The 72,089-nt window shown below is 32.4% G+C and overlaps 5 protein-coding genes and 1 long non-coding RNA gene across 14 annotated transcripts; 2 read left to right on the top strand and 4 right to left on the bottom strand.

Moving 5' to 3' along the window:
* Positions 1-17,482: 17,482 nt before the first annotated feature.
* On the bottom strand, positions 17,483-22,865 carry LOC107892313 (alpha-mannosidase 2). Its single transcript, XM_016817357.2, has 4 exons — positions 22,104-22,865; positions 21,250-21,399; positions 21,042-21,074; positions 17,483-20,662 (listed from the first exon to the last, which is right to left on the bottom strand). The coding sequence occupies exons 1-4, from the start codon at positions 22,680-22,682 to the stop codon at positions 17,927-17,929; spliced, it is 3,498 nt and encodes a 1,165-aa protein (XP_016672846.1). The 5' UTR covers positions 22,683-22,865; the 3' UTR covers positions 17,483-17,926.
* Positions 22,866-40,511: 17,646 nt separating this feature from the next.
* LOC107892314 (E2F transcription factor-like E2FF) lies at positions 40,512-44,042 on the top strand. Its single transcript, XM_016817358.2, has 11 exons — positions 40,512-40,773; positions 40,874-40,941; positions 41,177-41,229; positions 41,319-41,396; positions 41,483-41,536; positions 41,773-41,857; positions 42,024-42,091; positions 42,188-42,251; positions 42,339-42,400; positions 42,622-43,009; positions 43,594-44,042. The coding sequence occupies exons 1-11, from the start codon at positions 40,685-40,687 to the stop codon at positions 43,674-43,676; spliced, it is 1,092 nt and encodes a 363-aa protein (XP_016672847.1). The 5' UTR covers positions 40,512-40,684; the 3' UTR covers positions 43,677-44,042.
* Positions 44,043-45,469: 1,427 nt separating this feature from the next.
* LOC107892315 (paired amphipathic helix protein Sin3-like 2) lies at positions 45,470-55,579 on the bottom strand. 8 transcript variants are annotated; one of them, XR_001682571.2, is made up of 24 exons: positions 55,287-55,579; positions 55,113-55,188; positions 54,378-54,587; positions 54,106-54,286; positions 53,922-54,020; positions 53,631-53,804; positions 53,254-53,527; positions 52,872-53,008; positions 52,713-52,788; positions 52,601-52,630; positions 52,054-52,217; positions 51,815-51,969; positions 51,042-51,169; positions 50,677-50,931; positions 49,939-50,565; positions 49,705-49,796; positions 47,991-48,605; positions 47,799-47,899; positions 47,573-47,711; positions 47,347-47,499; positions 47,075-47,238; positions 46,419-46,530; positions 46,110-46,220; positions 45,470-46,004 (listed from the first exon to the last, which is right to left on the bottom strand). XR_001682571.2 is itself a non-coding variant. In XM_016817359.2 (24 exons), exons 2-23 carry the CDS (start codon positions 55,184-55,186, stop codon positions 46,139-46,141), a joined length of 4,083 nt encoding a protein of 1,360 aa, XP_016672848.2. In that variant the 5' UTR covers positions 55,187-55,188; positions 55,287-55,578; the 3' UTR covers positions 45,470-46,004; positions 46,110-46,138. The 8 variants fall into 8 exon arrangements, 4 of the variants coding, with proteins under 4 accessions (XP_016672848.2, XP_016672850.2, XP_016672851.2 ...); XR_001682572.2 differs by having other exon boundaries at positions 46,110-46,217; XR_005918498.1 differs by having other exon boundaries at positions 52,054-52,205.
* Positions 55,580-56,563: 984 nt separating this feature from the next.
* On the bottom strand, positions 56,564-57,954 carry LOC107899386 (polyadenylate-binding protein-interacting protein 6). Its single transcript, XM_041101647.1, has 2 exons — positions 57,751-57,954; positions 56,564-56,954 (listed from the first exon to the last, which is right to left on the bottom strand). Exons 1-2 carry the CDS (start codon positions 57,922-57,924, stop codon positions 56,790-56,792), a joined length of 339 nt encoding a protein of 112 aa, XP_040957581.1. The 5' UTR covers positions 57,925-57,954; the 3' UTR covers positions 56,564-56,789.
* A 14-nt stretch (positions 57,955-57,968) lies between these two features.
* On the bottom strand, positions 57,969-59,283 carry LOC107892316 (uncharacterized). 2 transcript variants are annotated; one of them, XR_005918496.1, is made up of 3 exons: positions 58,929-59,283; positions 58,728-58,832; positions 57,969-58,158 (listed from the first exon to the last, which is right to left on the bottom strand). It is a non-coding gene; the product is annotated as an uncharacterized lncRNA (long non-coding RNA). The 2 variants fall into 2 exon arrangements; XR_005918497.1 differs by having other exon boundaries at positions 58,728-58,809; positions 58,929-59,278.
* A 7,963-nt stretch (positions 59,284-67,246) lies between these two features.
* On the top strand, positions 67,247-69,803 carry LOC107892317 (pentatricopeptide repeat-containing protein At4g21190). The gene is made up of 4 exons (XM_041100163.1): positions 67,247-67,381; positions 68,054-68,152; positions 68,351-68,494; positions 68,581-69,803. Exons 1-4 carry the CDS (start codon positions 67,247-67,249, stop codon positions 68,842-68,844), a joined length of 642 nt encoding a protein of 213 aa, XP_040956097.1. The 3' UTR covers positions 68,845-69,803.
* Positions 69,804-72,089: the final 2,286 nt, after the last annotated feature.

Below are 72,089 nucleotides of genomic sequence, written 5' to 3'. Positions count from 1 at the left end.
GATAAGAAACCGTTCAAACCCACCAATGATGGTAGGAAACTTGTTAGTATCGGGAGAAGGAAGCATCTTTTGGTAGTCCAAGATGGGAATAGATGCCAAATGTTACCCAATAGAGTGTAACCGTCCAATAAGGAAGAACCAATCAAAGGACTATTTAGTAACAACATTCTTTGAGTAAGGTAGAAAGCCTTTGTTACCATTGGAGTAAGATTTCGAAGTTAGAGAAGTCGTTTTGACACTTTGCCAAGATAGTAGTAAAAGGGGTGAGTCACGGGCAAGCTTGGCTGCCCTGTGAAAAAAAAAGAATTAACCTATAATATGGGTAATGTTAGCATGTAAATGTGCCTAAAGGTTTCAAAATATTCCACCAAGAATAAAATAAACGTTAAGTTAATCGGTGTTCATCTTCGAGCATCCGCCAAATTAAAGGTTGGAATAAAGGATTGTGGATCAGAGTAGTGTAACAGAAGGATTGAAAGTCACCAACAAGCTAGCAATTGAGATTCGCCAAAGTTAAGGATCCGCAAGATGGGTGGAGTTAGAGCATAAACAAATTTGAGTTTTGCGAAAACATCCACCAATTATAAGGTTGAAGAGTTGGTAGACAAGTTGTGTTCGTCAGGGAATATCCACCAAATTATGGTAGTAAGGAGACGTTATGGGATGAAGAATACCAGCAGTGGAGTAACTGGGTATTCAACAAATAGTAAGAACCTATACTTCGTCACATATAGGAGGATTTACCAAGCTGGCGGAGTAGGGATGAAGTATAGATGTTAAAGGGAACCAGGTTAGTTGAACTTGTAAGAGAGATGGATGAATATGTACGCGAACCCTATGAAGGAAGAATGATGAAGGGTTATTTAAGTCTGCCTCTAAGGTTGGCGTGACAACAAATTTCGGGGACAAACTTTATTATTAGGGGGAGAAGTTGTAACACTCGGATTTCTAATAACGCAGAAATTTGGAATAAAATGAGGACTAAATTGAAAGAGACTGCAAGTTGGCGGCCTCTATTGAAAGAACCAGGAAAGGTGGAAACTAAACTAGACATGGTTGAGAACCAAACCTAGTTTGGTTAGGATAGAACCCATTGGTTCCTTAGTGGGAGACATAATAATTAGCTATATATGGTTCCCCTAATGGTAGTAATAGCACAAGAAGGATTATAAATAGCTGAAAGATGGCTCCTAGGGATGAATTTTTGTCCCAAATTTGTTTTCATTTACTACCATTCATCATCTTAGTCAGTAGCTCAAAGAAGAAGGCCATGAAAAGTTCTGCATGGAGTAGACTTCATGAGAACGGAGATGAAAAAATAGGGAAACTAGCAAGCAGGTAAAGTTCTTAACCCTTCTTTGTACGTAAAAGTTAATAAATGAGGTTATGGATCTCCAGAACTGTTCTAATTGTTTTGCATGTTACGAAGTTTAAGCTTTTAAGATGAAGTGCAAGTTTAACAAGTAGGTTTTTGGTTGAAATGCTTGGCTGCTAGGAGAATAGAAGCTATGGCATTTGAGGAAGCTAATCTGTGGAAAAAATGAAGTTTTAGGTGAGTTCCTAACTCCAAACTTACTGTTATGATCTATGTTGTTTACGTATGCCATGTTGCATAAACACAGAGCATGATGATATGTGCATGCATTACATGATTATGGGAAAAACCATCAAGGGGTAGATAAAGATAGGATGGGAAATGAGGAGTGAACCTATTAGATACCGCCTTGGGCGAAGATTTAGATCTTGCAAAGGGAACATTACAGTGTTCGAGCATCAAGATTAGGTGGTGTAAATGAGGTAATGGGAAGAGGATTCGATAAATTCTGCAACCAAGAACTTGCCACAACCAAGAAATCGCCATCCCACAAAGTGGAATTCTTTAGTATTGGTGAAGTTCTACAAAGTACTTCGCCACGAAGTTCCCATCCTCATCTGGTATAAGTCTTGACTTAGGCGATCTTCGCCAACATAGTCTCCTAAACTGAACTAGCTCACCAAATGAGGGTGTGACATGACTTGTGTATGGCATGACTTTACTAGCAATAATGAAATTCATAGCTTGATTAAAGACTTAACGATATCCTCTTATTGCCATTGTATAAATTGATAAATATGGAACGTGACCACGGGTTGCTTGTTCTCGAACGAGTAATTTATCATAGTTATTACTTGACAATGATCATATTAATCATTAAGAAGACACAATGGTGACAATGAGATGGAATTGGATTGGATTTAGTGAACGGATTTGACTCAAAGGAACGAAGGATATCATATGAGGGTAATCCACACATGAAGAGGTCATTGGACAAAACAGTTCGATGAATTACTTCCGTAAAGAGTATACAATAAGGAGGTTTCAATCATGGTACTTCTTGTAAACTAACTCCATGATTAAGTAAATTGAAAATTATCGAAACGATGCTTCTAGACATAATTAAAATTTCTTGAGCCTAATTTTATATGTTCAATTGGTCTCTTTGCTAGCTCAATAAAAGATTGATTGGACTGCATTTGAATCAGAAGAAAATTCTACTACTTTGGATATAATTTAATTGAGTCGATGTAAAATTAAATAAGGTGGTCGTGTCAATTGTTCAATTATAAAATTTCACTAAAGAATTTTCTTGAAAAATTAATTTGGAAAATCTCAATGATTTTTTGGAAAATTAATTTTGATTAAATTAAATTAAATTAATCAAATTAATTAAATTAAATATGATATTTTTTGGAAACTAATTTTCAAAGTTAGAAAATTGGCCAAATGGGTAATTGAACTTGGAAATTGGGTTCAAGATCAAAAATTAAACCCAAGAACCAAAACTCGAGACTGAAACCCAAAACCTGGTTGAATCAGGCCCTGTGTATGAAACTACGATAGCGGTCCAATCGGTGGTTGGACCGGACTATCCGTGCCATTATTGGCTTGGATCAAACTGAAAATAGTCGAACCAGCCAAGATCATACGGGCAAAACAACAACCATTCGGGGTGCCGAGGGAAGTTGTCCCGACGGTGGGACCACTAGCATGACAGCTGCGACGACGGTGATATGGCAGCTAGCGAATGGCCGACGACGGTGATTTTTGGTGGTAGAGCAATGAAAAATTAGACTTCTAGTAGGACTCTACCGGGTAACTTGATGTCAAATTAACGTTTCCAAAGATTATATTATTTTAATGAATTTAATATTAAATTTAATTTAATATTTATCTAGATAGTATTTTATTAAATCAATATTAATATGAGATATTAAAATTGATTTAACAATTATCTAGATAATATTTTATTATTTTAAAATTAATGTAATTAATTCTAATCCTAGTTGAACTCTCTCTAAAGTCTCCCTATATTAAGAGAGCACGAGTCATTATTCTAGCACATATGAATTCAAGAAAAGTGGTAGAAAGAAAATTCTCTGAAAAAATTATTTCCCCATTGATAGTTTTGTGAAAAATTTTCTAATTTGAAGCGAGCCCACATTCGACAGACATGAGCTTGAGGATACGGAGAAGACTACTCAGTCGAAGTAGTCATCCTAAATGAATCATAAAGGTATAATTTTGTTTAAATGCTTATTACTTTAGATAACACAACCAAGTTCTTATTTTTTGAAAAAAATTTAAAACTCTGGTTTTCCCTTAAACTTATTTTTTATTGTATTTTCCGAACCCGATTTTCCAACATCTACTACAAAAGAAGTCATAGAGTTGGATGAAATTGTTTCTAATGTTTCAATAACAACAATGGAGAACCTTACTACAAAAGAGGTCTTAAAATTTGAGACTATTAATCCTCGTGTTGCAACAATTGATAAAAAAATTGATGCATTAGTTGTTAAAGGTACAATAGAAGAAAATGTTGATGCTATATTAGTTAACCTTATGCCTAAGTTAAAAGAGAAAAAAGGAAATAAACCTATAAAGCCCCTCTTTTTAAAGAAGAAGCTAAAGAAGATGAAAGAAGAGAAAGAAATCAGTGATAGATTATTGATGATATAAACATTCATTTGTATAACTTTTAGAGTTTGGATGTGATCACGTTATTGTAAGCATAGAATTTGTTGCCTTTTTCCATTTATCTTAAACCTTATGAGAAAGCCATTTTTCTTGAGTTCTATAACAATCTTCACAAAGTTATCACTATACGAATATAGAGCACCAGGTCTATGTTCGAGGCCATACTTTTGATTTCACTCCTACCTCAATCAATAATTTTTTTGAACCATAATGGAACAGAAATTGATTATATGAAAGATTTCAATGTAGTTGTCAAAGACTTTACCAAAGGAATTAGACTAATTTGTCCTAGAAGTAAGGATCTAGATGCCTTCACTTTTTAGAAATTCCATCAACAAAACTTTAGGATTCTTGCTTCATAAAATTGGAAATATGTCTTCTTTTGATCTTAGAGTCTAGCTTTTTTATCAAATTATTGTACATATAGATGCTACAAATACCTTCTTGAAGTTTCCATTCCCTTCACTCATCTTCTAAATCCTTATGAAGTAGAAAAACATAGTGTTTAAAAATAACTATATTGAGCATTCTCCACTATTGATCAAGATCCTAAACAAACTTAAGAAAAAAACATGTTGATGACACTACTCGATTTGATGATGAGCCAAGCACTGAAGTTGAACCAGAAACTCCATCTGTTGACGATAATGATGCACTTGATGTTGCAACAACTAAACTAAGACTAAACATAGAAACTACACAAAAGGCATGCATGATTGAAAATGTTGAAAACTGTATTAAGCTCAAAGACAAGAAGTAAGCCTTTTTAGTTTCTCATGGATTTAAACTAGTGTTATGTTTGTAACTTATTTAGGTTCTATTAGAGCCACCTTTTGATTTTTAATTACAATGACAGATGCAACTTGAGGTATAACTGGAATTTGGATAAAACTACCTTATTTATGTTGGAAACTTTTTTATCCAAAATGATATGAACTTTGCAAAATACTTATGGCCTATCTATGATGCTTAAACATGCAAGAATCAAATCAACAAGGATTAATTAGATTCTTTCGATGTAATTCAAGTTCCTTTTTTCTAAAGATCGAAACGTATTAACTTATGGATATTTTGGAGATTTCAGTCTTTATCTTAGCCTTTAGACAATAGAAGACTTGATTATATGACTACTTATTTGGGAATGTAATTGTAATTGATTGTATCTTATTGTCACACCTCAGTCTAGAAATAAAGCTTAGGTATATTTGAATTGAAGTCCCTAGGTTACTCAATTTCTTTTTATTATTCCCTATTGTAATTGTTTAGTACCAAGTTGTAAAATTTTGGGTTGAAGCGGGCCTTAGAGTAATTCTGGTTGGGAAATAATTGGAGTGAAACCAAATGATTGAGAAGTAACTACACGATTCCCCCTAGGGAAAACATAATGATAATGTTATAAAATTTTATAATGTTTATCAAGTTCTAGAGATCAATAGGGGAGAAGGGTATAAAAGGAGGAGAATTAGAGTTGTCTGGACTGCTCTCAGACCCTCCCATTCTCTCATTCTTGCATTCATTACTTTTCTTCCATTTGTTCTTTGGTTTGTTTTGTAAAAAATAGAAAAAGGAATAAGGGAACAGTCTGTATGTGGGTGGAAATGAACATTTTAGCTTGAGTAATGGAGATTTTGCCAAACTACTAATAATGAAGGAGAATGACCAAGTGAAAAAGGAGAAACCAAGCAGGGGAAGGTGATACTGGCTTTCAAGAATGCTTGTTGGTGAGTTCTTGAACTCAAACCTTCAGTTTTTTTTTTGTATGTTCAGTATGGTGATTTGGACTATGGTTTCTTGGAAAAATTTTGTTGCATGTTCAACTAACGTCAAGATGTCGCTTTGTTTTGAGTTCTTTACTGTATGATGATGCGTGTTAAATGTTCGTATACATATGCATGTCTGGTTGCAAGCATAAGCTTGTGGTATTGATGAAATGTTTACTGGGTAAACTGCTACTGATTATGTTGTCTTGTTGAATGGTCCATTGGTTGTAATGTGTACTAGAGACTGTGGTGAAATGTCTGGTACGCTCTGTTTTGTGCTAGTAACCCGTATGTTCAGCTGACTGTGGGAATCGCTGAATGCTTACTATATGTTAGTTTAGTGAAAATGAATTATGTGCAGAGTATGGAGGGATGTAATGATGGATGAAGGAATAACGAGATGTCATGTTGTGCACTTTATGACGCTTGTTATTTGGCTTTGTGGAGGTTAGGTTAGACTGTATGGAGATATGGAAACAAGTATGTGATGACCTTGCGAGGGTTCTTCTCAAGTATGAGACTCTACGAAGTCTAAGGCTTTGAACCTTATGTATGTATGCAAGCCCCATGGCAATAGGCATTTGCAAGTTATGACAATCTACTGGACTTGTCCTCATGTTTCAAGTTACGATGACTGTTAGATGTATCCTCAAGTTTCCATACTAAGGCTATACGTTGGGCTCTACTATATAAGAATCCGTATGACTATTTGTTTCTTAAATCCGCACATTTGAATCCGCATGGAATGATTTCTCGCATCGTAACCCATCAAGTGTGAATTTAGCTTATAAGAATCTGTATCTATGAACCTTCAAGCAAGAGTCTGCAAGGACTATTCCCTGTATCAGTCTGCAAGGACTATTCCATGTATGATTCCACAAGGATTATTCCATGTATGAGTCCACAAGGACTATTCCAAGCATGAGTTCACAAGAATCATTATTAAATCACGGTCCGCAAGGAAGGTTACAAGCATGAGTCAGTGAGATTTATTAAGAAGAATGAATCCACATGCATGTTTTCACCGATTATGAATCTGTGTATATAAGTCCGCAAAACTTATCCTCAAATTTACAAATTAACACAATCCACAGGGCATTTCTTTTCAAGCATGTGTATTCAGAAACTATCTCCTAAGCATGTGCACTAGTACGTATCCGCAACAACCTTCTCCAAGCATATGTTCGCAAGGTGTGAACACATAAATCTAAGTCCACCAAAACCTAGCCGTAGGTTTAAGTTCATAAAAAGTGAAATTATATGTAAAAGTCCATTAATCATGAATTTACGAAAATTAAATTTTCAAGAGTGAATTCACTGAGATTAATTCTTATGAATAAATCCACAATGGAAACATATGTCAAAACTCACCGCACGTGACTTATCTGCGGAATAAAATTTCAAGAAATTCGTAAGTGTAAATTTATTTCTCCTAGATGAAAACATACATATATTTAGAGTGGATCGTAGAATTTAAAATCAGGGTTAAATTTTGTTATTTAATTGAACTTCAGAACATGGTGTGAGTCTCTTACAATAAGAACATCTTATAATATTGACTAGGATTTGGTTAATTTGCCTGTGATTATGAAACTCCTTTAACTCATCCTTCTGGATAAGTGGATTGTGTTGTTTAGTTCGCGAGCAAGTAGTAATCACATGGTAACATAACAAGATGGTTTCAATCTATGTATAGCAACCCCGGTTGGCTGATCATTTAGCTAAACAATTAAGGTGTTACATTCACGATACTCATCTTTTTAGAAATTTACAGTTTAGTCCTAATGTGTACTCGAAAAAAGTTAAGTTTTTGTAAGCTCTCCTATGACTCGATAATACTTGTATATCGTGTTGAATACATGACTTGTTTAAAATTAATTATTAACTCATATAAATGATTGTGAATGACTACCGTTGCTCTAGTGATGAATGTGATATCTCGTAACCTAGATTCGACAATTGGGTCAAGTAACGGGGTGTCACACTTATCAAGTCAAATAAACTTGTATGTATAATCAACTTGTATTAGGTTAAAGGAACTAAGAGAGAACTTTAATTTTGTCTATATAGAACTATCATTTTAAGTGCGAGTCATTTGGTTTACACCTAAGCTTTCAGAAGGAAAGTCTTAGGGTAGAATGATCCAGTCTAGAGTACAAGTGTGAAGTTGCTATATATTGAGTGTGTAGCACTTAAAATCATAGTTTGTACTTGTTAAAGTACAGTGGATTAATGATTTGTCGTCAAATGTAGTAGTCAATTCAGGTCAATTCCAGACTAAAGGAGTTTGTTTTCTAGGCAATTTAGGATTTTATATTTCATTTTCAGTAATTAGGCCTTAGGATAGAGAGTTAATAAAAATAAGTGTTTTTAACACATTTTGTAGGTGTTGTGACCCAATAGACTAACACGAGCCTTGGGTTGTGCTAATTGGTTTAATAAAGGGGTGTGGCGCGGCACAAGGTCGATGTGTTGCCCAATCTTATAGAGGGCATTCTCGTCCACACAATCAAACTTATTCGAAGACCTAGAACGTGCGAATGACCTAATTTGGGCTATCAACACCTCTATAAATATGACATTTGGAGTTGAATGTAATCAAATCGTCTTATACGCCTTCAAAACCCTCAATAGTTTAGACGTATTTTTAATTTATTTTCTTTTTAGCTTTTCATAACTTTCTTATTTTGCTTCTTGAATCAGTTTTGATTCAAGGGTTTGTTTATTTAATTAAAGTATTCGATTTATATTTTGCCTTTGCATTTGTTTTATTTCTTTATTCCAATCGATATTCAATCCGTAATTATTCAATTCTCTTTTCTCCTTCGAATTGATCGTGTTCTTTACATGGTTTATTCAATCGGGAGAGAGATCATGAATAAAATGAGTGGCTAAATCCTTTAGGGGAGATTAACAAATGGATGGGGATGTGATTAATGGAGGATTTAAGGTTTCTCGAGAGGGATTAGTTGGTATAAATTATGTGTGATTGAACTATTAGACTTGACAACCCTAATAAGTTATCATAAGCTAGACGAGGTTGGGAGATAAGTTGAACTAAGTAAATCGTAATTTATCTTGGTTGAGAAAGTGAGGTCAGAAGATAAGCGAGTATCAACCATTCGAGTAAGCTAATTAGAGACCGGGAGGTAATGATTGATTAGTCGATAGCTAATCCACCCTAAAACCGTAATCCGAAGTTGGTTAAAAATCCTGAAGCGAGTTAATCTTCTTGATTGGTTTATCGATTTATTTTGTTATTGTAAAAAGTGTTTTCATTATTTATTTCATCCTCCCTTGGGTACGATCCTTGAAATATTTTTGGAATTTCATTGTACAACTATATTACAATTTGACTCGTGCACTTGCGGACATCGCCATTCTCAATTCTTATATTTTTGGTGTTATATTTATTTTATAAAAGATAGTGTGTTTATAGGCGGTCAATTAACTCTTTAGACAAAGCCCCACATAGAAATATTACGAACTGCATAAGCAAGTTTTTTTGTCCATCGCTATTCTTATTTGCAGTTGTCACTTGGTTTAATTGCAACTTACCATATATTTGGACGTATGTTCTTTCTAGTTCAATAAAAATATATAATTTGAGTTGAATTATTATTGAATCGAAGTTGGAGGTTAAGAAATTTAAGCTTTGTTTGGATTCAGGAAACAAATGTCATTTTCATTTTCATTTTCATTTTCCTAGAAAATGTTAACATTGAAGAAAATATGTTTGATTTAAAATTTTAAAAAGGGAAAATGAAAATATGTAAAAATTATTAAAAAAAATAGTAATAAAAAGTTGTTTCATTGTTTTCACTAAAAATGTTTTGTAAAAGTGGAAGTGAAAATGAAAATGATGAAAACAAAGATTTTTAACTTGAAATGAATTAACCTTGGTTCAAATCATATAAATGCAAAAATATTTTTAAAATATTAAATCCGACCCCCTAGTTCAAATTCATATAAATGTAAACTTTTTTTATTCCTCGTGTTTCTATTATAGACAAATAGTTACCAGACATGTTTTTATTTTTTTTATTGAAAATAAATTTTTATTTCTATTCATCAAACTTATTTTTCAATTTAAAAGAAAAAAGAAAATAACTGATTTTTGAAAATGGAAAATGAGAAATGAAATTAAAAAATATTTTTAGAAAGGTTTGAATTTAAATTAAATTATTTTTTAAATTATCTTATTTAATTTAATTACAAAAATATAAAAATATTTGTACAAAATCTATTTTATTTTAATATTTTTAAATAGTAATATGTGCTTTTTCCCATAAACAGTTTGAAGTAAGTGGAAAATCGATTATTGCTTTCATTGGGTGTGCTTCTTTTGTTATAAATACCAAGAAAGCTTATTTCTTTTTTGAACAAAAAATAAAAGAACTCTTGTTTCTTTATTGTCTATCCTTAATTATTGATTGTGGGTTACCTTTTAAGACTACTACTTTTGTCCCCGAAAATGAAAACTATAAACTCAAAAACAAAAAAGAAATGGTTTTTTCTACGTTTCTAATCCATGCGTTACGTTATGAACTAATTTACATGATGACACATTTCAAGTTGTGCAACCTCAACTATCTCATCTATCATTGGTATCACAAATCGTATTCAAAGCGTTTGAATACGTTAAACAATTCCAAACAAAACTAAAGTTATATTTCATAAATTGAATGAATTTAGGTTAGGTTGATACAAGGTATCAACGGCAGGGATGGGAGAAGATGGCGTTCTGGTTCAGAAAAAAATAAAGAAGAAGCAGAAACCCCCTTTTCTTTGGAATGTCTATCACTCTTTATTATGCTGGGTCGGATTTGGGGTCGGACCTAACTCTTTTTAAATTCCTAAAGAGTGCGATAATCTAATTAATTATGTTTTTAATATAAATATTTTAATTTTTAATGATATTATCTATATATACACGTCATCATTCAATCAGGTCACAATTAATTGGAGAATTTATGAAAAGACCATTATTATTATTGAAAACCATTTTTATTTTTCATATAAAATTTAAAAAATATTTGTACGTGATGAATTATATCATTTGAACCGAAACTTTATTTGACTATTATGTTAATTTTCTCTCACATGACTTGATCTTTATGTTTTATGTTTCATCTGATTTTATTTAAATTTTTATCATCTGTGTCTAATCTTCATAAATGAAGAACTTTCTAACTCCAAAGTGACGTTGACTAAAAGTATTTCATTTCTTTATAACTTTTACTATATAAAAATATAAATTATAAACTCTTATGAATAATTAAAAATATCTAATTAAAATTTATATAAAAAATAATAAAAGGTTAGAAATCTTATAATTCTTTTTAAAATAATTATAAAATTAAAAGGGATATATTGTGATAATATTTTCAAATATGATTAAAAAATGTCTGATTTAAATATAAAAATTTTAATTGAAAATTTACCCGATCCCCATTTTAAAAAAATAAATCATCGTATAAAACCGAGTCGATTCAAGTTAAAATCCAACATTTAAAGTTGTTTGCCATCTCAATCTCTATGCTCATATTCAAAAAATATCCTACATAAATTTAAGACAAAAATACTTGAATGGAAATGATGAGCAAGGATATATTCATGTATGCGTGGGAGCACCCAAAATAAACAGAACCAGGCACTCCTAAAAGAAAACAGAAACACTGGGTGGTAGCTGACGGGATTCTCCACCCTAAAAAGAAGCACATCAACCATTAAAAGAAAAAAATCAGGCAGATATGTGTAGAGAAAAGATGAACAATCTTAACTTTTTAGGGTTTTTGGGAAGTTCTTTTAGCGACCGATGGTAACGTAAAAAATCATCAGTGGATATCACTTTGGTTTTAAAGGGTATACCACCACAACCAAAACCCAAAAGATAAAAGCATTTGGTCAATAAAAAGATATGGCTCAATCCCCCCCCCCATTCAACGTAATCTCCCCCCACTTTCTGTTTCCTTTTTCATTTTGTTGTTGTAGTGTTCATTCCAACAATCATCAATCCAAGCGTCTAAATTCAAAGATCCGCTCAATATTTAAAAAATAAATTTGAATAAAAAAAGTTAAAGTTTATTTAAAGTATAAGTTGATCTAATACTGAAAGTTTTGGACCAACTCAACTTTACTTATTTTTCAATTTTACTTTACTTTTTTATATTAAGGTGTACCTATTTAAATGTTTAATAAAATCAAAATGAATAAAATTATTAAATATTAAATAAAAATCTTAATTTTTAATATGAATAGATTTAAATAGGTTTAGGTTTGTTGATACAAAGTATCAATAAGGGAGAAGATGGTGATGCAAAGGAGGCTAGTTCGCCTAAACAAGTGAAGAAGTGGAAAGTGTATAAGTGAGGAGGCTCTGAGCTAAGGAAGACAATATGTAGAGAACTTAGGATTACTAAAAGAGTGATGGATCCGATCTCTTGTTCATCGTTCTTTAAGGTATATATAGGAGAAGGGTTTCCTAGCCAGTAGTGCCACAATTTTGGGACTTGGTGAATATGTGATCAGTGGGTTGTCATCAAGCATAGTACTGCTTTGACATCTTCCTTGCTAAGTTAGTACAAAGTTGTTATGTCTCACTGGTTCCTTGGTAGTCCCTATGGGGATAAAAGCTTTCTTGTTAAAGGCAAGTGACATGGTAGCAGGTGGTCTATTCAGATGGCTGCTCAACCAATGACCAACTAGGCAGTGCGAGGTGGAAAGTTGTTTACGGGTGCTTCTCAAGTTACTTGTTATGATATCATGTGTTCAAGCTGGTATAATAAAATTAATATTTATAAACATGGGAGGATTTGATATGCTTCAGCTAAGCTAAGTTTAGATAGGTACGTACTAATAGTCTATGAAAACATTTATTTATAATGATTGATCTGAATAACATTTATATTATATTTTGTAATTAGGACCAAAAACGTGCAATTATAATCCTACTTTAGAAACAAGAGTCTTTGCTCAACCATGGCAAAGCAAATATAGTGCTTCTTTTTTAATCTTATCTGCTGCAAAAGCAATGTTTAAAGTCGGTTACTTTGATGACCAAAACTCTCCTATTCGTCATCTAATTTGATTGATAAACTTGATTATCCTTTTACAGGATTTTTATGGCTTAGCATTTCTTTATTATTTTAACAATTAGCAGTGAGTTAAGGGGACAAAGGGAAAAAAAAGTTACTTAAGTCTCATTCATAGATACATAACACATATACACATATATATATAGACAGACAGACATATAATTGTCTTTACCTTGTTTTCTGGTTAGATTTTGAACAACATTTTAAGGTTACTTTTAAAATTGAAATTTGATTTGTCATATCGGATCATTAAGAATAAATATTAGATGTGTAAGTAATACCTAAATCTATTGATATGTTAAAAATTTCGAGTCTTGTTGCTTTGATCTTCCAAATTAACACACAAGTATGTCAGAAAAGTTAGGTATGTGTAATTTTGTTGACCATAACCTTAATATATAACTTTTACACATCAACCTTAATTTCTAATTAGTCCATCATCAATTACAAATTAGTTATTAGAATATCTACACATATTTTACTCACAGTTTATTTAATAATTAAAGCTCAATAAGCTTTAACCAAATTAGATCATTTTTAATTTGCACTAACATTTTATAACTGTAAATAATAACATACAATTATTCTTATTATATATATGATGTCAATATTATCCAACAATCTCCCACTTGGACCACATATATTTATATTAATTACTTTATAATTATATGTCATTATATAACCTTATGAGCTCAAAACCTTACTATATCCAAAAAGTATTCCGAACAATCTCATCCATTAATTATGCTAACATAGAACCAACCCAACATTCGTTACATATATCGTAACGAAATCCATCCCCGATCACGTATATTAACACAACCAAATGACATGTATCAAGTGCAGATGTGTAGCATGGAAATTATATGCGATGTGATCTAAACATGTTTATTTCCTACTGGTCCGCCTTAAACCTTAGTGAGATTAAACATTACCAAATCAGAGTGTGAATAAATCAAATAAACCTTATTTCTGCAGAAAATAGCATTAAAATTGTAAACTAACATAACTGGAAATGTGTTATAACATGCATTTAAAATTACAAACTCCCACTAAAATCGAATAGCTTGAAATGACTTTACACTCATATGAGAAATGTGCTCATAAAAACATCAGGTGGTAGCCCCTTAGTAAGCGGATCTGCAATCATAGAGTTTGTCCCAATATGCTTTATAAACACCTTACCACTCTGAAATCTTTCTTAAATAACCATGAATTTAAAATTTATGTACATTGACTTTGATGTGCTCCTGTTGTTATTGGAATAAAGGAATGTCATTTATTGTAACTCCCTAAACCCAACTCGATTCACTGGGTCGGATGTCGGGTGTTACTTCACATAACTTAGCAAAATTTCAAAACTGTTGACGGATAGTCCTTACTTCAAACATATTTCTTATTATTTTATTTAAAGGCTCAATATCAAAGAAACAAACAAAAGTATTTAAAAATAATACATCAAACTTGTTACAACATGAAAGATTGGTAAAGACAAACTCATTAAGGCGTAATCCTACAATATGCCACTTTTACAAATATCCCACTACATGCATAATAACTCAATTAACTACTTTCTTGGTGTTGTCCTTCCTAGCACAATCACTTCTATGACAATACCTGAAACATAAACATAACACTTGTAAGTTACACAAATTTAGTGAGCTTTTAATATAGAATACCTTGGCGAATATGGTCATAATATCGTATGTGTGCCTGTACACCAATTTCCAGACTTAAACTATCATTCCTATATCAGGTGGATAGCCTTATAATATCAGCTTTCACTTATACGCCAAGTACCATGGTTAACATACAAGTTTTACTTCCCTACTTAACTGACTTCAAATCTTAGTAAATGATATTCCTCTATCTTTTCATCATATAATTCCGAAGATGCCTCTCAGAGAAATACCTCTACGAATTCCACTTTTTACAATTTTCCTCTTCAACCCAACATTTAACACTTTCCCAGAATGGTTGGAAGCACCTGCTTGGCTTGAGTTGCCAGGATTTTTTGGTCGATCAACAAACCAACCAACAAAAAGGTCTACCCCACTTGGTTGATTACTTGTGCCAGAACCTCATGCCTGTCTGATGGGAAACTGCTGGAGAAATTATCATTAGGGTGAGTCATCTTAGTTTTCTGGTTTTTCTGATGGTCGAAAATTTGTCCACGCTCACCGCACGAAACTGTTGAGTGTTTTTAATGTGTATCACTTTTAAAGGGTTAGATTCTCTATTTATATGATACGATTACTATTCATGGATGGGATGTCGTAGGTAGGTCCCCATGCATGTGAACACATACCTTATTCTAGGGTTAACACGTGTTTTCTAGATGTGGGTTTGCTTGCATGATAGTGCGAACCCACATCTTACAATCTCATATAAGGATGCAAACACCTCACGTGCAAACTCAAGAAGTGAACCATGTAGACTACGGTCAAGACCCAATTAGTAATCGGGTAGCGGGTCGGTAATGGCGAGTACCATAACAATCTTTATTATTTGTTGCTTTTAATAATAATATAATGAGAAAAGACCTAATCTCATAACTTTCGTCTTAAAATAGAGAAAATAAGGGCCAAAGTGAGAGAAAAGTGAAATATGTATTTGCTTTTCTATATTTATTTGTAGGGACTTCACTTTCGTTTCATTTTTTCATCATATTATAAGTACAAATTTGGAAAAACTTTTGAACTAAATATTAGAAGTTGTGATTATTAAACATTTAAAAATAATTATAATTAATTTACAATTATTAATTAAAAATGTTGTGCTAATTTTAAAATAGAGTTATTACTTAAATAGAACTCTAAGGGCGGGTTTGGATGGGTGTTGCATTTAGCTAGGTTAGTGTAAAATCATCGGTGGCAGTGATATTAGATACAATAGTGATACTATAGCGTGAGACATAAAGTAAGCTAAACGCACTGTACCGCACCCCATCGCCCATCTAAACTCCCTAAGTATAAAATATAAAAATTTGTTGTGATAATTATAATTGTACAATTATTAGTTAAAAATTTTGTTGTGTGTGACCGGTCTGAACATTTCGCGTCGCCCATGTTGTGCGCCCCTAACAACTTAACATATTTTTAAAATATTTATATCATAGTATTATCTCTATAATTTTAAATCGAATTCAAAATTACCAATAAATATTATTGTTGATGAGAAGGAGATGGAGGAAGTTGGAGAGACAGTCCTAGGAGTGCCGCATCTTCCCCAACGCCTCCTATTAGTTTAACAATTTATCAATCTCGTACAAAGTGTAATGTGATCTTTAATTGGGTTTTTTTTTTTTACCCTAACTATTCTTGGGTAATTTCTTACTAAATCTCTAGAGAAGGAGCCTTTTCAACCTACTTTCCCTTTAAATTTTATATTAACCGAATTGTCGCTTAAATCTATTTTGAAGTGCAGTTCAATTAGGTGCAATTAACCTACAGATCTTCCAACCATATGGACCTAATGACTAACTAAAAATCACTTAAAAATAACTCATATGTGAGTAAATTAAGGCCCAAAATATATAACAAATTTTCTCTCATCAGTCAGATAATACTAATAATACGTTTGAGCCTCTACATTCAAGTTTTCTCATCAGTCAGATAATACTAATATAACAAATTTTCTCTCATCAGTCGCTTAAATCCGTTGTTGGCTCCAAAAATGGCTCACAAACAGTTTGAGCCTCTACATTCAAGTTTTCCTTTGGAAACTCGTACGGAAAATCTACAACAACTCCTTACCAGTTGAAGAGGAACTCTTGAGGCACAATGTGGTGTTTGATATGTCCTGCGGTCTGGATTTCAAGGATTCACGAGCTACTGTGTCCACAAATCGGAGGCCTTGAATAGGATCAGATATTCTACGATTGCTCACAATCAACGACGTGTCGCATACGTAATATGTAGAAGTCTTCATGATTGTTCAAAGCTACATGCCACATTTATGATTACTAAATTATCTGCTGCACACTTATCAATAATGAAAAGCCTTGAATCAATCTTTTACGGGAAAACTCAATTGGAATGAAACTTTTCCAGTAAAAGTATTAAAAAATGTATAAACTAGTCCATGTATGATAGTGTAAAGAGTATATTGGAGTTAAAAATTTCATCCAATTTACTCTATATTACATTATAAAGGAAGCTATAGGTTGGCTCACTGCACCACCAAATCAAGATACTCATATGTATTACTTAATATATAATATTAAAAGATATCATTTCTTTTTGTTATCAGATTAAAGAGAACTAAGATATTACAAACTTGCAAAACAATAGTTAGGCCAACCCATATTTTAAATATTTTCTTCTTTTTTCTACTCAAACCTATTTTGTTTCCAAATATTGAAGAGTTCTGTTCTGATTGGATATACTCTCGGACAAGTTTAACTCTAAATTTTCCAAATATTGAAATATGGATTTGCTCACATGGAAAAACGGTTCTTGAACAATAAATCAAAATAGCATATTCTATCAATGGAATCAAGGAATTCCATATTCATTTCAAAGTTGGAGCCAAGCATGCATGATAATGATTTATAGCAATTTTGTCAAAAGGAAAAAATAAGGTGATTGGATGACAAGAAACAAAGGGAAAATGAATTAACAGCCTGCATTTAATATCATTCTCAAAATACTACGCTTGAAAAAAGCCCTTTCTCTGCAACTTTCATATGCATTTGGAGCTAAACTCACTGTTTTGAGAATCAATCTTCACAACAGAAGATTATACAAGCAAAATTTAGAGTTGATTATGGTCAAATAATATAGACCACAAACCTCAGTTTCTAGGAAGAATATAGTAAACATAGATTTCTCAGTGTTGAAGTTATAATATACTAATTGTACAAAAACCGAAAACTATCCTGGTATCTTTCTATGGGAATTTGATGACGCTAATCTCTTAGCATTTCCACTACTCTTCCTAAGTTACACACCTCAGACAAGTCTTTTACTTTACGAACCGTCTTCGAGGTTCTTGACTTGGTCAGATATCACATGAGATAGCAGCACACAGTTTAAATCAGCCCCTGGCATTTACTGGTGTGCCCGCAATTCTAACTTGTATGTTTGTATTTCCATGGGTGGAATAATTACACGGCCTTCTTGTGAGACCTCGCCAATCTGCTCGGTGTACCCTAGCATCTCCATATCCTCATGTAGAAGATTCAAGGAAGTTGGCCTTGCATTCAGTACCGCAAGACCATTGAACATGTTGAATAGATTTACAGGTTCATCAGCCACGCTAGTGCACTCAGATCTGGCCTTCCGGCAGTAAGAAGGATCCCAGTTCCGCCTATGCAACATTAAAACAAACCTAGGATCTCCGACCTGCAGCTGAGAATATTTGGCTGGTCGGGGGACTTTAAAACTCACGATATGAAGATCACAAGGTAAGGGAGTAGTTAATGGAGAAAAGGGCCCCCAGTGTGTCTGCACATTAATGTCTTGTGGCTTCTTGGCAATGAATGTGTGTAAGGGATGATTCAAGTGAGCACCAACACAATGCGAGAGAAGAGATGGATTCAGAGGCTGTGGGTCAGAAACGGGATTTGAAGTCGAAGAAATGTTGGATTCGATCAAGATATGGAAAACAACATTCATAACACGATTGTCCACCACACCTTGTCCAAGACCACGACCATCGTCTTTTGCCAAACGACGGTCAAGCATAATCTCTAGCCACCCCTGTTTACAGCTTGCTGCACCCAGTGACTGCCGAGAATGGACAGAAAACCTATGGCCATTGGACCCCTGCATGAAAGCGAGAGAAGGCATGGGGTAGTAATTCCCCTGCAACGGAATCTTATGATATGTTTCTCTCCGACTCATCTGAAAGCCATTCAAGTCGGTGTAGAAAATTCTTTTGTTGTCAATATCTGTCTTATATCTAACAATTAATTCTTTGTCAATAAAACTGTTGCCGAGAAGCTCAACATGATATTCCTTCTCAATCAGAAACTCCTGGATCGTATTTCCTCCATTATAAATACGAGTACTATGGGAGATCGGAGTATTCTCCCATGCAGTCTTCGGATAAGAGTACACCTCCTGCATCAAGGGACCCTCAGAGATAACCAGATGCCCACCAGATTGACTTATAGGCACAGCTTCACCATGGGGAACAAATAAGTATGCACCTCCGGTACTTGAGTAAAGGCTTATCTCTTCAGCCACGGTATTTTGCAGACCATTTTTCTGGATTACCTTTTGTAACAAACCATGCTTGACACCAAAGGTGAGAGTTTGATGCTGATTCTCAATTTCAACCACATCTCCTTCTACTTCTGAGCAATCATACAGTGTAGGGCACTGTATTGAACTCAAATTTGAGAAGAGCTTGAGTTTTGCCGGTTTAGCTTTTTCACATCCGACAAAGCCATTGGCAATATAATATGTCTGCAAACCCATGGCAGGAACAGAAGCTTTCCAGTGAACTCGATGCCTGCCCGTAAAAATCTTGTTTTTGTCGTGCTGCAGTTCAGGAGAAACCTGGCTTTCAACACATGTCCAGTTCGAGTCCAAAATAGTAACTTCGGGTCTATTAACAACTAGCATCACAACCTCTTCTCTTGCTTGCTCCAGTGGATTAAAGAGTACAACTGATTGTACGGTTCCTTCCCGAGCACTGATTGCTCTATGCACTGGCAGAGCATCGTATTTAGATCTCACCTGTACAGGATCAAACTGGGCAGGGTTCTGATCTGACTTCTCTTGGCGAAGTCCAAGCAATACTTCAATTGCTTTAGACATGAAAATCTGCAGGTCCTGTAAAGAAGTGTGCATCCGTGTTCCGTAATCGAGAACAACATGATTCTCGGCAGTTCCAGTCACCCCATCATGATGCTGGAAAAGAGCTAAATTCCTCCTCGCAGCTGTCAACTTATAAGCATACCCTGTTGGCAGCTTTCCGCATTGTATTCTCTGGCAATAACCAAATAAAAATGCCATCAACATTTCTGATGCATGAAGTGTTTGCTCTAGTACTCGATCAACAGCTTTGAAGAAAGGTCTTGATACGTAATAGCCACTCCAATAATCCTGCTCCCTATCGGCATAAGTAAAGAAGTCACCTGATAATGAAGGAAAACCTACAACCTGACCCGAGCCAATTTCTCTAGGAAGGGAATAATTTATTCTGTCAGCCTCGTCCTTAAGGGTCTGGAAATAGTCATCCAAAGTACCGAATTTTGCTTCAGCATTTAAGCTGGGATTAGAGTTGATGTAATCAAATATCATTTGATAATTTCTAAACTGCACTTCGGCTTCATCAATGCTGACATAGCGGAAATCATCTCCAAGAGGTACAAGAAGTGTATTTGTCCGGTAAAGGGTTGACTTCTTCCTATATTGATCTAGTAGCGTTAGTGCCCTCTCCTTCACGTTTTCCTGGTCAATCTCTATAGGATGGTATTCCCATGGGCACCGTCCATAAAAAAAGCCATGAACACGAGCAAAATCAAACTGGCAACAAACAGCAGGCTCTGGTCCACAAGTATGAGGAATATCATATGAATAAAACGGCATCATGTGCACAAATATGTCAGTAGTTTCGTCAGCATCCCAGCTTTGACGCCAGATGTATTCCAAATTTTTATTCCAAGCAAGTTCCTTCTTCAGCTCATAATGGGTTCGTTGAATAAGCATATTCTCGAAGCCCATTCGACGGAGAAGATAAGCCATGGTAGGTGAGTAACCAAAGGGATCTATTGCCCAAGAATTCTTTGGAATAAAACCGATCGTGTCATTCAGCCACATATTTCCCTCAGTTATCTGCTTATACAAATATATATATAAATCAAAGAGAAAATACAAGGCTTTAAAGAGTTCTTGAGGACTGAAACTATGAAAAATAGAAACCTTTATAATCATTGGTGTAAATGCAAAGAAGACAATGAAACAATACACCGAGTTACACAAGTGTTAGATTCCACAAGTGCAAGACTAAGCCCTTCCTTTTGAGACAAGTCTAGAATCTATTGGAGTGAGAATTCAAAAATGTACGACAATTATATATTTTTTGCAGATGACATCATGGATCGAAATTAATGGAAATGCACATAAAATCACAAGCTGCCAACATACCAAGACGACCTGAAAATACAGTCATAAATCCAACTACAATCACCAAGAAACAGGGTTTAAGGTATACCTGCTCGATTATAGCAAAGTAATGTGAATTTGCCTGCATTAAGAAAAAGAAATTAGTGTAGCCAAAAGCAAAACCTCATGTAGCAAAACAGCTATATTGAAGCCTAATCCAAAATACAGGACTAAAATGACCGAAAAGAAAACAAAATTGTAAGCCCCTACCCCCCACATACATGAATTGCTAGTATTATACAAGTGTGCTGGAATACCTCATCATTCATCACCCAGCCACCTCCTACTATTTCTAACTGACCATTCCTCACCAAATTTGTGAAAGACTCCCTTTTATCATCTGAGGCATCTCTCCACCACCTTTCCAAATAAGACATCTCTTCCCATATGAACTTCCGTCGACTATCCTGCAAATTCAATTCAAACAACTTTTAGAAAATTTAACAGGTTGTTCCTATAAGTTAACAGTTTCCTGTTTCTATCCCAATTTAATAGAAATAATTAAGTCCAGGTGCACCAAACCACCTTAGTGCAACACATTTAGTCCATGAAGTAGAACTGGAAAACAGGAATTAAAAAGGCTCAAAAACTGTAATGCCAATCAAAATTCTCACTACATTTAACCATTTCAGCACATTTCAAAGATTAACTTTATAAAATGAAACACCATAACCGAAAACCAACAATCTACTTCAGTAATTACTCCAAAAAACCATCAAATTTATATCCCAAAGGAATCAGAAGAATATATGAAATTCCATTTTTATGCAAAGGAAAGCCAAAAAGAAAATTCACGCAATTTAATTCAGCGCCATTGATCAACAAAATACTAACCAAGCTCCAAAACCAAATCCCAATCAAAATTTAATCTCTATTCAGCACTAAATATCAAACAAAAAAGCTATCAAGCTTAACAATCGATTCCCAATCAAATTCTTAAACTTTTTCAAACGCTAAATATCAAACTGTCAACCCCCACAAAAAAAGGTAACAAGCTCAGAAACCTAACCCCAATGCAAAATGCAACTTTATTCAACCATTTCACCTAATATTAACAGAAACCCACCAAGAATTAAACCGCCAAGAACCCCAAAAGGGGAAGAAAAATAACCTTTGATAAAGTTTCAACAATGGTATCAAGTATATGCCTTGTTTGCTTCTCATAATACTCTTCCACAGTGAACTTCCACCCCGGATCATTATGAGAATGGGGCACCACAACAACCTTCAACTTTTCACTATCCCATTCGTCTCCTTTATAAGAAACTTTCCACCCTTGTGTCCAAGCCCCTCCAGGCTTGTTCAAAAACTCAATTTTATCATACAATTGTTTAGTTGTTATGTCGACAGCGGCACCGTTCTGGTAGGGATTGGAACCGAGTTTTTTCCGGGTGACAGGCCTCCGGGAGGAGAGCCTTCTGGACAGCGATCGGGGCTTGAAGTGTGAGGAAATGGGTTTGGGGATTCCGAAGAGGAAAAGGGTTAAAAGGAAGAAGAGAAGAGAAACGGAAAGCGCAATGGTGAAGAAGTTGGTGAAGAGGAAGTTGAGGAGAGCCGTCCGTTTGCGTGGCTTTCGAGGTTGATGGGCTTTGGGGGGTGATTTCACGGTGACTGATGATGAAGACGGAAGCAACGCCTGTGTCCATCCTCCGCCACGGCGGTTGCTGCCAAGGTAGGAGGATAAGGGCATGTTTGGGATTCCCTTTTATGCCTTTGTTTCTTCCTCCTTTATTTTCCTCCGTTTTCTTAGAGATTTGTTTTGTTTTCTTCTTTTTATTAAATTGTTGTTTGATGTTCTTTTTTTAAATGTGATGGGGTTCTATTTTTGATTTTTCATTTTTTGGTGAAAACTTTTACATCAACGTAGAAATTTCGGACATATTTTACAAACGTGGGGACTAAAACGAGACTGATTTGGGCGCATTACAGCCTCCTAAACTGCTTCATCATAATTTAAATAAATAATATATATAAAAATAGTCGCTTATATTTTAATCATTTATGTTTGAAATATTACGAAGTGGTCACTCTGCCGTTAAACTTCGTTACCACCTACCACCCTAACGACAGTCCAAATAGGACTTAAATGCCAACTTGGATGTCCAATTGCCGGGATGAAAGTAACGGAACTTAACGGTAAGTGACCACTTCGTAACAAACGTAACATTTCAAACATAAGCGGCAAAAATGTAATCTGAAAAAAACAAAAGTGATTGATTTGTACTGTTAGATCTAGAAAAGTTCATTAAAAATAGAGGTATTTCTCATAACTTGTAATGATCCCATTCTACTTTATTCTCGAGTTAAAAAATATATTTAAGAGCATTTACTCAAATATTTAGTGTGCATTGCTTTCTCGTGGCTTTTCAATTCTTTTTAGCTCCTTAGTCTTTTGAGTTTGCTCCCACTATATTTCAGTACCTTAGAGAATTTTTGTGAAAATTATCATCTTTCAAGAGTTAAGTTAACTTAAGTGGGTTTAAATAAAAGAAATCACCTAAAGCTATGCGGTTTGCCAGACTAAAATTCTAGTCCATTGGCATTAGTACAATCCAACCTCAATTTTTTAACTATACTAAGGTGATGTTAATTTGAGAAATATTTTTTTAGAACAAAAAATGTATTTTCAATCACGTTTTAATATGCACAATTTATTACTTTCATAAGTTGTATATATATATACTATCATTTAAGCCCCTTAATGAGTTGGCGTCACGAGTTAATCGGACACCAACTCGGTTAAAAAAATTATAAAATATTATTTTGTATTTAAAATAAGTTATATTATTCGATGATACTTTAGCATTTTTTATTTAAAAAATTAAAAAAAAGTTATAATGGTATTTGAACCCACACAATGTGTAGAACTTTAAATTTACTACTCAATCAAAACTTTATTTTGAATTTTTTATACATTTTAATTTTATTATACACTTTACATATATGTTAATTGAGTTGGTGTCACAAGTCAACTCGACAACAATTCACAATTGACGACAACACCATAATAAACAATTATATCCATTTAGTATTTGTTGGGGATCGACCTGATTAAGCAACAAACAAGTAAAAGTAGCAAAAGAAATTGAGAAATTAAACACACACAAATTTAACGTGAAAAAACCTCTCCAAAGAGAATAAAAAATCATGGGCAAATATAATTTTACTATACTGAAAAAAGAACAAAGAGTAAATTGAAACTCGAAAATAAAAAACCCTCAAAATGTAAACACAAAATTCTCCGAAAGTGTTATGAGAGTTTCTAAGGTTGTAAAAGAGCATATTTATAGGTTAAATTCGTAGGTCAAATAATAATAAAATAATCTAGATTAATCGGAGTTCGACTGAAACAAATAAACTGAGTTTAATTAGGAGATTATCTCTCAAATTTGACTGAAATATGAGTCATACTCAACAATATTCTTAACTTAATGTATTTACGTGTTTAAATTTTGTTTTACTCGCAATTTAATTTATTAATTAGTTTCAAAACACACATTTTATTTTTTATTATATGTAATTTTAAACGCACATTTATATTCTGAATTTGTTATTTCCACGCACGTATATAAGGTTTCTACTAATTTTTTAATTATTTAAACTCAAACACATTACCCAGACCAAACAAATATATTATCCAAATCCAATCATATTTTATACACAATACTAAAAGTTACAAACCTGAACTAGTTAAGTGGACATTTATTTTTTGACACGTGACATATTCATATTATTGACATGTAACACGTGTTTGATTTTATGTAATAAATTCATACTATTTTAAATAAAATATAATAAATTATCTCAATAAGTCATTTTGAAATAATTTCATGTTCCATTTTTTATTTTATTTTTATCACATAAAAATGATCATTTTAAAAAAAATGGGATAATTTTCGTTTTAGAAATAAACATGATGGGCAATTAAAAAACAAACGTGAATTCAAATAATAATAATAATAATAATAGAACATATTTATAAGAAACATTCGAGTTAGGAGCGAATTTAAGGATTGGTAGGGGCCTAACCCTCTTAAAAAATTTTAAAATTTTAAATTAGTAAAGATAAAATTACACTATAGCTCCCCTAAAAATAATAAAATTTTTATTTAATCCTTTAAAATTTATATTTTTATTATCGCAAAAAATACAATTCAATTTCGACCCTCCTACAAAATTTTCTAGCTTCGCCCTTAATACATGTGGAAGAAAACACACAATTTATTTACCTATGTTATTTTTTTAAAAGGTAGAAGATAATTTAAAATTATAAATACATTACCTGAGATAAATATAAAATATTCAAATAAAAAAAGGGCAATTTACCAATAAAAGCCGTTTTTCTTCAAATTTTACCGAAATGGGCCGATTTTTTGATTATTTACTGGAATGGGCCATTTTCCGCGAAATCGCGTCCACGTCAGCGCGTTGTCAAGGTATGTGTCAGAACATCGCGTTCACGTCAGCGCGATTTGCTTACGTGGACACAAATCGCGCCTACGAGGACGCGATTTGCTGACGTGGATGAACAGTTTATGTTTTTAAGCTTGGAAAACTTTGAAAGGCCATAACTTTTCGCTCGGTTGTCCGATTGAGACGAATTTTTTTTATTTCGAATAACTTTTCGAGATCTACGCGCTGACAAACAGCCGAAGGTGGTTTGCCACAGTTTTCATCGAAAAAGATCCTTTTTTGCCCCTAAATTTTAATTTTTTCGGTTTAAAATTGAATTTTGAAACATTCAAATCATTTTTTTCCTTATTTATTTGAAGTAAACACCGGATCTTTTTTTACAGAATTGTCTTATATCATCCTGTTATAGGTATAAGTCAGCTCATTCCACTTTTGAGAAGTTCCCTAAAATTTTCCTTTTTATTCAATTTAGTCCCTAAAACCTAAATAGTTATATTTTCAAATCTAAGCTTCATTTTTCAATTCAAATTCAATTTCATCCTTCCATAACATTCAAATATTCTTAAATACAAAAATTTCATGCTAATTTTGAAATAATTACACTTTAGTCCCTATACTCGTAACTAACAAATTATACTTTACAAATTAGTCCCTATTCATCTTTAAGCAGTTTGTCAGCGCGTAGATCTCGAAAATTTATTCAAAATAAAAAAAAGCGTCTCAATCGGACAACCGAGCCAAAAGTTATGGCCTTTCAAAGTTTTTCAAGCTAAAAAAACATAAACTATTCATGCCACGTCAGCAAATCGCGTCCTCTAGGGCGCGATTTCCGTCCACGTCAGCAAGTCGCGCTGATGTGGACGCAGTTTCCTGGCGCGTACCCTGACATCGCGCTGACGTGGACGCGATTTCGTGGAAAATAGACCATTCCGGTAAATAATTAAATAGTTGGCCCATTTCGGTAAATTTTGAAAAAAAAGGGCTTTTATTGGTAAAATACCCATAAAAAACTCATTTAATACCGATTTCTATACAATTTTAAATTATATTTTGATTTTAGATTTAAGTTTAATAGTTTGATTATATAATTGAAGTTTTTAATACTTACTTTTTAAAAAAATTATACAAAATAACTCATTTTTTTAAGAAATTATATATCCCAATTTATTTTATTTTTCTATCATTACAATTAAAAAATATATCATTTTAATTTTATTATTCAAGAGATAATAGTCAAAAATAAATAAATTCTGGATATTAGAAAAAAAAAACCTATCATATTTGCATATTAATTTAACTATCCTATTTTTGCATTACTTAATTTATAAACTTTAATATTTAGATTAAAGTTTAAAAAATTTAATAGATAATTTAATTTAAATAATATATTTTTATTTCTCCTGTAAAAATATAGGACTTGTTTGATAAACCGTTAAAAAATGAAATCCATTTTCAATGATTTAAGTTTTTTACACATGTTTGATAATAAAAAATAAAAACAATATGATAGAATTATTCTACAAAAAGAAAGTGGAAAATGATAAGTAGATCACTTAATAAAGAATATTTTCAATTAAGTCAATTTTATTTTATTTTAAATATTATATTATCTTATAAAAAATTTACGTTTAAAAATTTGATCTTTATTTAAAATAAGGTGAAATATTGAAAAATTAAGGATAATATGTAGAATATCATTTTAATTCTATATGATGTATTTAAATGATTTCATCAACATGTCTACTTGCAAGTGTTGTTTTATTTATTCATTTTTAGTATGATTCGTTTTACGGCCTGAGTTTAAATCTTGTTTCGGTTAGGGTGATATTTAGGTGAAGCTTTCTTAACAATGCGGACTCCAAGATTCAAACTTGGCTCAAATATCTAAAAAAGAAATTCACTTTCACTTTTTTTTAAACTAAATGATGTATTTAAAAAAAGTTTATCCATATTTGAGCCTAATTTTAAAACATTTTTAAATAAATGATTTTCTTAATTACCATAATTTAATTTTAACAATTAGCAAATATGATATTATTAATAGTGGTATTCTTAATTTAAATTTTAATAATATATGTAGAGATTATGATCAAGATGTTCGTTTGCAAATTAATTTAATATATATAATCAATCTTAAACTATTATTATCAATTTATTTTTTTCATAGTTTATAACTAAAAAAGATAAAAAAATATTATTTAATAAAATTAAATTTTTATTTAAAATATTATTGTTAATTCCCCTGCGTAGTCTGGGCTCTGGGCATTAATTTTAGTTAATTACTTTTAAATAATATTTTAATTTTAATTTAATATTTTATTTTAAAAGTTGAATTTAAATTTATTAATTTTAATATTTAGTTTAAAGTTATAGAAAATTTAATTTAAATAATATTTTTTATTTATTCTTAAAAATATAGTTTAAAATCCTTTCATAAAAAATTATAACACTATTTTTTTTAAAGGTATCTACCGGGGCGAGCCTAATAACTAATTTTCCGTATTCTGTAAACTCATCAAAGGGGTAGATGTTGACTATGAGTTTTAAAGCTGCTTCATACTTAAAACGAGGATCTATAAACAATTTTAATTTTAATTGTAATAATTTGTTTTGAATTTTAAATACAAATTTATTAATTTTTATATTTAGTTTACAGTCAAAAATTTCATAGAAAATTTAATTTAAACAATATTTTTTTTATTCATAAAAAATATGTTTTAAAGTTCAAAATTCAAAGTAAAACATATATAATATTTATATGAAAATTAAAATTAAAATTATTTTTAATATTTTTCATAGAGATAAATACTATTATCATAAAAATAAATATTATTTAATTATCTTTATCTTTATTTATCTTAATATTTATTTCATAACCATATTTATTAAATGATGTTTAATATAAAATAAATTTAATAATAGTCATTATTTTCCCCTCAAAATTTATTTTTTAACATTTCTAAATACATTCTTTTGAATTATTTAAAACTTTATTTTGTACCAAAATAAATTATTTAAAATTTTATTTTATAACAATTTTATCCTTTAAACTTCTTTCCTAATAAGTAAAGCATAAATTATATTCATAATATTACAAATATATTATCTTTTAAAAATTTAAGTATATTTTTTAATTTATTTAAATACTGTTTCATCAATAAATTTATTTGATAACTCATTATTTAAATAATAATTTTATAAAATATATAATCAATCTGTACATCGCAATCGCATAGAAAACTTAATTATATATATTAAACTATAAGCACAAACCCAGCCATTTTATAACTCAAATTTTTACCCAGTCATCATCATTCTAAAGACATCAAGTTTTCTTTCTTATCCTTCAGCCCTCATCGTGGTTCTCAAACTCTCAATCATATTCCCTTGCAGTGCGCCCATATTAAATTAAGTTATTCAACTTTTTTTATTTAAGTGACAAGAAAAAGAAAAATGTTTTTAACTAAACATAGCGACAGGAAAAAGAAGAAGGGAAAAATAAAACATGATATTTGTCATGGCAAGGCAAGAAGGCAAGTTTGACAAAAAATTATACAAAAAAAAAAAACAACATTAAAATTGCTATAAAAGCAATCTTTTGAATGGAATGCCAAATGTTAGGTTGTATCTTTTGAATGGTGGCAAGCCTACCATTTCTTTTTCTTCTTTTTTCGTTTTATACAAAAATAATTAAATATTAAATTTGGTCCCTTTAATGTATTTAATTTTAAAATTTTAATTTTTAACATAATTTGACCTATATACTTGTATAATGTTGTTAAAATATTACGTGGTTAAATATAGTTTGAATACCTCAAGAATTTTAGATTCTCATTCCTTTTAAGTTTGCGTCACTTTCTTTTTTACATTATAAGACAAGGATTAAATTTCAATTTTGGCCTCTAGACTATACTAAAACTTAAGATTTAATCTTTATACTTTAATTTTTTTACATAATTTTGTCCATCTACTTTTATAATGTCATTAGTTAGTTTGAATAGTTAATATTGTTAACTATTTCAATTAAAATGTAGATGTCAGATTTTTAACGATTTTTTTTTGTTATATGACTATTAAGTGATTATTTTAAAAAATAAAATAAAATTTCACACCAAAGAATTTAATAGAATATTTTTAACGTTGATAACAACTGCACTTGAATTTTTAAATTCAAAAAGTAGAGACTATATTCCTGAAAACAAAAAGTAGGGGACTAATTTTTGAATTTACAAATTGCATAGGGATTTAGAACATATTTTAACCTTCAAATTTTTACTTTATAATTTGACACAAACAAATAATCAACCAAACGTGAAGGACAGACTAAGAACCATACTAGTTTGAATGATTATGTTTTTATTATTATCCTATATTTATCTTATAATTATTATTGAATATATACTTGATTTCCTCTTAATTCAATAGTTTAATTGATTTTATTTTTATAATTATTTTAATATTTATTATTTAAATTAATAAATATATGTTTTGAATTCTTTTAAACGTGAAGTTCATTTATGCTAAAAATTCAAAAAAATAAACATAATATAATATAATATAATATATTTTGTATCAAAATTATTTAGTAAAAGTATTATTATCTATTTGTTATATCTTCCCTAGGGTACGACATGTAGCAAGCAATCAAACAGTTTATGGAAAACCATTCACAAGGAATGGTCCATGGGCGACCTTCCGCAAACCCTAAAGGAACCACCCTACAGATAGTATGTCGTGCACCTCTCGTGGGGACCACTCAGACGTAATCACCTTGTACGATCTTCAAGGATGAGAATGTCAGAGTAGGACTATACAATACACCCCCATGAAAACAATTGACTTATAATGGCACTAAAACTTGGTCGCCCGCACAATCATGTATACCCCCTATGATGTCGGCTACATGGCACTATAGGATATAAAGGACCCCCTATATAAGCCTAAGTGCACGAGGGACCAATGATCGGTTCCTTGCTTTAATAAAATTATGTTATTCACATTAATATAATTTGTATTTGTCCTCAATGTTTTTTGCACACAAAGAAAAATGTAAGCAAATATTGACTCATTGATTACCCAATGTTTAACTAATACTAAGTTGCATTTCGTGGTCGGATCATAATGTGAGAAGATAACTTGTATCGGTAGGCAATCTAAAAGGTTCATAGTCTGATGAATCAAAATTGAGCAAATCAGTTAAAGGATTATTATGTCGTCTATCAAGTTTAATAAAGGGATACATTGTCTTTGGTATCGAAGCAATGAACTCCCAGAATATAAAGACGTAGATGTGATTCTCTGGATTGACAATACATCAAACAGGACCCAAGTTAAACCAATCCTAAATCTGTTTGTGGATTAATTCACTTGTGGTATTCATAGTGTGACTTACCTCAATACTAAGCAAGTGATTGACTATGAACACGTTGACAGCCTATAAATGAGTCGTTTATAGTAAAATATAACACCAAAAATATAAAAGATTAGAACGGAAGTGTTCGCAAGAGCACAGATCAAATTGTAATATTATTCAGTACAACGAAATACTTTTGAAGTGTTTCGAGGATCGTACCCAAGGGAGGATGGAATAAATTATGAAAACCTTTTTACAATAATAAGCCTAAATAGTACTAATTAATTCCTATGCTACAATAAACCATACAATATATTAATGAGATAAAAATGAATAATTAAAATAAATAAGAAAAAAAACAAACAATAAAAATCAATAAACTAATAAGGAAAATTAACTCACTTCAGGGTTTGTAATTAACTTCAAATTAGGGTTTTAAGGTGGATTAGCTACCGATTAACCAATTATTACCTCTCGACCTCTAATTAACTAATCGATTGGTTGATACTCACTTATCTCACGACCTCACTTTCTCAACCAGGATAAATTATGATTTACTCGGTTCGGCTTATCTCCCGATCTCGTCTAGCCTATGATAACTTCCTAGGGTTGTCAATCCTAGTGGTTTAAACACATGTAATTCATACCAACTAATCCCTCTCGAAAAACCATAAATCCTCTGTTAATCACATCCTTATCCACTCATTACTCCTCCTAAGGGGTTTAGCCATTTATGTTATTCATGATCTTAACTCTAATTGAATTAATCATGTAAATAACACAATTGATTCAAAAAAGAAAAGAGATTTGAATAATTATGGGCTGAATATTGAACAGGGAATGGAATAACAAATCACTTGATTGGAATAAATAAATAAATCGAATGCAAAAGAAAATAAACCTAAATGCTTGAATTAAATAAATGAATTCTTGGATCAAAACTGATTCCAAGAGGAAAAATAAAAGAGTTATTGAAAAGTTGAAAGAAAATTAATCTACTCCCACTCCTAAACTACTAGGGTTTTTGAAGGCGTCTAGGACGACTTAGTTACATCAAACCCCAAATGTCTTATTTATAGAAGTGTTGGCAGCCCAAATTAGGTCTTCGTATAAAGCTACTTGTGCGGACAAAAATAACATCGATATACTTGGGTAGCACATCGACCTATTTCGCGCCACACCATGTTTATGGTGCAACACGACACACAATTTCTGCCTTGTGTGTTCGTTTTGTGCTTTGATGTCTCAAGAAGCTTGTGCATCACTTGACCCTTGCTTCCACGTCAATTGGGCATTTAAATCTCCATCCTACACACTCAATTAAACATATTAGTACTACCTAAGGCCCATGTCGACCTATTGGGTCACAACACTTACAAAATGTGTTAAAAACACTTATTTTACTAATATTTAATCCTAATACCTAAATACAGGAAACATAAATTAAAATACTAAATTGTATAGAAAACAAGTTCCTTAAGTGCGAAATTGACCCGAATTAACTAGTCCATTTGACAGTAGGTCACATGTGACTCATATACTTTGATGTATTAAAAATCCGAGTTTAAATAACTAAATTGGGTATACGACTTCTGTATGACATTGTTTCATTTACAATAATAGAATTCATAGCACAATAAAGGATAAATGATAACCTTTCATTGGCATTACTTGATAGATGGAAAAGTAATCTGGTCGCGGGACATTTTTCTAGGATAAATGATTTAATTATTAATTTTTAGTAATTTATTTTTCATGAAAGAAGATGCATCGGTTACTATGAGATAAAATAGGATCATATTAGGTGAACAAATTTAACTCAAAGAGATAAATGATATTCAATAAGGGTAACACACTTATGATAAGGTCATTGGACAAACATTTATTAAGTTGCTTTCATAATAATAATGGAGAGTTCAATCATGGTACTTTACTGGAATGACTTCATGATTAAATAATATTGTACTTAATAGACGAAGATTTGGTACTTAATTACAAATTATTTGAGTCCTAATTATATATATGTCCAAATCGGTCCCTACGCTAGCTCGACATAACCCAAATCAAATTACATGTGGAACTGATACATTGAAATGAAAGAAAATGACAATGAAGAGAAATAGACCACATGCATCACCATATTACTGCGCTTTCTTGCTAAGTACAAAAGATAACTTAGAAATTAAATTGGTTTCTTTAAATTATTATTTAATTGATTGATATTGAATAATTGAAATTCGAAATAAAAATTAAATTAATTAATCATCATAGTTTTATTGAACGAGACAATTAAATATATCTCCTCATAGATTTTAATATGGTAAAGTTGTCGTGACTTTAACAAAATTAAAATTGAGTTAAGAAATTAATTTAATTGGTTAAATTAATTAATATTTTGAGAAATAGAAAAAAATAGTTATTGGTTGGTTAAATTATATGTGTTGGTTAAAAGTCTAGATAACACATATAATTGTACCAAACACATGAGACAAGCTCAAGAGGCCCATCCTAAATGAGAAGGGCGGTAAACCCTTGTGTTCAATAGGGTGTGTTTCCCTAGTTTTCTAACTAGAAAACTATATTTTTGTATTAAAATATTATTATTTAATTATCCCTTTTCAAGAAAATTTCTTGTACCTTTTCCCTATAAATAGGAACTATGGGATGAACTAAACACACACCAGTTATCCATATTTTGAGCGTTGTTACTCTATTAGAAAATAGTGACAATCTATTTACAGAATAAATTCTATTTTCCACAAAGCTCAAAAGTTTGATTTCCCATGAAGAGAATTAATTTTCCTACTGAAAATTAATCAATGTTTTCATTATATACAATCGGTTCATGAACTTAGAGCCCACATTTTGAGCAAGTCAGGATTTGAGATAATAGAGAAAATCATTTGATATAGAGCCAGGAAATGATCTAGACTGCCCCACACAAAGCACATGTACTAATTCAGTTTAGGGTTTATTGTTATAAATATCACAATACTCGATTTAAGAAAAAAATTTAAACTTTCGTTGTACTATAAACATTGTTTTCTTAATCGGTTTTCTAACACAACTAGCACACCTGGATGGGAAACTTGTGCCACAAGTATAGAATGCTAGGCACTTAAGAAAATTCTATATTTAAAAAAAATGTAAGTCAATTTATATGCTTATTAATATGCTAATGTATTTATTTATTATAATCCTTTTCATGCCTCCATCATGCAACATCTTGTGCAGAAAGCACTACACATGAGAGAAAATGAATGAAAGCATGATGGAGGCATAATTTGATATGTCAAATTAAGCTCTCCAATATACTAAATGAGCTTATTTTTAATTAATTTAAGTGTTTTTATATTTTTTTATCGATTTTTAGTTTTAAGCATTAATAAATGTTTTTATTTAGTTTTATGCCATTTTTGAGACACAAATTGGTCAGTCGTGTCATGGGGAACCTAACAATATGATTGAGTGGTGTAAGGATTCGATAATGGCCCGAACTTGAAGAAATCATCATTTAGAAGGGGGTATCGCGATACTGTGGCATGGACGTCGTGATACCTGACAAATCTAAAGCAAGGAAAATTGAGGCCAACTTTAGTGATATCGTGATGCTGAAACCTCCAAAACTCTCAAGTTCAAGATTGTTTTGGGTTTCTCGATATCGAAGCTTATCATGATACCACTGCCTGATAGGTGAAAAGCTACAAGGGCAATTTTTTGTCCAAACAAGCTTAAGTCTTTTTTCATTTAAGGGCATAATGGTCAATGTCAGGTTAAATATTAGTAGACTATAAATATTACTTTATAAGCTTTTGATTTCAAATTTTGTTGGCTAAACATTTTCTCCTTAGTTTTATAGTTTTTAGTTTAGGTTTACATTTTTTTTTTGCTTTTCATTTCTCTTTCCTTTTGTTTTTGTTGTAGTATTTTTATTTTTTTTCATTTTTGTTGGAACCTTGTGGATGGAGATGTACTAAAGGCTCGTGCTTCATCAGATGTTTTTCTATTAATAAGCATTTTCTGAACCTTTATCTTTTATATTCTATGCCTACTATGTGCTTGTTAAAATGCTTGTGTGGAATTTAAGTTTAATCATGTGCTGAATTGTTTTATTGGTTGATTGATGAGTGAGTTACTTAGTTAATTTATTATCTATGCCTTGATTGTTTGTCTTCTCAAGTGTATTAAATTGCATATTACACTAGAATTGATGCCTTTAGTAGAAGATTTAGATAGACGAGACTGAGAGAAGATTCCTAGCTAGGAGTAGCAAACAATATAATCATCATAGATTTATTAGCTTAGTTAATAATCCATGACTCATTTGACCATCATTTCAATCCATTTGAATTGTTTCTAGTAAAAAAGGAAGAAAGTTAGTTTGATATTTTTATTTGTTGATTTAGATATAGCTCGAATCTTATTTTATTTGAACTTACACTAATAATTTCCAACTCGATTAGATTAGTAATTACTTAACTTGTAATTAACTTGATAAACACAATTCAATTATGCCAAACAAATAATGTGTTACATGAGGTGTTAATAGAGAAAATGGCATACACCCTATGGAAAATATTAGAAACCCTTTACGCGACAAAGTATCTAACTAACCGATTAGTGTTGAAACAACGGTTGTACACATTCTACATGAACGAAGGTGAACACCTTAGAGATTACATCAGTCAATTTATTACTCTTTTGCATGATTTAGAGAATGTTGAGGTTCAAATTGATGATGAAGATTAGGCTCTGCTATTATTGTGCTTTTTACCCCCATCATACAAGTCTTTTAGGGAGACCTAATTTACTACAGAATAATCTCTCATTCGAGGATATGAAGGGTCATCTGTTGAGCAAAGATAAACTAAAAAATGAGTTTTGTTTGGATAGCAAGTTAGATAGGCAAGCCTCAATTTTGGCAGCATCAAGTAAGCAAGACAAGAGATGTTGTTGTTGTAAGAAGTTAGGTCACATTGAGGTAGATTGTTACAAACTGCGAAATAAAAGGGCTGCGGAGAGCAAAAAAAAAAGATTTAGTTGGTGCTAATTTGGCTGATGAAAAGGGTGATGATTTCTTGTTGGTGTCAACAAGCGAAAGCTCCGAGCTTACGTCCGAATGGATCTTAGATTTTGAGTGTTTGTTCCAAATGTGTCCCAACAAGTACGGCTTCTCCACATACAGTTCAGTTGAAGGTGGAGTTGTGCGTATGGGAAATGGTTTACCTAATAAGGTAATCGATATTGGTACAATTCAGATCAGGTCAGGATGCACGATGGGATAATCAGGGCACTGTCAGACGTTAGGTATGTACCTGATTTAAAGAGAAATCTCATCTCATTGGGAAATTTAGACTCGAAGAGTTGTAGAATTAACATCGATTCAAGCGGCATTAAAGTATCTCACGAGGCTTTTGTTTTTATGAAAGGTAAAAGGATTGTCAGTCTTTATATTCTGAAAGGATCAACGGTAACCGGTGAAACATTATGTCCTTTGTCTGTTAAGAAGTCGAAGTCGACTCATTTGAAGTGGAGGCAACTTGGTCATAAAACAAAAAAAATGTATGACTGTTTCATATAAGAGAGGTTCTCTTTTTTATATAGGTTTTGAAAAGACAGGGTATTACATTCGTGGAAATCAGTCCTAGGTTAGTTTTGATTTGACAGTACACAAGTCGAAGGCTAGAAGTCTTCTAGTTTCTAAGCACAACTTCAACTCAGTTAATAACCTGCATTGTTTGAGATAGGCCCGTGGCGGGCTTTAGCAAAGAAGTTGTTATGGAAATACGAGTCAAGGTGGAGATTTGTAGAGTATGCCTCGCATTTTTGGCCAAAAAAAGTTGACATACCTATGAGGAAGAGGCGTTGTCCCGACAACGCGATGAAGAGCGTCCCGACGAGGCAGCAACCATGTCATGACGAGGCGACCTATTATGCAATTTTCTCAGTTTTATTCTTCCAGTCAAATTTTGATTATTTGTCCCGTTCAAACTCTGATTAATGTAGGTTATTTTAATATTATTTGACCTACGAATTTAGCCTATAAATAGGCCCTTTTCCATTCTAGAAAAATAACCCATAACCCATTTACTATTAGCTTTTACAAGCTTTTAGGGAATTTTGGGTTTATATTTTGAGGGTTTTTATTTTTGGGTTTTAGGGTTCAGATTTATCTCCATCTTTGTACTCTTCGTTTTTGTCATTTTAGTGTAATTATCTTTGCTTGTGATTTTTTATCCGTTTCAGAATGGTTTTCTACGTAAAATATTTGTGTTCGATCTTTTCAATTTATTCATTATTTTACTTGTTTGTTGCTTAATCGGGTTTATCCGCAATATATCTAAACCCAAAAGTTGACAAAGAATAAAGGGACTTGCATAGGATCTTCATTGTTCTTTAAGCGATGAATCAATAAAAGATGGTTGTTAAAAGTCCAAGGATCTCCCTCAACGACCCTATCAACATCAATCTCGTAATAGAACTTGAAAAAAGATTGCTTCTCACTTAAAATCCATGATGAAGACACCATTGGTTGGTTGGTAGAGATGAGCCATCGTATTGCGCATAGATTGAAAATGAACCACACTTGTTGCAAGAAAGCATCCCATTAAATTGAAATCCATTGATTTGATTGCCTCACCATTGTTCAAATCAATTTTTTAGGTTTCTCTTCATCGTCATTAATTGTCAATCTCGTTATTTTATCCTCTATAAAATTGTTAATAAAATAGGAGAAAAAAGAGAAAAAGATCTAGGGTAGGGACTTGTGGGAAAAAAAATAAAGAAGAGTCGAAAAAAATGAAAGAAAGAGAAGAGGGAAAGGAAAAACATGCTACAATAACAAACATAAAATGTGTAACAAGATAAATTAAATTATTAAAAATAAATAAATCTAACGCTAAAAACAAATTTTAAAAAATTAAAATAAATTTAATAAGGTAAAAAAATTTTAAAAGATAAATTTAATACTAAGCTATTAATTCAATTTTTAGGTCCATTTAGTTTTGAATTATCAATTTAAAATTATTAAAAATAAATTTAACATAAAAAACTTAATACATAAGTTCAATTAAAATTTCTGAAAAATTAGGCAAATATCAATATTGAATCTAATACTCGACGCCATATTTTAAAATAATAGTTTGCAGAATAATTGAGGTTAAGTGGCTAAGGACAGTCACGTGATCAAATAAAACAGTTTCAGTCTCGATACCGATGCCTTTCTAAACCTTTTGGCGCGCCACCCGTTTTAACTAAGCGCACTGCCACCTAAATCGCACGTGGTAAGTCTTAAATCTTTGCCCTTTAACATGAAATTCCCTTTTTGCCCTCTAAATTATTTTTGGTAACCTCAATTTTTTTAATACAGATTCTAATATTTTGATAAATTGTCATCTAAATACAGTTAAATTAGAGATGGCAATCTCCCACTTTCATTGGATTTTTGTATTTTCCACTCCTACTCTACTCTAAAACTTGATTGTATTTAAAAATTTAGTGTGAGTTTGGATGAACGGGGAGATTTGGTGGGTGCGTTTAGCTTATTTTTTATCTCACGCTATAGTATCGTTATAGTATTTAATCTCATCACCACCATTATTTTTACACTAACAGTAACTAAAGGCATTGTCCATCTAAACCCATACTTAATATCCTAATACAACTTTGGAAAAATAAAAATTCTTTAACTTTCATATGACTTCACCTGAAATATTAAATAAATGTTTTATATTATATTAAAATTTATAAAATTAAATAAATATATAATATCAAATTTAAATATTTTTATCAATTTGACCCTTATTCCTTTTTTTTAAATTAAATTTGAACCTTAATCTTTTTAAAAGAGTCAAACTAATTTTTTATGGATATGTTGAATAAAATATCATTTTTAATGATGTAAAGTGACAACCTGTGTGACAATCCACGTATATTTCATGTTGATATGTCATTATTTGTCTTATATACGACATCAACAAAAAAATAAAAATTCATAAAAATTAAAAAAAAAACATGAAGTATATGTTGATCGCCATGCGAGCTACCACGTTTAAATTTTTAATGTTTTAGTCAATATTTTTGTTAAAAAATAACAATTTGATTCTTTTTGAAATGTTGATGATAAAATTTAACTCTTTTCAAAAGATTGAAGGCCAAATTTAACTTTAAAAAGAAGAAGAAGAAGGAGAATAGGGCTAAATTGAAAAAAAATGATATAAACATCTTGCACTAAATTTGGCATTATGTCTTGAATAAAAAATATATATTATATCTTGACGTGTATAGAGTGGTGATTAAAAATCTTATCAAACACTCGTTTAATATGGGTTCAAATCGTGTAACTCTCGTCCCCACCTTCAATATTGTATAAAAAATAAAAATATATAAAAAATTTCAAAAATAAAAAATACCTAATTAGCATATAAAAAGAGTTAAAAATCTTACAAAAATTTGGAACTTTTTAAATAAAATATATAAAAGTAATTATAAATTTAAAAGAGGAGTATTTTGATAATATTTCGAGATGGGGTGGTGTAGATTTAATCAAAATCTGATCTTAAAAAAATTAAATAAAAACTCGTCCCGCTCTTAAACCCGCTTAAAAGAATTCCATCCTTATTGGATCGGAAGAGATAGAAAGCCTCCATAATCAAGTTATTTTGCCATATAAAATAATAAATCAAGCGTATACGCATTTCGAAATTAGATTTACTTAATATAAATTAACCATGATTATAAAATCTTTTATGAGAATATTTTTTGAGGGACTTTTCATGATAGAGAAGAATGATGATATTGTAAAATTGGAACCTAAGATAATGATAAGAAGGATAAATTATTTGAGATTTGATCTTTTGTGCATCATTGATGTGATGAGTTTTTTGGGGTCTCGATAGTGATTTCTTGGTTAATTTGAGATCATCGTCAAGTTGGTCTGATAATGATAGGGTTATGATGCAATTTCAATAGTTTGATCAAGGCGAGACATCTTTAATTTGATTCTGAATTCCCCGAATGTTATGACTATAGTTAGTTTGTCTTTCTCCTTTTGGGATTATTTAGTCGACATGGCATTTGTTTATTAATTTTCAATGTCTTATATGGGATTTGACATTTTGTGCATCACTAATGTGGTGGGTCTTTTGGGGTCTTGGCAGTGGTTTTTTGGTTAATTAGAGTTCATCATTAGGTTGGTCTGATAATGACAGGGTTCTGATGCAATTTCAATGGTTTGATCAAGGTGATACATTTTTAGTTTGTTTCTGAATTTTTCGAGTGTTATGACTATAATCGGTTTGTCTTTCTCCTCTTTTGGGATCATTCAGTGGACATGATATTTTTGTATTAATTTGCATTGTTTTATTCATTGTTTGCACTAAAAAAATTGTAAAAATTTTCACCATATACTAATGCTTGTTGGGTTAAATGGTAAGGAGCTTGATGCTTTTTAAACAAGGTTTCGAGTTCAGGTCATATGGATGAAGATAAAAACAAGGATTAAAAAAAAGGTTTAGAGTAACTGAGTTAGAAGTAATCTTAGGGTATCCATTGTTTTTAATTGACTAACCATTACTAAAATTTATAAACAAAGTAAATGTAAAATTACTATTAAATTTATTAATTTAATTTTGTTGTATTGGATGCCTATACCATTTTTAGATAAGCCCAATGGGAAGGCCAAGGACAAAAGAGTAATTACATAAATTCGCGGTTCAAGATCTCAATTTGAATCCGCGGGATTAACCAAATGCCAACATGAATTAAAATGAAAAAGAGAGGAAAAACCAGATCTGATTTCACGTTTGAATTCTCAAACCCGCCAATCATATTTTCTCTCTCTTTCTCACTCACCAAACAAGAAAATAAATTGATCCAATTTTCCTTTTTACGTTTCTTGTTATCTTGGTTTTCTCGGGAAAACATCAATGTCTTCGTTTGCTTCTCAAGAATCTGAATCTAATTCACGAACTCTTTACTGCCGCAAAGAAAAATCTCTTGGCCTTTTATGCTCCAAGTAATTTTTTTTTCAGCTACTTAAAGTTTCTTATATTTTATTTTGTTCAATCTTTAAACGTCTCTTTTTTTTTTTTTAAATTTAAATTCCTTTGTATCAGTTTTTTGGCGTTGTATAATCATGACAGCGTTCAAACGATTGGACTGGATGATGCGGCTTCAAAACTAGGTCTATACTCTATTTTTTCCTTTCATTGTTGCCAAATGAAATCATTACTGACAGTTTTTTTTTTAAATTTTGTTTGTTTACTGCGAAATTTTAATCGATTTTTCCGCTCAAATTTGGACCCTTGGAGATATACCGGAATTCCCATTAATTAAGTTAGACTACTCAAGTCTTAAAAATCAAATTTGGATTAAAATCATATTAATTTGCTTTACTGGAACCCTTTTGCATATTTCAGGAGTTGAACGTCGTCGTATATATGATGTAGTGAATATATTGGAGAGTATCGGAGTAAGATGCAGTTTCTTTTGGACTCTTTTTATTGGTTTAGTTCAGTGAATAGATTAGTTTGAGTTGGTTTTTGGCATTCTCTTGTTTAGGTAGTGGCAAGAAAAGGAAAGAACCAATACTTATGGAAGGGTTTTGGAGAAATTCCAAAGGCTTTGGAGAAGCTTAAGGTAGATTCTAAATTTCTGCATTTCATTTTTCACTTTTTATTCGTTTAAAACTGAAGAACTTGATTTATCATGTGTTCTGCTTACAGGAAGAGGCTCTTAAACAGAATTTCTGTTTCTCAGATTGCAGTAAATCATTAAGGGTATAATTCTACTTTGGTTTTCTTATTCCATCTGCATGCTGAGAAAATTTTAGCTTCAATATCTTAATCTAATATAAGCGGAAATTCGGTCTAAATATATCTTAAAAATCTGGCCTTCTGTTTGTACCTTTTTTTCGAAGTAAAATTTGAGGAATTCAAAACATTGTTTTGTAATAGAGGTCTTATTAATATTCTCTGGCCTTGCCATGTTTAACTAGCTGAGCTATTTTGCATAGGTCTTAGATGAAAATGAAAGTGCAGACTCTTCATATGTGAAGAATGAAGGGCAAGATAATCTTTCAGATTCATCAAAACGTACTGGTAATAGTTTCTTTTCTTCTTTATTTTGATTTGCTAATATACTACTTGCAATAGAGATCATTGTGTTTACATACAGTCAATTCATGCGTGGGACACTTTTTTTGTAAAATACTTTCAACTTTAATTGCTTCATTTAATTTACTCAGCATTATTGTTTATTGCTTAGATACAAAAAGAGAAAAATCCCTTTGGCTTATCACACAGAACTTTGTCAAGCTTTTCCTTTGTTCAGATGTAAGATAACGTACTGCTTTATGTGGATTTGTTGTTATATACTGGTTTATTTGTCCTGTATGGTCTATGGCAAATATCTGATTTATTTTTCTACAGGCTGAATTGATCACCCTTGATAGTGCAGCGATTGCTTTGCTGGGAGATGTCCACAATGTGAGAAGTAAGCGAGCAACAAACCATTATTAATGTCATGTCTGAAATTTTAATGGTCAATCCCTTACGCTTTTGTCTGGTAATTGTTTTGCAGCAAAAGTGAGACGATTGTATGACATTGCCAATGTGTTTTCTTCCATGAATTTAATTGAGAAGGTACAATCTATCATCCATGTTGCTCCAACTCCTTGAAGTATTCATGTCTGGCACTTGTACTTGACAAATACTCGGTTACGGGTATGGAGATATGACTCTCAAAGGACCTGCCAAATATATGAAAAAACTTAGAGAATAAGTAAATATATTCGTGTCGAACATAATCTTATCTGCGACATGAATCCTACTTACGTAGCTTTATTTGGTTGATTGATTTTCAGACCCATCACCCCGAAAGCAGGAAACCAGCATTCAGGTGGCTGGGATGGGGAGCCAAACTCCACAATGGATCAACGACAGCTTTGGAATTGAATGAATCAAAGAAGAGGACGTTTGGGACTGAAATTACAAACCAAAATCTAAAGAGAACGAAGGCAAACTCCTCTATTCATCGGAAGTTAAACCAGAAGGAAAATACGGGAATGCATATTAAGCTCGATGGTGTAGAACATGATCATAAAATGCAGCAACATTCAAAGCAATGCTCCAAGGGTTTTGCATTTGGCCCTTTTACTCCTGCTGCTATATCCTTAGGAAACAGAAATGTGAGACCAATTCGGGACTGGGAGAGCCTTGCTTCTATTTATAAACCTCAGTATCTTAATCAAGGTACCTTCTTTAGTTCATTACTTAAAAATAGACATCGTTGAACATGCATTATTAATAAGTGGCACTGCAAAATTCTGGCATTAGTTGGATGCTTGATTAAGCATCCGAAGGATTCTGTCACCTTTTCTTGCTGCCAACTTCAGTAACGTCACCAATGTGAGCTATCTTTTATCATACTTCATAGTGATTGGACTAAAAAGTTAAGGAAATATTAAAAATATCATTCCATTGCTTACATTCAATATGTTACTTGAACTCTTAAGTCGATATTGGGTATATTGCATTTTCTCCTAAGTTTTTCTATATATATATATCTGAAGAGTCATACCATGGACGAATATAGATAATGGAACATGACTACATTAGAAAAATTGAAGAGTCGGGAGCAGCATAGCTCAAAGACATTGTACAAGACTTTCCTCATCTGAGAGGAACTGTTTCGTCCTTTCATTTTGGATTTATGAATAGAACCCCGTACTAGATGGATAGAGATCCTGCAATTGCACATCATATGTGATCATATTAGAATCCATATCCTTGCCATTATTATTGTATGATAGAGTTTTGTGTTAATGTTATTGCAGCTCTTAGTGACCTTTTTGCTCATTACATGGAAGCATGGAACTCTTGGTATGCCGAAGTTGCAAGAAAAGAAGAGATTCATTGAAGTCCCCAATCGTCCTTCTCTATTTGATTCTCTAACTCAAGATGACGAAATACACATGTTCAAAAATGGTACGCAACATTTGTTTCTGACACTGTTGGATGTATGTTCTCGATCCAACAACCCTCTCAAGTAATCATATAACCTGTCTTTTCGTGCATTTCATAATTTCCTCTTTGAGCTTCCCATTTTTCCTCTCTTTTTCAGAAACTTAGAACATTCAATAAGTTTCTGAAGTACTTTCTGATTAAAGAAAAAAGAAAAAAGAAATCATTGTGAATTTTCGAGGGGTTATCTTTTTGGGTGTGAACTAGATTTCCAAGTTCCTAACTAATTGCACTGCTTAGTGTCCTCCCTTTTGCTTTTGTTTTTATACGACCCTCGAGTATGAGTTTTGGAATGAGTGAGTACATGTCGAATGCAGTATTTTAAAACAGAAAGAACTTTAGGCATTCACAATGGATTAAACATTCAGCTGCTTCGATTATGATTTCATCTTTGAATCATAAATCCCAATGTAAAGGGATTGTGGGGCGAAGACAAGACAGCGATAGATTCAAACTTCCAATTATTAAAGCAAAATTTTCCCCACTTGCCTTGCCCACCCTCTAAAAAACTCATCTAATTTAATTTAATTTTTGTAGATAATTATTCTGCTTGTAGAATAAAAATAAAATCACAAGTGGGGTTGGAATGCAGATGTTTTATATCTTCACAACACATCAGATGACCATGTTTTAAATTTACATACGAAGTTTTTTATTTCCCTCGCAGTGTTAAATAATAGTACTTTAATTTATTATAATAATTTAAATAAATCCTATATTTACTTTCTATAATATACTATTATTATTATTATTATTATTATTTTAGAGACTTGTAAATAAATCTTTTAAGTGTGGGGATAAAAATAAATTTAAGAGAAATTAGCAAAGGCTTTAAGGTGTTGTATCAATGTTATTTTATTTAAGATTTTATTTGTATTGATTTTATTATGGTGTGTAAAAGAGTTATTGGCAAAAGAACTTAAAAGGATACAATGGAGTTTAATATTATCTATGTTTTGCATTGACGAAAGTAGTCTACTAGTGGAGTATAGCAAGAACATCAATATTTATAAAGAATTTTTACAATAATTTTTTATAGAATGATATAGGAATATAAAAAATGGTGGGAGAAAAGATGAAAGATTTGATGTGTTTTTTTTTGTGTGAGACAAATGAGAGTTTATTTCTATTTATAAAAGTTTTCATTTTTTTTATATGAACACGACTATCTAAAATGATAGTGATATCTTTTAACAATAAATATAATTATTTAATAAGTATATCCTTAAATAAACATGATTCATTATTAATAATAAAATAATATAATTTTTAAATTTAAGGGACATAATTCATCACTATAAAAAGTGATAATTCTTAGTTAATAGTCAAGCAAATTTTCATTTGCAACTATTACAATATTATTATATATACATGTTAAAAATATTTCAAACATAATTTTTACATTAACGTCATATGATTAAATAATAATTTTAGGGGTAAGAGGGAGAAAAAGATATTAAAGAAAAGTAGTGTCAAAATCTTGTCAAATTAGGTTTTTGTTCTTTAACTTTTTGCCATTAATTAACACTAGCGTTTCTTTTTGGCCAAATATCACAATTTTCTACATATAAAATAAATTATATCATTATGAAAGTAATTTTATTTTTTATATTTTATAAATCAATAAAAAATTACGAATACATAAATAATAATTCCATGAATAGCAGATGAAGTACATTTACATGCATATCTGATAACATTATATTATAAAAATTTTATTAAAATATTCAAAAGAATTCGATAGTAATACAAAAGCAATATAACCATCGGTATCTTTTTTCGGATTTCTAATGGCTTCGCCATGTCAAACAAAATGAATTAAACCCAATTAATTGATACAATCACTCACAAGGATAATATTTGGTTCTCAACATTTCCTCTTATGTCCTTTGCATGCATTGTAATTACTCAGGTAGCTTCACTATGAACTAGATATGCAAATTGGAAGAAGCTGGTAAACCTGTGGGTAAAAGCATAAAACACGTTTGGAACAATGATTCTTTTTTTTTTCTTTTACCTTTTTCCTTTTCTTTACAAATTATCATGCAAATTGCAAATCCTATTTACAGGATAATTGGTCAGATCCTGCTCATATCATCTTACAAATATGCTACATTTCCTAACAGTTCGTCCTTTCTTCAGTCTGAGCATCGACCATGTTTGAACATACACAAAACATGTCGTTTTCGAAAGCCTTTTGGGGTTTGGTTTCCACCAATGGGTTCTGCCAGAAAGCCATGAAGTGGATAAATTAAGTTGTCCTTGAAAATTGTCATAAACAAGTAATTTAAGAGTTATGAAGATGGAAAGATCGCAATGTTGTATGTACCTTTCGTGCCGCTGAGAGAGAATGCTAAATTATTGTGAAGTGGATAAAAATCTAAGGAACCGTTGTATTCTTGCCTGATTATTGCGTGATCTGCGCCGTGATGAATTTCTTCTACGAAAGAAGAAATCTTCAGTGTCCAATACATAAGATATCTGACAAACAATTACACAGATCATGAATGAAAAAAACCCAAGGTACTCGGTACATGCAAAGGCATTTTCTTAGTGATAAAGCATGCGCCGTGCTTCCGTAGTCCAATGAAAGAAGGGAAGACAAAAGATTAAACCCAATGTTATAACAGCACAATACCTTGTATGAGTTGCAAGCTATCTTGTTCTCTAAACCGTTAACCAGTTCAACGCCTTCCATGGCCATGCAAGTAGCATCAAATTCATCTAGATTTGCGTAGTTCTTCTTGTTTCTGCAAACATCGATAAAGAAAACCCGATTAGCACTAGTCCATGTTACTCTGATGTTCCATAATTCTTTGATAGACTCGTGCCCAACACCTATATCCTCTAAGGATCATCCAATTAGATAGAAAAACAAAGAAAAAAGAAAATGCTATACACCCGTGTCAGACACATACTCGTATCTAACACTCACACCCAAGTCCAAGTAACATAGGATTTGAATACTTCTTGTTTCTGCAATATCAGTAAAGAGAAAAGCTTATTAGCACTAGTATATGTTGCTGTGACGCTTCATTTTTCTTGAAGTACTCGTGTGCAGATAAGGAGATGGGATATGATCCACTAAAGATCCTCCAATTAGAAGATTTTTTTTTTAAAGAATCAATGTATCTGCGTAGGGCACATTCTCATATCTGATACTCATCACAATTTGAGCAACATAGGAAGGAGTAACATATTCCAATTCTTTTCTTTGCTACAATCATCTATAATAACACATAAGAGGCTAGCAGAACCTAGCATCTACATGCTACATTTTTTATCCGTCATTACCTCTTTAGTATGATGCCATGTGGTTCTTTCTTTCCGGGAAAGACTGACAGAAAGTCACTGTGCAAAATGGCTGAAAAATTAGGTTCCATGGAAACAGCAAATGCTTCGGGCTTTTCAATGACATTGTCCATCAGCTGAATAGACAAACGAGATGGCGAAGAAGACTGCAAAAAAGGAAGCCAAAGTGTACATACGTAGGGCATTCATGTTCCTTATTCAGTTCATTTCTTTTTCCGGAAAAGGGGTGTAAGAGAGGAACATGTAAAACTTACGCATTTCAGTCTATATATATTCTCCTCATGGAGGAGGACACGTGCATTCTCGTAATAAACTGAATCCATTGTCTTCCAATGTTTCCGGGATTTTTCATATTCATACAATTGAAGAAGCTTATTATCCATCTCATCCGCTGCAACAGCTTGAAGCTGCAATGAAAATATCTCGAATGATTGAATGGAAAACAAGGAAGAATGTTGGAAGACCGTTGAAGAAGCAAACCTGTTTAACCAATTTATATATCAACTTGTCCAATGTGAATAACACATATGACTGGTTTCCTATTATAGCTCGGCATTCATCCTCAAACTTCGTATTATCGGTCGATCCATTGAGCAGACTGTACAATGCACTCATAAATCTGGGTACCAAAGAGATGAAATTTCTGAATTAGAATGCATTAAACCCTTCAAATTGTTCAGTAGAGTTATATAGAAAAGTAAATCACCTGGCATATAAATCTGAAGAACTAGTGTCTTTTAAATGTTTCCATTTTATTTCACCACCGGCTAAATTTGTTTTTGCCGAAAGTATTCTTTCGTACAGGATCTAATGAAAATCAAAGAATAAAGAATACTTACTAAAATGTAGAAAGAAAAAAAAGAAGAAATAACTAAAAAGATTTAGAAATCTAACGTACTTGATGAAGTCTGAAAAGAACATAGAAATCGTCATTTGCATAAAAAACCCAAGAATTGTATTTCTCATCTTCAGGTAAAGCTGGTGGTACGTGCTTTGAAAGAGGCTTCACTGTAAAAAGAAAACGTTCCGAGAATGACAAGGAGGTCCCATCTCCTCCCACATGTGCATCAGCAATTCCTTCGGCTTCACCTTCACTCTCAGCCTTACCATAAACTTCATCACGTTCGACCTCTTCCTCCTCTTCATGGGAGCATTCATCACCTGCAGACTCGCTGCCTGATGCATCATCACCAGCCTCCGAGGCATTTTCACTATCCTCATCATCAGCATCCGCATCATTTTCTCCACCAGCATCCACGGAATGCAAATCTTTCCCATTTCCAGATCGCTGTTGTCTGCTTTCAACACCATGCTTTGCCTTCGGCACTACCTTTGGACCAGCATCACCATAGGCAACAAAATTATCCTCCTCAAAATCACCATTAGGTGATAATTCACCTTCTTCTTTTTCGACTTTGGAGGGACCAGTGGATTCTTCGTGATATCTGCTACCATTAGAGCCATCTGTAGGCGTTCCATTTACTATTAAAGCATGTTTTGCTACAGTGACACCCTGAATCACCAAGCAAATTTGAATAAGCATATTTATTATGACTAAAAATTAAAGAGAGAACCCACTTGGGTATAAGGACATGCAGTTGGTCAATTCGATTGGTTTGGTAAAAAAACCTGAAAGCTGAGTTCAACTTACCTCCCATAAATAATAACCAAAAACCAAACTTGACTTAAAAAAAAAAGAAATAATCAAACAGACTTAAGTCGATTGATTAACCGAAAATAAATAGGCTAATCTACCATTTTTTAATTCCAATTTATTTAAAACGATTATTTATATTTCCTTAAAAAAATATCCTAACCATTGGAGAAATGTAATCAATTAAGTATTTTTCCATATATCTATACTACTATAAATATATAAAAAGATACAAATATAAATATAATACATTAAGTCATTTAGTTTGCTGGTTCAATTATCAGTTATGTAAACCAACAATCACTTGAATTAACACATTTACTCTACATTCAGTAAGAGTATTATTTTTTACACATGTTTTAGTATATGAGTAAGCAATAAACTAATTCAATTGATAATATTTAGCCACTCCCATGACTTTTTTTTAGCAAAAAGAAGGAAAAATTTTCGGTTATTTTGAAGAGGTACTATTTTTTAGAAGAGCTTTGACTCATCTTTCTAATTTTAAGTTTAAATTTGTACTAACTATTCTGTATTTGATGTCTAACTATTGTAATACATATGTAATAAATAAGCTTTTTCCTCATGTTATTACACTAGTAACCAAACGAGGCATTAAACCTTTAATTGACTAACACTAAAACCAAACTAACCAAACCGAATTAACCAAATTGCATAGGCAAACCTACTTAGGTGTAAGCATAGGATAAAATTGTGTCTGACACAGGTATGTTTTTTCTTTTATTTTTGAGGATCCTTGGAAGTCCATATCTTCACATCCATGTCTAAATATGTTTAGAACATAGATGCCAAACAGAAATACTTCAAGCAAAATAAAGAATCAAAGCAACATTCACAGGAGATGCCAAACATTGCTATATTTTACTAAAACCATTTAGTAATAACAGCTTCAGTGATGCTAAGTAGAATATAGTAGTTGATATACACAAAATCATACCTCCGATGAATTTACAAGATCAACATTAGCTTCAGATTCATGAGCCTCACCAGCAGCAATGCTAGTAGGTCTAGATGCAGCTGCACCGGGACCTTGAAATTCAAACTAATCTCAGTACTGCAACATGATCTCAGAAAAGAAGGAATAACAAGAATAAAAGTAATAACAAAAATGAGATCAATGAACAACAAAATCACGGAAGTGATTTTCATGAAACTTTTGCAGACTACACACCTGATGTCCCTTCAACATTGCTTCGGCCCTGATTATTTTCTGCTTTGATTCCAATAGCAACCATGTTAATTCCAGGCCTTTTATCAGCTGTAAATTTAATCTCTTTCTCTGGCTTCGAATCAACTCTGGAGACACGACCTGAGTGTTCATCTTTCGCTAAAGTTTCCCTGTTTGTCAACCCATTTCTGCAAGAATTTGTTAGTTCGGAAGAACTGTTCCCATCTCCATTACTAGCAGCCTTTGGTTGCCCTGAATTTACAGTAGCATCAGCTCCAGGGCTCCCATCACTTTCAGCAATGCTTGATGCAGTGCCGTTTACAGCAGAATTCTGCGCTTTACCAGCACCTTCAATGCCCTTTCTGCCATTACGTTGAGGAGGCACACCCAACATTGGTTCCAAGAAAGTGGTCCAGAGCCTCATGACTCGATTTAACTGTTCTTTCGTTGAGCACATCTCTTCACATGAATATTCTATAAGTTTATATAGGTCCTCATGAATGTTGACATCCACATATTCATATTCAAGGTGTGGAGCGGGGGGTTGTCGGTGACCAGCAACGCTAGCCATAAGAACATCGTCCTCTTTCTGGTTCTTCTCTTTCAACTCCTTGATTTCAGCCACTAAAGCTGCAATTAGAAAAAAAAAAAAGGGATCATTTGAAGTAATAAGAACATTGTAGACCGCAAAGTATACCCTATAACAAAAACAAGTTGTTAAGAATCATCACTCCCACTTACATTTCACACTCAAGTTCTTTGAATCCTGCTGCTTGAAATAGAAGCTGCGGTGATCAAGCGATTTGTAATGGTTTTTCGAATAAATTTCAGCCCAAACCTTGTTGAAGTCTAAACGGCACTTCGTCCACTCTTCTTGCTTTTGCTTCAGGCGAGTTAAAATGACGGGTAATGCAAGAGCAGGATTTTTACGTAATATTTCCATCACATCAAGACCATGGTCACCATATAAACGCTCAATGCACCTTAAATTTAGAACTGCAGTAAGTGATCAAGAGGAGTCCGAAAGTTAAAATGATGAAAAAGGTTTCACATAGCAAGGAGACATAAAATGATGAAAAAGGTTTCACATAGCAAGGAGACATAACCAGTGAAGTGTTCTTCAACATGGAACGGAGAATCCAAATTTATTTTATTTTCATTAATGCTATTTAGCAAGTCCTCGGCACGCTTGGCTGTTGAGCTCACGGATTCTAACAACATATCCAGCTCAAACCTAAGACCATCAAACAAGAACTGTCATGTCCAGGAAGGATATAATATCTAGATTTCGGTTAAAGCAACTGGTGGGTCCCTGTACCAAAGGCTAAAGGGCAAACTAGTCCCTCTACTACAAAAATGAGCAAGCTAATCCTTGTATTTTTTTTAAACAGCGGTAAATTTGAAGGATAAGAAAAGCTGACTTGTGTTTTAAAGTGACAAATGAAAAAGAAATTCAAAACATTTTCAAAACACGACAAGGACTAAATTGCTCAGTTTTTCTCTTGCCACTTTAAAACATGGCAAGTCAATATGTTTTAACATTCAACCTTACCACCGTTTACAAATTTACCTTTTTGCTTTAAAATTAAACCTACAAAGATTAAATTGCTCGCTTTTATAGGACTAATTTGCTCATAAGCCTATAGTACATTGACCAGTCAGATAGTTTAACACCGGAATACAAAAGGGCATAAATGAACTGAATAATTAATCAGTGCATATAGATATTTCTTACGAAAGTTCATTCTCACCTTCACATGCAGTATATAAAATTACAATGGGAACGACGCATAATTAAATTACAAAAAGAGATAAATAATCACCAAGGTGAATGCATACATAGCACTGGAATAAATTGAGGAAGGCCAAGAAAATTTACCTATCATCCTCACATCTGAACAAGCTCTCTTCATATTGATTTCGGCGCATGTGCTTAAAAGAATAATCCTCACTTCCTGAAGTCACAGATACCCAATTATCATTCAGCACTTGAGCGCCGAGCTCGGATCTCTGACTTGCGATAGGTATTGGGTACTGCAAAAGAAACACCAAAGAGCATTAAAAACTGGTGCCAAATCATGAATAATTTGCATGGGGGAAAAAAACAAAAGTTTATACATCATCAGGCAGAAGCCGATAGCTTGGAGTACAACTTTGGCAGTTAGAAAGGTCAAGCTCCTGTATTGATTTTCCCATATACTTATATCTCTCCTTTTCCTTAGCTGCCTCAATTTCACGTTTTTCCTCTGATTTGGGTGCATGTCCGACAACTGTAAGAGATTCTGTAATCAAGAAGTAAACGCCATTGCGATTTACAGATAAATAAGTGTTGAGAATCTTTTGATTATTTGATAGCATTGATTAGTATCTTTAGAGATTACAACTGATTTTTAGAAATTCTAATTTAGAGATATTCTTTCCTTAGGTTGATTCAATCTTCATGTATATATAGTTCTACATATTTCTAAGAAATACATACTTTTGAGTGAGTTTTTCCTCAATACATTAGAGTATTCATCTCTAATTTCATCATGGTATCAGTTTTTTGATCAACTTTTGGGATTTTTTTTCTGATACAACGGTATCGATAAAAGAGAAAGTGGCAAAGATAAATAAGAAAATGTGTAACAAAATCAGAAAGAAAAGGAGGCTATCAGTTGCGTACTTTTATTAATAACACCAGCAAGAAGCCCATCTGCAGGAGATATTTGGTTTAAAAACAGCCATAAGAATTAATAATCGAAACAAACAACTTAAAATGATGCTTAAGTTGTTACCCGTATTCTCGCAACGCTCCAAGAACTGATTGAATTCATTCATAAGATCTGGATACTTGCCAAGTAAATCAGTCACCTAGGGACCAATATAACATATAAGAGAAGCGATTGAATGATTCTAAAATCAAAGATAACTGTTAGAGATGGTGTAAAACATACCAAATTTTGCAAATCATTTCTTTTGATTATTCCGTTGCTATAAATATTAAGGCACTTTAAGAACGCCTGGTAGTCATCTGAGTTGCATAGCCTCTCCTTAACTTTCTCGCAGAATACAAACCCTTGGTTGCACATGCCTGAGATTTGAATAGAAAAACCTTTAAAAGGTTGATATAAGAAGAACAAGAAAATGTGCATTAACCTGGATCCCACTACACAAGCAAGGCTACTTTATTAGCAAAGCATTGCAAAAGAATAGCAAAATTGTCACCCTAAACACCCTAAACTGTATAATTATGATATGTTCAAAAAGCAAGTAAAACAAAGGTGATACTTTGTATATTATACACATATAATAGTTATAAAAAGTTGAGAGACTTACTTTTGAAAGTATCCCTGTCATCATAAGAAGCAAATCCTTCAACCTTCCTTCCGGATCTCTTTTTGTCAGGAAAACGCTGCAAGTTAAAATCCCTATTGTTGTCATGCTCAGGATCATCGTGATCACGAATTCTCTGATCCCTACTGTCCTTTTCCACGCGCTTTCTCTGCTCCTTTTGCATTTTGATAACAGCTTTGTCATCGTCCAGTTCAGGACGGTCAACACTGAGATCCCTATCAGCATTGGAAGTAATACTCCTATCCCTCCGACGTTGCTGGAAAAATAAAATAAAAGAATCATTGTTCATATCACAAGCATATCAATGCATAGCAAGTAGCAAGAAAATAAATATTAAAAATAAGAGAGAGAACAGCTACCTTATCCATTTGTATTTGCCGCAAGGTGGGTGTAGCAGAGCTTCGCTCGTTATAATGCTGAGTTGAGTTTCGACCATATGGAACTTGTTGGGTCATAGGTGCTGCTTGAGAATCTGGCAAAAATCTTGTGAACTCATCAAGAAGATCTGGATGGTCCTCAAAAAGAGAAGCAACCTGAAAGCAATGAAACAAAGAACACATGATATTTTCTGAAGAAAACAAAATCAAGAGATTAAGATTCAGTAAATGCCAAAGAGCAAATGAACACAGTTAACAAGAAGAAGACATTACCTCAGTATAGACCTCATTTATGTCCTTGTGCTCCTTCCGGTACATATTCAAAATATCCAGAAATGATTTATAAACATGCTCATCATTTTGGAAACGTTTCTGCATAGTAAAATGGATAAATTAGATGGCTAAACACAGGCATCAATAAGCGGAAGATTATGGCACAGCAATTTCAGTATTTCACCTTTATTTTGTTTACAAAACTGATTGCTTCATCAAATTCAACAGTCTTTTTTGGAGGAGCCTCATCCTCGTCAAGGGTAATTCCATATCCCTTTGGCAAAAAGGTATTAAATCCATAAATCAAGTTGTTATGCCCTTTGAATAACTCTTTCACTCGGGCAATGACACCAGCAGTGTCAGTCCTGCAGAAGACAAAAGATGTATGGACATTTAGTAGTTTAAACAACAATTCATTGTCCGTCAAGAAAACTTGGCATTTTGAAAATGGGATACCTTTGAGCCTTGAAATCCTTCATAACTTCAAGGAACATGTCGTACTTCTCTTTTTGATCCTGAAACATCTCCTTGACTTCCTTTAAATATGTTAAGGCATCGTTTGTAGTCAGTTTCTGCGACATACTTCCCCCTCCTCCAGCTCCTCCTCCTCCCCCTTCCCCTCCACCTGTACCGCCACCTCCACCAGGCATTTGGTTTTGCCCATAGCTTAATAGGTAGAAATAATGAAAGAAAATTCAGAGCTACATCCATCTCCACAATAATGAATAAAAAACTCTACAAATTGGGCTAAACCTAATTTACTTTCAACAGATGATTAATCTTAGAAAGAGCTAAAGATCCCTTTAGTTAAAAAGTGTTATTTACCAAATATTACAAAACCAAGTAGCAAGTCTTACTTTATGTACTGGTCCAAGAATCATAGACACCAATATGATTCTACCAAAACATGATAAAACAAAAACATAAACGAATCACTCAATTCAAAGTGATAAGCAATACAATCCCACATGCAAATCCAACAAAATTCTCAGTCAAATCTCACCAAAAAAGACCATTAAAGCTGAGAACAATAACTAACCAGCAACAAAAATTAGGAAAAAGAAAACCAAGTTATCAAAAAAGCCAAACTTTATCATATTAAAACAAAACCAACCAAAAAAACCCTAAAAGAGAAAGCAAACAGATTATAAAAACAGAGGAACCAACAAAAAAAAAAAGAAGACAACTTACGATTCAGCCCTTGAAGAAGTAAATGGGCGTTTAAATTGAGAACCAGAATATATATCATCTCTTATTCGCTTCATCCCTATAAACCCAAAAAAAGAGTGAATTCTTTTCATATAGGAGTTATCTTTGAAGAAATAGGAACAAACCCATTTCAAGAATTGGATTAAAGAAACTTACTTTCCAGATCTTACACGAAGAAAAGACGAAGAAACTAAACCAGTTAAAACCTTTTTTTTTTTTTAATTTCTGATCCTTTGGGTTCTATAATTATTTTCTTTTTGGTCGGGTCATGTAAGAAAGAATTGAAGAGGCAGAACAATGAAAGAGAGAAACTTGGATACGTGAGGGAGAGTCAAAATCAAAATGAGAAAATTACAAAAAAGAAAAGAAGATGGTTTTCGGAAACCGGTGAAGAACAGAGAGAGATGTCTTAATGTTTGTTTGTGTTGTGCGTGCTGTTCTTTGGTTTTGTGGTTTCTTCCTTATTGGCCTTTTCTCAGTTCCATATTCAACTATAGGCCCCAATTACCTTTAGGGGCGTTTGGTTCGCTGTATTGGATTAGAGGTGTATTGGATTAGAGGTATAATAGCAAATCAACTGTTTGGTTGAATGTAATAGAATAGAGGCGTAATAGTAATCTTGTGTTTGGTTGAATGGAATAGAGGTGTAATAACATAATGAAAAAAACTAAAATGACTAGAATACCCTTAGCATAAATTTGTTTTGGTAAATGATTATTGTTATTATTATTTAAATTTTAATAAGATTATTATTATCAATAATAAATAATTTAATCATATTTAAAAATAATTATTTTTAAATATATTTTAATTAAAATATATAATTTAATAAAATTCTTAATAATTAGCAGAAATTTGTTTTGGTAAATTATTATTGTTATTGTTATTTAAATTTTAATAAAATTATTAATATCAATAATAAATATTTTAATCATATTTAAACATAATTATTATTAAATATATTATAATTAAAATATATAATTTAATAAAATTCTTAATAATTAATATTCTTATATTAAGAGATCTCCAAACACTATGAAAATATCTCAATCCAAGAATGCTTGATCCTATCCAAAAAGTCGTTGTAAGTCGACTGATTTTCCAAATTTGAAAATTGATAGATTCGGTGAATAAAATTTAATAAATTTCACCTCATTTGTGCATATATCACAAACTATGTAAAAAGATCAATTGTTAACAATAAAAATAATTAGACAATTACATGTAATGTACCACGTGTACCTCATGCCGACATATAAAGACCGGTTTTAATTATAAAAATGGATGAAATTTTTAACAAAAAGATTAGTTTGCTCTTTAATCTTACGTACACGAACTAATTTGCCCATTCTTTTAGTAGAAAGCAAAATACAATTTTACTTCTAATATAAGTTATTATATTATATAGAGAAAATGAACCCCCAGCAAAGGCATAAACAAAACAAATACTCTTCCATCGCCAAACAAATGTAGAAAAAGTTGAGCGACCAAACAAATGTTACAGCATACAACTACACATCCAATGTTAAACCCTTCAAGTGTTAAAAGCAAAGTACTACATTTCTCAACCTTGAAGAAGAACCCTACTTGTGTACACTTCTTATCCACTGAGAGATACAACTAAAACTAGAAACACTGAAACCCCTTTGATTATGTCAGTCAGGAGGTAACAGTTGATTCTGTAGAGCCTGATGAAGACGCGCCGGTTTCACCTGCCACATTCTTCAGTTTAAGAGTACCACAGTTTGCTGAAGAGATAAATTCAGAGATATCACCGATATCCAATGTGTCGGGAAGAGTGTCAGAGGACTCAACAGTGTACATCTAACAAAGAGAACTATCCAATGTACATGAATACTGAAATAATGGCAAAAAGGTGCATTTTTTAATCCCAACCATAAACTAATTCAAGAATCAAAATCACAAATACTCCAGAAATCACTTCCAATGAAACCAAAGAAAGAACTTGCCGTACAATAAGTAAACAAGAAGCAAGCAGCATGAGGAAAACATCCTATCCCCAATATTCAAATTAGCATACATTATTAATGGCATTATAGAATAGGTAAATTTCCAAACAAATTTATATGAACAAGATAACACTACACAACCCTCAGTTATAATATATTCAACTGAAAGTGAGGTGAATAAAAACAATAAAAGCATCTGAAGGTATACGATCCATAAGAACAAAATATGTGGGGAAATCATTGACATAAATCAATGTATAAAATCATATGAAAGTTCAAAAGGTGGGAGACAAAAACAGGTGGAAAAATCTCTATCATTTGCACAGGGAGGATTAAAACAAATGAAGAAAAACCATGGTTATGCTGAAATAGGCCTGAATGCAGACTAACATCCTTAACTCTTTGATGTCATACAGTTAAAAACAAGTGAAATATGTTACCCACAACATCAGAAAATTATTCATAAATTCAATTACTTCACTACTAGCACTTTCATAGAGGGACACTTGGAAATCTGCAGGATGGAACAGTAAGAGGAGCTAATAATATAGGAAACATTCGAGATGAAAATAATATAGAAAACGAATCCAGCAAGACCACTCAGACAATCAAGTTATATAAATTATAAAATAAAGATAGGCAAAATTTACCTCAAGTTGGTTCAGCATGTCAATAGTGGCTTCTAAGTCTCCATTATTAGCCATGTAGACATCCAGAACAGAGTCATTGGACAAACCGGGGAACATCGTGCGAAGATACTCCAAATCCATGTCGAATTCCTCATCCATAATCTGCTCGCCACTCATTTCACCCTGATTTTGCATCAAAGAACCATGACCAGGGTCGCTTTTCAGTGCAACTAGGTGGTTTCCAATGCCAGGGATTGCAGATTCAAGTGAAGCATTGCTACGTGAGGAAGGATCAAACCAAGCAGACTCATTTCCAGCCTTAATATCTTTAGCTATGGAACCCTCCCTTTTGGCAAGTGGTATGTATGATGCTGCACAGGGATTCAACGAAGAAACCTCTGGCTTCATTCTCTTTGCTGGAGAAGAATACTAATCATTTTAGCCCCCATAACATAAAAACACAAATTAAATTAGATTACTAGGCAAAATCATTCATTTTTAAAAGAACAATCCAGAAAAATGAAAATCTAATAGCAAAAACAACATACTGAACGAAAATGAATATGAGCAAGTCTAATCCTAACAAGATAAAAACACACATAGAAAAAGAAAAAAATGATTGTAAATTGGAATAAATGTGACTTTTCTTGCATTGATAGGATCATTCTGGATTTCTGTTTAACATGCAACTAAGCATCGAAAACCTGTCACGCAATTAGAACAAAATAAACTCCATGTACACAAGTTGCTGTTCTTCAAATAATCATAACAATAATCATCTAATAACGAAGTAGATAACTTAATTATTCAAAAAGAATTAAGAAGTGGAAAATTACCAATCACAAGGTGGAAAAAATTATTGGAATGTTTTAAATTGAATTTTATCAAGAAAGTAAGGAAAATTCCCTTCAAACTTTCAGGTCTTTGATTCCATGAGGGCCGTAAAGATCAACCAATGAGAAAACAACCAAAATCAAAGATTAGTAAGAAATTTTTACCGAAAATTAAAGCAAAAACTCCAGCAAAAGAGAAGAAGAAACAAAAGATTCCGTGTTTCGATGAAGTTTATATGATCAGGCCCTGAAAGTGCAATGAAGAAGACACTAACAAGACAGCCATTAAAACTCAGTACAGAGAGAATAAGAGAGTTAGAACAATTACAGGATAATTGAGAGCAAAAGAGAGTTAGAAACCTTTACCTTTCAGTAGCAGTAACCTGGAAACCCATCAATTGAGAGCAATCGAAGGAGTGACACAGAGAAAAAGAAAAGAAAAAGGTCGACTGGTTGAGAAGGCAAAACGAAAGAGTGACTGGTTGTAAAGAAAAAGAAAAGAAAAGGTTGAGAGACAGAGGAAGAGGCGAAGGAATGGGGAAGCCAATCGGGAGGCAAAGGTAGAACGAAGGTAGAACGAAGGAAGAGGCGACGGAATGGGGAAGCCAATTGGGAGGGTAAAACAGGGAGGGATTTGGATGCAGCACCTAATCTGAGCAAAAGGGCTGTATTACAAATCGGTGGATTTCACCGATTAGGGTAGTAATGGATTACACCCGTAATAGCATTACCATGAACCAAACAACGGAATAAAGGGAGCTTAAGTGGGGATTCGAATGAGACCAATTAAAAGGATCAATTCATCTTTATGAACTTGAATTAAAATTTTTTTTCACTCTAATTTTTTTTAAAGAAAGAAATTATAAATTATAACTAAATTATGCGAGGCCACCCTCTTTCGGAGTAATTATCATGTATCAGTTGAAAGATTTTATGATGATCGCATATAGATATACTTAATCAGAGACTTCGAAAATGTCAATATTGCCAAACTATCGACGACATGTGTAACCCGTATTATCCAAGAAAGTTGGATTAGATCTTTAATTGCTCTTAACGCAATTCAAGAATTCTAATAAATTGACTTTGCTTGAATCAATTAAATAACAACAATACTATCCATCTCAAACTCCACCGATTTAAAACCAACAACATGTTTGCTTGACTGTAATGGTGATTCATTATAGCCCAATTCAGTGGACCCATCACGAAACCATTGTTTGGTTGGCTATAATAGTTATTACAGCTATTCATTACGGGATTATTTAGTGTGAAAATGCATCAAACCATTTCGTACTCCCCGCACTAAATGGTGATTCAAGGAATGGGTGGAACAGCAAATTAGAGAAATGTTTCAATTTTATCCTCACCATTCTCCTCTCTTTTTCACAGTTTGAAATCCCCAATTCCAACTGATTTTTTTTTCATTCTTCTTCCCTCCACCGTTGTAAACTTCATTTATTCTTTACTTAATTTATTTTTTTCTTTTTTAATCTCATTTCCTCCTTACTCTGATAGCTTAATCCATTGAAAAAAAAGAAGTGAAACGTTTTTCAAGTCGTCTCGCTAGATCCAAGATCTGGTAAGTTTTAATTCTAACTATCTGTTTTTCAATGTTTCTTTACGTGTTTTTCAATTAATATTTGTTTTTCAATGTTTCTTTTTCGATTGTAAAAGCAAATGTAAAACTTACCCTTGTTCAAGTAATTTGGCTTTCTAGGAAGAGCTGAGATTCCATTCTATTTGTATTAGATTGAAAAAATTTACCCTTGTTCGATATTTGGGCTCTTCGTCTCGCTGTTTTCTCTAACACTTCTAGTAAAACTTGTTGTTTTCTCTAACACTTCTAGTAAAACTTTCTTTCTCTGTTTTCATCATTTTCTTAAATATTTCCTTTTTGATGTTTGGCCTTCTATGAATTTGATGATACATTTTAGTAAAATATCACTAACTCCAACAATAACAAATCATTTTAATTTTTAAACAAAAGGAAGAAAATTTATTTTTATAAGCCATGGAGAGACAATGTGTTGTTCTTGTATGCGTGCCTAGTGTTTTTTTGTCTGTTTAAGGTAGATAAAGGTAGCTTTAAATACCCAGATTAAAAATTAAGGGAAAAAAGTGTAATTTTAGGATCCCAATGTTTAGAGATTTTGATGATTCTTATAGGAAAAATGGGAAAAAATTTTAGTTAATGCGCCAATTTGGTATTTAGCTTAAATTAATGGAATATGTTTGCTTCTTTGAATCTATTATCTAAGATTTTCTAGTTCTTTCTTCTAGAGATGTATTGGATTTGTTGGTTTTTTATTCGATTTATCGTTTTATTAGCATTGAATTTAAGGTTCTTGCTTGATAGTCCAATGCTAATTATGGATCTTACTTGAAATTTGTCTTGGTTGATGAGAAGGATTAAGGGTTGAAGAGAGTGCAAGATTCATATTTGTACTGTAACAGCCTGTTTTCAGTGAAATCGAAACAGTGGTTTTGGGACCACAAATTCGAGTTAGAAATAAAATTTATTTTAATATTATTGTATGATCTGCATTATGATAGGAATGACGTATAAAAATTTCGATAAGAAAATTTTACCAATTTCATGTTTAATTATAGAATTGACCAAATTGCATAAAATGCAAAAGTTGAATTCTAGTAGCTAGAGGGATTAAATAGCTATGGAATTCAAAGTTTGAGATCCTTATACGACAATTAGATCATTAAATGGAGTTAGTAGATATTTATGACGATTCGTCCATTGAAAATTAGAAAAAGAAAATGACCAAATTAGAAATGGAAATAATTAAAGATGATAATAAACTAATATAATCTATTTCATCTTCATTCCCAAATTAAAAATACATGGAAACCCTAGCTAAGAGAAAGTGAGCTCAAGCAAGTTGTTTTTGTTCAATTAGGTATGAATTCTTGTCCCGTTTTTAGTAATTTTTATATTTTCGAGATCGTAATAACCTAATCTATCTATTTTGGGGATTAATTTGCTAAGTTATCAAAGTATTAAAATTTTACCATGAATGAGTATGCTGAAATTTTGGAATTTATGGTAGAAAATGAAAGGTTGTTAATAGATAAACAACTTTTGTAAATGAAATTTTGATGAAATTGTGATTTAGGGACTAAATTATAAAGATTAAAATTCATTGGAAATTTTTGAATTTTATGAATTACATGGGATGTAAATGTTATATGAAAAATTTGGCTAGGCTTGGAATAAGGATTAAATTGCATGAATTTTATTTTCCGAGCCTAAGGACAAAATTGGAATTAATCAAAAGTATAGGGGCAAAATGGTACTTTTGCCTAAGATGCAAATTGGATTGAACTGGATATGAAATGTGTTAAATTGATGTTAAATCCATTTAGATAGATCCAGAAAGATCAAATAAGGAGTTAGATCTAGGAAAATAAAAAGTATCGGATTAGTAATTCTCTTATACAAACAAGTGTCGAGGTAAGTTCGTGTAACTAAATCATGTATATTAATATGTTTGAATTGAATGTTGTATATGTTTGAATTGTATAAATGTCTTATCTTATGTATGAAATTGATCACATGTCCGATAATGCCCGATAAATAATAAGTCCCGTTTGAATAAATGAAATTCGATAGATATAGTATTTCTCGTATTGGTTGTGGTCCTGCATATGTTGCGGACACACCATAGCTCGAAAGAGCATCCTCTTATAAGCCTTCTCGAGCTTCTCGTTACATGGTTCCTGCGAACATCCCGATCGGTATTGACCCTGCATGTGTTATAGTCATACTACAACCATTTGTGAGCGTCCTGTTATATGATCGGTATGGATCTTGCATATAATGCGAACATACCGCAACTCTTTATGAGCATTCTAATATAGGCTCTTTGTGAGCTTCCTGATATAGCTCGCTTGAACTTCCTATTATATGGCTATCCAGAGCTCCTTGATAATAACTCTTCGGAGTTACTTGTTAAGCTCAATAAGCTTCCTGTTTTAAACTCTTATGAGTTTCCTAGTATAGCCCAGATAAGTTTCTTGTTACATGGCTCACATGAGCATCCTGTTATATGGCTCGAGAGAGTGCTTCCTGATTATGTGAACTAATGGGTACCCCTGAATATGAATTGACGGATTACAGTTCTTTACACTTTGAGTGTACTACATATGTATCCATCGATATTTCAAATAAATTTAACGGGTAAAGTTCTGACATGGTTAAACTGAATTTAAGATGATTTGTTATAGAAATGCACATGTTATATGGAAATATGATATGAAAAGCATAGGTTTATGAAAGTTATTACATGATGAGCTCGTCCTTGATTCTTTGTTTTTATATGTAATATCTGACTAACAAGTTTTTTGAGATTATATGTGTTTAGGCAAATTACCAAATTTTTTGGATAAATTTTGTATGCTTATCTTAAATATAAATGATTGGTAAGTTGATTTTCCATTATACGAACTTACTAAGCATAATATGCTTACTCTATTTTATTTCCTTTATTTTATAGTACTCAGAAGCTTGTAAAGGTTGGAAGCAGGTCGGAGCAAGATCATACTATCCTTCAGTTCATTTTGGTATAATTAGTAAAATTTTCCTTGGTATAATGACATGTATAAGTTAAATTGACCAAATGATGGTGTGTTAATATTTGGTTGTAATTAGCCATTAGAATGGCTAGTGATGGTATGTTTTGATGTATATCTGTATGAGACCATATTATGTTGATATGTGTTGTGTGCTTGAATTGATATACATATTAGGTATAAATATGCTTAAATGAATCTTTGACCAATTTGGTAAGTTGGTCACTTGAAAATATGTGATGATATGTCATGCATAAGAATTGGTTTTGGCTTGATTTAAATGTTTTGAATTGGTTTGGGGATGTGTTAAAATGTTAATGTAGGTGGAAGACAAACTGGGTGAGAAAAGTGGCCTTGAAAATGACCTATTTTCGTCCACAAGGGTGGAGACACGGGCGTGCGTCTTAGCCGTGCGTGACACACGGCCATGCGCACAGGCGTGTGGTTTGGTCGTGTGTCCCTTGCATCATTAAAATTGAGAAATAGAATGCTAAGAATTGATCACAAGGGCAGAGACACGGGCGTGTGTGTCACATGGCCTCTGGGCCATGTGACCCCTACACCTAAATTTTGAAAATTAAATTATCCACACGGCCTAGTATACGGGCGTGTGGTAGGCCGTGTGAATCAAGTTAGAGAGTTACACGGGTATGGACATGGGTTAGGACACGACCGTGTGCCTCGCATCGAATGCCCACATGGCCTGGAACACAGGCGTGTCACTTGGCCGTGTGAGCCATACGGCCTAACCACACGGGCATGTGTCCCCTGTACCTTGGATAAATTTTTAAATTTTGCGAAAAATTTCCTGAGTTCCCGATTTAGTCCCAACTTGTTTCAAACGTATAAATTGGGTCTCGAGGGCCCATTCAAGGGACATTATGATTGAATATGTTTGATTTCGGTTATGAACAGTAAATGACATGTGTAAACTATTTTTAAATCTGTAAACTTCGGTAATACTCCATAACCCTATTTCGGTGACGAATATGGGTTAAGGGTGTTACATGTACCCTAGTCAAAGTAGCAAAACCAAGAATGATATGGATTTGAAATATATTAGTTCGTAAAAATATGGACAAATCTAGAATTATAAGGGAATGGTGGAAGAATTTGGTAAGAGTGAAATGGATTTCAGTGGCGCCATTGTCCAAGAAATATTTTGGATGTATGAAATGGAGTAAACAAACATAAAAGAGATTTGGGGTATCTGAGAATTTATTTGTAGCTTCAAGTATGGTTCTTTTAAGTGTATGTACTATGTTGGCAGCAAAAGAGTCACTGGTGGTTTCAAAGAAGGAAATTTAGTGTTGAGGATTCAAAGTTTGATTCAAGTTTAAACACATGGTGGAACTATTAAATCATGAATCTTTAAAAGGAATTGGTTTGTTTTGGTTTGCTCACAGATAGTCCAAAAGTAGAGGTGATAATTATGTTGGCTGTTTTTAGTTACTTTTCAAGTTTTCATAACATACTAGTTTTCTGTTTCTTTCTTTCACAGGGCTTCTCAGTTTGCTGCAAAGATGAAGTTATTATGTATGTGTTCTGTAATCGTAAGTATGTTTATCTCATCTAAGACTAAACAAGTCTTTTGTGATCTTTAGATGTTTGTTGGATCTAAGACTAAAACGATCGAACAATTAACATTATCTTTCTGTGCATCTTTTTATTACCACAGATTTATGTTTAATGTTTAAAGCTTACACCATGTTTAATGTTTCCTATACTATCAACTACTGTCAAATCTTAGCTCAAATCAGTTCTCTGCTCTCTTTCTTTCTTAGCTCAAATCATTAGCCCTCATCTCCATTTCACTTAAAAAAGTTCATGTACTACTAATGTTTCGATCTACCTCCTTTACTAGCATTATGGATGAATTTATTGTTTTATTTTAATTGCCTGAAATAGTTGCCTCATGTTCAAATATATATCATATATTCTTGTCCTACTCTATATGGTCCCTAATATATTTATATTCTTCATATATATATAATTAGTTTCTTTTTTAATTGATTTGTAGACCGATGGTGGGAGAAATAGGCAGGAAAAATTCTGTTTTGAAAACAATTCCATCAATAGTGCAAGTGAGCCTTAATGTGAGCCAAGAAACAACTGAACATTTCTTACAGATGTTGGAAATCGACACCATTATCATCCCCCAATGAATTTGTACCAATCTTAACGCCGGTCATGGAGTGTGATCAACAAATTCATGTTTCTGCCATTTATGGGTGTATAAGTTTGAACTTGTATCTATGGAGTAAAGTAGTTCAAGAATTGACCCTTGTCAAATTTGAATATAAAAAGTAATGGAATATTGTATAATTTTATCCTTTTACACTTTTGTTTTTCTTTGTGACCTTTTCCGGCATTACCCTTACATTTAATTCAATGGAAAAGTGAACAACGACAAGAAATAGAATGACCCAAATTTGAAAAAAAAGTCATGTACCTAAAATAATAATTATATTAAGAATGTTATTAAATTATATATTATTTTATTAAATTGTATTAATATTTATGTTAAAATATGATTAAATTATTTATATGAATTTTATTAATTCATATTTTAATAATAATTATATTAAGAATATTATTAAATTTTAATAAGATTATTATAATTTAATAAAATAATATATATTTTAATAACAATAACAATAATCATCCATTTAAAAAAATTCTGCTAAGGATATTTTGGTCATTTAAATTTTTTTCTTATACTATTATAACATTTATTTCATCCAACCAAATACAAGAATATTATTACAGCTTTATTCAATTCTATTAAATCAAAAATTAAATTATTGATTATAACTCTATTCTATTACAGTTTTATTTCTTTTTATTCCATTACAACATACTTCCATTCATTCAACGAAACAAACGTGGTTCAAGATTCCAAGCAGCTTACCATCCCTCTAAAACACCAACATCTAGGACATAACAGCCAATATTCCTCCAAAACCCCATACTAATCCCGATTTAGACTACCTGAACTACTAACCGCACCATCAATATATGAGCTTGGATTAATTACTTTATGGCTAAATTATAAAAATAGTCCATTATATTTATTTATATTTATATTTTGATCATTAATGTTTTAATTGTTACGATTCAATCACTAAGGTTAATCATTTCTAAATTAACAATTTAGTAGGCCTAAAGAAAATCACATGTGACAATGTGTCAGCAGTTAAACGCCAACTTAAAAGCCATGTCAGCACCACATAATTTTAACCCTATTTAAAAAAAACAACCTTTTTTTTCTTTATTTCAACATTTCCCTTTCTTTTTTTTTGTTCTTTTCTTTCCTTCTCATCTCCCTTGGCAAAACCCTAACTTCTACATATAGCTGTCGTCATCGCCCACTCCGATGTTGTCATCGACACCGACCTAAACCCCACCATCAAATGGCTCTTCTCTCTCCCTCTTCACCCTCCTCAACCTCCCTAGCACCCCCTCAACTCTCAACCCAATACCCAGAACCTACAACAACCATCAAGCTCACCATTGGCCACCGCCTCCCCCATCACCACTGAACCATCGCACCTTCACCATCTCTTCTCTCAGCTTCCACACTTCTACAACTCACCTGCCTAAATTGAACCTAACCCTCACTTTTACCTCACCCAAAGTCCCCACTCACCATCCCTCTCTCATCCCTATTCCTCCGTCATCGTCGATACTGCCTAGCCTCTCTACCAAATCCCAAATAGAAAATCACCAAGAAACCATGCAGTAAGAGAATTAAGGGTGTGTTTGATTGTAGTAAAACATTTTCCGGAAAAGGTTTTCAGCCTTTTCCAGTGTTTGTTTGGTTGAAAGTATTTTCCCCATGTAAAATCAATTACAAACACGGGAAAAAGAAGTGTTAAATTTTGGAAAATGACTTACTGTTTCTAATTCGGTAAGACATTTTCAGGAAAATTTTAGACACCGATCTTCCCTTTCTTTTTCCCTTCCCCTTCCCCTTCCATTGACACCTGATCTTCTGCTTGCCATCAGCCAACACCGATTCTTAACACCAGGCACTGGCGTTCATCAACCTTTTTTCTATGTTTTGATTTCGGAGCAATAATTGAGGGAATCAGAAAATGGAGAAAATTGATGGAATTGGGAAAGAAAATGGAAGCACAGAAGAAAAGCAAAGTTTCAAAGATGGATCAATTTGTGGGTATAATTCGTTTCACCACCTCTTGAGCGCAAATCTCAAGCCTCAACTTTACCAAGTCTTTTCTTTTTCTTTTTTCCCGCTTTACGGGTTGTAATTTATCTGTCTTCACTTTGTTGATTAAGATTTTATTTATGTTTTCAAGTGTAGCATAATGCTAATATTATGCACAATCGGAGCCCACCAATTGTTTACATTTTTTGATCAAACCATCGAAAAAAGGAAAGAAAAAATTTTCCATCTACAACGCTGAAGTAAACTCTCAAGTCTCAACCTTGAAATTTGCTGGTTCTTAAACCCTCAAGATATAACCGGTATTCCTCTTTCAGTTCTGTCTCGTTTAAGCAATTGCGTTTGGTTGCTGAGAAAATGCTGGAATATATAAGTTTAACCATTTCTTTTAAGATTTTCTTGAAGCAATAAAATTGTTTAGTGGATGGCAACTAATGCTACCACAATTAATCAAAATTTCTTTCTTTTTTTCCTTTTGGTTTTGCATTATATCAGGATGCTTTGTTGTAGATATGCTCTACCACTCGTTACTAAAAGATTGGAATCAATTAAAATTAACCAGAGGCCTAGGAATACCGTGGTAGGCTTTCAATTGAAATTTTCGCATATATAGATATATTGTCTCCTCTTAAACGCTAAAGAGAGAAGGGAATGCTGTATGAAATTTGAAAATTTAATGGTGTTATTGGTGAATTAGTAAATCTGAAATGATTTTCAGGTATGCGCTGCTAAAGGTCCAAGACCTCGGTATCCTCAGGTATGGAAATCAAGGAATAGAATTGGGACTGTCTCAAAATCAGCAAAGCTTGTTACTTGTGTAAGTTCTTGTTTGCTTCACTATCTTAACTTTTATAAGTTAAATATTAGCAAAACAAATATCGTTAATGGTTGCTGATTCTGGAATGAGTGACTTAAGCTGAGTGAGCTCGTTACGAAGTAATTATAGACACGGATTTGATTCTTTTTATAGCAATCTTGGGATAATAGTCATCTATTATCGGCCATCCTTATGTAGGTTAAGCAACTGTCAAATGTCAAGGAGGAAGTTTACGGGGCTCTCGACTTATTTATTGCATGGGAACTAGAGTTCCCTTTAATTACAGTTAAGAAAGCATTGAAGATCCTACAGAACGAACAAGAATGGAAGAGAATAATTCAGGTAATCATTTCTCTTCAGTTTTATCCTTTCTTTTGGCTTTCTACACTAAAAAGAGCTACGTCTAGGAAAGTGCACTTGGTTTGTAGGTGATAAAGTGGATGTTAAGCAAAGGTCAAGGAAGAACAATGGGAACGTATTTCACCTTACTGAATGCCTTAGCGGAGGATGGGAGACTTGAAGAGGCTGAAGAGCTGTGGGTCAAACTATTTTCTGATAATTTAGAAAGCACCCCAAGTATTTTCTTTGATAAAATGATTTCTATTTATTACCACAAGGACATGCATGAGAAGATGTTTGAGTTATGTTTTTTTTTTTGCCATCTTATTCAAGACTCTTATGCAGTACCATAATTTGAATGGATAGTTGAGCATTTCTTCTATCTTTCTTTGATTTCTGTGACTAACCATAAACTGCATCTGATTACTCCCAACTCTGATTTTATATTCCCTTAAAAATCAGTGTAGCACAGTTGAGATGGTTAGTGAATATGGTACATAGCGGTGTCTTTCTTTTCCTCGTGCTTTTAATCCTTCTATTTGCCTAAAACAATAATCAGTTTTCGGGATAATTGATGCACAATAATCAGTTGAAATTAGGACCAATAATTGATGCTGCTGGTGCTTCAGGAGTCAACATACTATGCTGCAGGTATGGTCAATTTTATTGATCGATGCATAATATTCTGAAAATGCAAATTAATGAGTCTATGATGCAAGTTCAGGAAGCATGGATGATGCCATTTGCCTTCTGTACATGCGAAAAGAGGTGGTGTGAATTTGCAGAACCTGTTAACGGGGAGTCTACACAATTTCTTCAGGAATTTGCACTCAAGTATAACATGGTCATTATAAGCTCAATTCTTGAGAGGGATATAAATCATGGAGGGACTCTCTGGAATACTGCTGTTATAATTGGAAATCATGGCAACATAATAGACTCTCTGGAATACTGCTATTTTTTATTTAAATTGGGGACTTCAATGGAGCCTGTTGCCTTTGTTGATTGCAATTGCTGATATTTCTAGCATATTGCTAGTTCATTTGCTTCATAGATATCAGATGGTTGTCTGCTTCTTTACCTGGTTGTATTAAATCAATAGGTGTCAGTTGAAAATTTTGATTGTATGTATCATTCATTTTGATTTTACTATCAGTTCTATGAAATTCTTTTTTGGGCCATGAGTGATTTTTTCTTAACAGTTGCGTGAGCACGTTTCGCCATATGTCTAGGTAAAAAGCTGGGTTCTTCGCTTGTATTTTTTCCTCTCTATTGGATGGCAGCCTATAATATTGGGGCAATGCTTGATCTAGTAGTAGCTTTCAAAGAACATAGCTGATTGCATGCATATGGTTATGTATTTGTTGAATGCATACATATATACATATTTATGTCTGTAAATATGTGCATTGGGATAAATTTTATAGGAGTTAGCTTTGTGTTATAATGTAGATTGGTTGGCTAAGGAATTGGTTATACTTGAGAGTGGCTGAAATTTGATAATGATGCTATCTGTGTTGTTTGTAAGACAACAAAAAAATTGCTTTTATGCTGAGCATAATTTCATCAAGAGATCACTACAATTGATTCACTACTAATTAGTAAATTTCGGAAGTAGTTTGCAATGCTTTTATATTTTAATAATTGAGTATTATTATATATTTAATTTGATTTATTTATTTATAAATAAATCATTGCAATATATGTAAAAACAATTTAAAATATAAAAATTTATTAATATATATTAATATATGTAAAAACAACTTTTCCGAAAAATATTTTCAGGAAACTTGCCAAACAACAGAAAATATATTACACAGATTCAATCAAACACCAGAAAATATTTTCCAGTAAATCATTTTACAGAAAAGTAAAACATTTTCCAGAAATCATTTTACGGAAAACATTTTACTGGCAATCAAACGGACCCTAAATATCAAAACCAAAAAGAGAAGGAAAAGAAAAAGCCGCAGATCCGGCCAAGCTCGGTTAACGAGTTTAGAGGTGAAATATTCGAAATCTAAACGGTGGAATGAGGGGTTGCATGGAGAGATGAACATACTTCCCTATTGGGTCGATTGGACAACAGATTTAGGAGATTTGAGAGGTTTGTCATTCGAACTTCGGATTTAAATTTGTGGAATTCGAGCCCGTTTCAGGAGAACTAAGCTAAGGAAGAGAAAGAGAAGGGGACATGCTTCATTTTAGTCCTTTTTTCTGGTCAGAGGCCATTGGAGTAGGGGCGGCGGCGGCTGCGGTGGTGGTTGGTAGGTAGGCTAATGAAATGAAGATGGAAAGGGAGAAAAAAAAAAGAGAAAAGTAAAAGGAAATTGAGGGTAAAAAGAAAAATAAATAAATACATAAGTGGTGAGGCCCACAATATAAAGTTAAAAAAACATGGCATCCAAGTTAGCATATAATAGGTAACTTAAAATAATTAAATTAAAATAAAATAATTAAATTATTATAAATCAATAATGTTAATGATCGAATCGTAACAGTTAAAGTATTAATGACTAAAATATAAATTTAAACAAATAAAAAGGACTACTTTTATAGTTTACTCTTATTCTAATATTGAAAAATATTTCTTAATGGAAATAAATATGTAAGTTGTAGGTGCAAAAATTAATAAATATGAAACTATTGCATACTACAAAAATAATTAAAATATGAAGAGTAAAAATTATTATTGTGATAATATATATTTAGGTTTAGTTTAATATTACTTCAAAGTCTTTTTGGAAGAATTTTTTTTTGGGAGAAGTTAAAATTTCTAACTTCTGCAAAAAATGCTTTTGAACCACTTTTTGGCTTAGGAAAAGTACTTTTTCTATCAAAAAGCAACCTGTTTAGGGATGCTTTTGTCCCAAGAGACAAAAGTGATTTTTGTCCCAAAAGCACTTCTTAGAAGTGATATTAAACATACTCTTAGTGTAATTTTAATATGATGAGTCATATATGTATGTGCCATTTTTATTTTTGGGTAAATTATTTAGTTGGTCACCTAATTTTTTGAGCGCTTTCATCTTGGTTACTCAAATAGAAACACTTGCAATTTAATCATCATTGTTAGAGAAAATTTTCATTTCAGTCACTTACATGTTAAATTCCTAACGACGATTGGTTGTATATGCCATGTCATCATTTTTGTCCTTTTTTTTACTCTCCTAACTATTTATCTTCTACCTAGTTTTCCTCTTACTTTTCACTTGGAATCAAAGCAAAGGTTCTTTATTTTCAATTGATTCTTAGTCACCATCTCATACCTTATTTCACCTTTCATCTTTTTTCATTTCTCTTTGCTTCTCTATCCTTTTATATATCTACTTTCAGGTTTATTGTAAATTTATTCATTCTAAGGGTTCTATCCTTAAATACCCACATGATTTTTCAATTTTTGTTGCTTTTTTAGGGGGTGAATTCTATGTAAAAGTTGAATTTTTTTGTTAATCTCGAAAGTTGCTTCACAATCTAGAGATGAGTTTTTTTAATTGTAACACATCTAACCCGTTCCTGTCACCAAATTAGGGTTACAAAGCATTACCGTACAATCTAAAACATTTAAACATCATAACATTCAATAATTTAAATATAT

Source organism: Gossypium hirsutum, chromosome D09 (genome assembly GCF_007990345.1).
Source record: "Gossypium hirsutum isolate 1008001.06 chromosome D09, Gossypium_hirsutum_v2.1, whole genome shotgun sequence".
Classification (NCBI taxonomy): Eukaryota; Viridiplantae; Streptophyta; class Magnoliopsida; order Malvales; family Malvaceae; genus Gossypium; species Gossypium hirsutum.
The sequence above is the reverse complement of the archived record's forward strand: the minus strand, read 5'-3'. Positions and strand labels throughout refer to the sequence as shown.

Excerpts from the sequence above, each read along its gene's own strand:
- LOC107892317 (XM_041100163.1), top strand. The coding sequence starts at position 67,247 with ATGGAGAAAATTGATGGAATTGGGAAAGAAAATGGAAGCACAGAAGAA. Across the intron at positions 67,382-68,053 it reads TCAAGCCTCAACTTTACCAA|GTATGCGCTGCTAAAGGTCC; the intron begins GTCTTTTCTTTT and ends AATGATTTTCAG. Across the intron at positions 68,153-68,350 it reads CAGCAAAGCTTGTTACTTGT|GTTAAGCAACTGTCAAATGT; the intron begins GTAAGTTCTTGT and ends ATCCTTATGTAG.
- LOC107892315 (XM_016817359.2), bottom strand. The coding sequence starts at position 55,186 with ATGAAGCGAATAAGAGATGATATATATTCTGGTTCTCAATTTAAACGC. Across the intron at positions 49,797-49,938 it reads CAATGTTGAAGGGACATCAG|GTCCCGGTGCAGCTGCATCT; the intron begins GTGTGTAGTCTG and ends TTGAATTTCAAG. Across the intron at positions 48,606-49,704 it reads ATCTTGTAAATTCATCGGAG|GGTGTCACTGTAGCAAAACA; the intron begins GTATGATTTTGT and ends TTGGTGATTCAG.
- LOC107892314 (XM_016817358.2), top strand. The coding sequence starts at position 40,685 with ATGTCTTCGTTTGCTTCTCAAGAATCTGAATCTAATTCACGAACTCTT. Across the intron at positions 41,858-42,023 it reads AGATTCATCAAAACGTACTG|ATACAAAAAGAGAAAAATCC; the intron begins GTAATAGTTTCT and ends TTTATTGCTTAG. Across the intron at positions 43,010-43,593 it reads ACCTCAGTATCTTAATCAAG|CTCTTAGTGACCTTTTTGCT; the intron begins GTACCTTCTTTA and ends ATGTTATTGCAG.
- LOC107899386 (XM_041101647.1), bottom strand. The coding sequence starts at position 57,924 with ATGCAAAATCAGGGTGAAATGAGTGGCGAGCAGATTATGGATGAGGAA. Across the intron at positions 56,955-57,750 it reads ACATGCTGAACCAACTTGAG|ATGTACACTGTTGAGTCCTC; the intron begins GTAAATTTTGCC and ends TCTCTTTGTTAG.
- LOC107892313 (XM_016817357.2), bottom strand. The coding sequence starts at position 22,682 with ATGCCCTTATCCTCCTACCTTGGCAGCAACCGCCGTGGCGGAGGATGG. Across the intron at positions 21,075-21,249 it reads GCTGGGTGATGAATGATGAG|GCAAATTCACATTACTTTGC; the intron begins GTATTCCAGCAC and ends TTCTTAATGCAG. Across the intron at positions 20,663-21,041 it reads ACTTTGCTATAATCGAGCAG|ATAACTGAGGGAAATATGTG; the intron begins GTATACCTTAAA and ends TTGTATAAGCAG.